This window comes from Primulina eburnea, unplaced genomic scaffold (assembly GCF_022965805.1).
Source record: "Primulina eburnea isolate SZY01 unplaced genomic scaffold, ASM2296580v1 ctg608_ERROPOS200000, whole genome shotgun sequence".
NCBI lineage: Eukaryota > Viridiplantae > Streptophyta > Magnoliopsida > Lamiales > Gesneriaceae > Primulina > Primulina eburnea.
The window spans coordinates 121-72209 of NW_027331387.1; the positions used below are offsets into that span (position 1 = coordinate 121).

Genomic DNA, 72089 nt, shown 5'->3' on the forward strand with positions numbered 1-72089 from the left:
TATTGGATGCTAATGTAATAGTATAGTTGCATTGCATCCCGTGCATTTACCCTAGGATTGGACCTAGGCCTGTGTTTGGCTCACACGGGCCATTAGTACTTGGGGCGATTGATCATCCTTGTATTGTTTCTATTTATGATATATGCATGATATGTTATAAATAATGAGTATGTGCGTTATTATTATTATAATAACAAAGTTGCATGAATCCAGCAAACATACGATCAAACATGGCGAGCTTTTAAAATAAAATTAATGATGAGACCTTTCAAAATTAAAAACCCTCATTTTGAATAAGATTCAAAATTAATATCAAGCCCGAAAAGGGGAATTATAAATTTGTTTATAATTTCCTTGTCTTCCATCGACAATGGGTGCATGATGAACGCTACCCGTACTCGGGGCTCGGCTCATATTATTGGGGGGGCCCTGGGTGCCGGAAAGCTGTGACATCCATTGACATGGTGATGTGAACTACGTGGAACTCCCATGATTTCGGCTCATATTATTGAGGGAACTCATGGCGACCGTCCATTAAGGTTCAACATCGATGGGTAAGGCTTGATACGTGAAGATGAACGACGTCATATTATTGGGTCCTAATCAAACGTGAGACAAAAGTTTACGTTAAGGGTTGCATTGTGATGCAATTGGAAACTACCTTTAGGAATTGTGATTGGCTGATATTATTCGGGATCACAATTCGCTAATTGGACCTTACGTACCTACTGAGGAAAGGAGTTTCCCATTTTCACTAGAGGGTAGTGAAAGATGTCAAAACAGTGGGAGCAAATATTTATGAAGTATAAGTCCAAACTTCATATCTTACTAAATATTTAAAATAGTCATCAACATTTATCTGTTTTTACTTTTCAGTACAAATCGACAATGTCTTCGATGCGCAATTCGATATCTATAATACTCGACAAACACATATTAACTGGACCTAATTACCTCACTTGGCTAAGAAATTTGAAAATAGTCTTAAATTCGGAAAGGGTAACATATACACTAACTCAGTCGCCCCCTGTTGAGGCTCCGACTGACTGCAATCCTGAGGAATTGCAGGCTTACAAGGAATGGTGTGACCATGACTTGATAGCCAGGTGTTATATGCTGACTTCTATGAACGATGAGCTACAGAGGCGTTTTGAGGGTGCAAAGAGTGCTGCTGACATTCATTTGCATCTCAAAGAGCTCTTTGGAGAGCAAACGCGTCCTCTTAGGCATGCTACCGTCAAGGAGCTGATCACTTTGCGCATGCGAGAGGGGACCTCGGTCCATGAGCATGGCCTAAAGGTGATCGGGCTCGTGGACAAGCTCGTTGGCATGGATCTGATCCTGCCTTCGGAGTTGACCACCGACATGTTGCTGTTATCGCTGCCTAGCTCATTTGATCCTTTTGTGGTGAACTTCAACATGAACAAGATGGAACCGACCCTTGAGGAGTTGGTGAACATGCTTGTTACGTTTGAATCCACCATCAAGAAAGAGAAGTTGGTTCTTTATGTGAGTTCTTCATCTGGTACGAAGATTGATCCACATGGGAAGGGAAAGAAGAGTTCTTTCCAACGTCCCGAGAAGAACGTGCCCTTGTTGAGGCAATCTCCGAACCCTGTTGAGGCAGCCAGACCAGTTAAGGCTGACAAGACTAATGATGTATGTCATCACTGCAAGAAGCCTGGACATTGGAGGCGTAATTGCAAAGAATATCTTGCCCAGAAGTGTTCTGGAAACGGTATGTTCTAAATTTAAGTAAACATTTTAATTAACTCTACTTCTTGGGTATTAGATACCGGTTGTGACTCACATCTCTGTAATGGGTTACAGGTGATGGGAAGAAGTAGGAAGCCTAAGGAAGGTGTGACCTTCTTGAGGATGGGCAATGGAGCAAGAGTTGCTGCCAAGGCTATTAAGGATGTTTACTTATTGTTGAACAATGACTTTAAGTTAATTTTAAGAGATGTTTTGTTTGTACCTGTTTGATGTAAAACATTGTTTCCATTTCTATTGTGATAAAAATGGATATTCTTGTTTATTTAGCAAAGGTGTTTGCAACATTTACAAGAATGAATGTTTAATTGGTACTTGAGAACTTGAAAACGATCTCTATAACTTAAAAGTAAAAGATATTCTACTAAATGTCCATTCAAAGGCAGATACCATATGAGATATGGATGGGTAAGCCTCCCAAATATTCTTATCTTAGAATATGGGGAGCCCTGCTTATGTGAAGCAGGTAAGTGGGAGATAAATTGGATTGTTGATCCATTTTATGTTACTTTGTGGGATATCCAAGGAATTAAGTTGGATATCATTTCTATCATCCCCAAGAAACAAAAGTGTTTGTTTCTAGGAATGCAACCTTTTTGGGAAAAGGATTTTCTATTGGATAGAAAAAGGGAGATGATAGAACTCGAAGAGGTTCGAGAGAAACCCACAATTATGGAACCCACACCCGATGAGCCAAGAGAGGAGATACAAGCTCCTAAAAGATCCGAGAGACTCTCGAGACCACCTATGAGGTATGGTCAGCTTCTTGAAGAGGGCCATGATGAGCCTAACCATGGATGTGATCCAAGGACCTTCAAGGAAGCGTTATCGGATGCCGATTCATCCAAGTGGCTTGAAGCAATGGAATCTGAGATGAATTCCATGCATTCGAACCAAGTGTAGGATCTTGTGGATCTACCTGTGGGAACTGTTCCCATAGGGACTTGGGGCGGATGGGAAGGTATTGACTTTCAAGGCGCGATTGGTGGCAAAAGGATGTACTCAAAGACAAGGAGTTGACTTTGAGGAAACCTTTTCCCAGTCGTAATGTTCAAGTCCATAAGGATTTTGCTAGCCATAGCTGCATGGTATGACTATGAGATATGGCAGATGGATGTTAAGACAGTCTTTCTTAATGGGGATTTTAAGAAAGTGATTTACATGTCTCAACCTGAAGGGTTTACATCTATCGGAAGTGAGCATATGGTATGTAAACTTCAGAGATCTATTTATGATCTAAAGCAGGCATCAAGGAGTTGGAACCTCAGATTCGACAGTACAATCAAATAGTTTGATTTACTAAGAATCATGAGGGACCCTATGTGTATAAGAAGGTCAGTGGGAGTGTTGTGACATTCCTGGTGTTATATGTTGATAACATTCTACTCATTGGGAATGATGTAGGAATGTTGCAATCAACAAAGATATGGTTAGCGAGTAAGTTCTCGATGAAGGACTTGGGTGAAGCATCTTTTGTATTGGGATACAAATCTATTGAGATAGATCGAAAAGATGGCTTGGTCTCACCCAGTCCACATACATGAAACCATCGTGAAGCGGTTCTCGATGGATGCGTCCTTGAGAGGACATCTACCAATGTGTCATGGCGTGTCCCTATCCAAGTCTGTCTCCTGAGACTGATGCAGAGATAGTGACGATGACACGCATTCCGTATGCTTCGGCAATTGGTAACATCATGTATGGGATGATATCTACACGTCCCGACGTGGCGTTTTCACTATGTATAGTGAAAAGATATCAATCGAACCCCGGTCTTCCACAACTAGAAGCTGTGAAAGACATCCTCAAGTTGTTGAGAAGGACCAATAAGTTGTTCTTGGTCTATGGGGGTAGAGAACTGAAATTGGAAGGCTATACCGACTCTAGCTTCCAAAGCGATATCGATAACTCGAAGTCAACCTCTAGTTTTGTATTCATGCTCAACGGTGCTGCTGTCTCTTGGAAGAGTTCCAAGCAAGACAATAATACGGATTCCAGCACAGAGGCCGAATACATTGCTGCATCAGATGCAGCAAGAGAGGCTGTTTGGATAAGGAATTTCGTCCAAGAGTTGGACGTCATTCCTAATGGAATTGCTCCTATCCCGGTGTTGTGTGACAACACGGGAGCTATAGCTCAAGCAAAGGAGCCAAGGTCTCATCAGAAATCCAAACTAGTACTGAGAAAGTACCACATCCTCGGAGAGATTGTGGAATGAAGAGTAGTGTCTATTGACAAAGTCGGCTCCGCAGATTATGTTGTTGATCCACTAGCTAAGCCTTTACCTGGACCATTGTTCGACAAGCATCGCGAATCAATGGGTTTTAAGCATATGGGTAGTTGGCTCTAGTGCAAGTGGGAGATTGTTAGAGTAGGTGCCCGTCGAGCCAAGTGTTGGCCGAGTGTTTACAATGAAACTCTATGTATAAGCAGTCTTTATTTTAATAATATTTGAAATTATTACTTTGGCAAATCTTTATCTGTATACCCATGCTAGCTGCATAGATAAAGCCCTTGAATATACAAATAGTAGAAAGAATATGAGATGCTCATATGATGAGTATCATGAAACTCATATTTGTAATACTGTATATTCTAAACGGTTCCTAGTCGATTCAGCCGCCACTAAGAAGGATATAGGCCGCTCGAGTTAGAGACTAGTATCTGCAATGTGAGTACCATGTTTCATTGGTAGGGGACATTGTGATGTCCGAACATGCAGATAGGTGCTCCTTGTAGAGTGCACTGAACAACCCTCCATAAAAGGACTTTCCAAGTGGTTCTCACTTATCGAGTGGAAAAGTCCTGGTTTATGGTTGTACAGAATTAGTCCTTATGACCCGGGACAACATTGAGACTCTATGTGCTAGAATTACACTTTGACTTGTTTACCGACTCTCATGGGGTCATCAGGTGGCAAGGTTGGGTGTTCTGTCGAAACACATAGGAGTCGATGCATTGTAGTCGGGGATTCACCGCTTACCTTCGGGTATGGATATCCTATGTGTTATCATGTGTATGTAGATCGAAATCTCTGGCCAGAGTATGGTTGTAATTATGAAAGGTGTTTCATAGATTGCACCATCGATGCAACTACGACATGACACATAGTATCGATTCATTGACAACTCTCGATAAACCAATGGTTGTCGAATCGATCGGAATATATGAGTTGAAGGGACCGTACTGTACGCTAACCATAATTGAATGGTTCTTGCAGGCACTATCATGTGATACCTAGGGAATCACGTAAGCGATGCTGCTAGGCGTTTAACGTGATTGGTTGGGTACTATCAGACTTGAGTTCTGACGTTCTTACTATCAAGGAGTGATAAGTAAGAATGGAGCAATTGGGGTATGCTCGAATAAGGACATGTTTAGTCCGAATCACATGGAGATGTGAACCCACGGCTAGTTGTATCAATGAACCATTGAGGGCCACACAAGTACTAGCTTTGTAAATCCCGATGAGAAGTAAAAATAGTTCAATGTGTTGAACGGCTTATAAAGGAGTTTATAAGCGTAAGGAAAATTAGAAGTATGACTTCTATAAAGGAGGAAATAGTTCAATGTGTTGAACGACTTATAAATGAGTTTATAAGTGCAAAGAAAAATAGAAGTATGACTTCTATGAGAGAAATGTAATTTTGATTTATGAAGTGGAATTTTGGCCAAGAGAATAATGTATTTGAAAATTGTGATTTTCATAAACATTATAATGGACTAAATTTAATTAATTCAAGTGTTGAATTAATCAAACACTAGTGGGCCTTGTAGAGCCCAAATAATTAAATTAATTCAAGTGTTGGATTAATTAAATAATATTGGGTCTAGTAGAGCTCAATTAAAATAATTATTTAACTAGTGGGACTTGGGTAAATTCAAGTAATGTTTAATTAGTCTCAAATATGTTTGAGATAATTAAATTTAGTCCAAAGTTTTTAATTTGATTAAAACTATATTGTATGCATGCATGGGAGGTGAAGGGTTGGAGATTACTTTTGAATAAAATAATGGCATGGCATGCTACTTTTCACTTTTGCTTTTTGCAACACCAAGACATGGAATTAAAAAAATGATTCTCCCTTCCCTCCACAAGAGATGGCCGAAACCTCTCAAGTTTATTCTCTCCATTTTTTCTTCTTTTGTGTTCTTCAATTTGTTGGAGAAAACACACACTTCTCTTTGAAAAATCCTCACATTTTTCTAGTGCAAATTGTGAGGGGATCTACCTAGTTGGTGGTGGGCCTAATTTGAAGGAAAGATTCAAGAAGAAAGGAGGAGAGCTTGTAGATTCATCTTCCATTCAAGAGCTTTGTTGTTCAACAACAAAGTTGGAGCCACAATCAACTTTTTAAAGTTGATAGGTACATTTCTTTAACATCCTATGTATGGTTTTTGATTTTGTAAATATTACACAAGATATATATGTGGTGGCCGAAATTTGTACCTCAAAATTTCGAATTTTTGTGCTTCCGTTGCGTTTCCGGCCACCGTAACCGGTCCGCTTTCAATAACTTCGAGGGAAAGTTAGAGAATTCGATTTCTTTCGTCCGATTCGACTTTGAAACGCCGTCTAAACGCGAAACAAATTATATATTTGTAATCGTCGCGTCGAGGGCTTCAGACTGAGGTAATTTTCTTCTAGTTCCAGCAGCTATAAATATCAAGGTGCTGGAATAGCATGTATCTGAAGTTGAATTTCTGATATGTAGTAGAATAACCGACAAGAAACTCATATTCGAAGTCGGAATTGAATTATGATATGATTTTGATTTGATATGAATTATTGAAGTTTCAAATGATATTTGAAACTCATATTATTGATTTTGGAGTATGTTATTGACTGGAATGAATATGTTATGGATGTAGATAAAGTATTATATCAATATCTTCAGGCTACATCAACTGGAACGAAGAATTGAGGTATGTTGCGACCGGGTAACATACGACAGGTATCTGTATTATATGATATATGTCGGTTTGATTGGATTGATTGGATTGGAATACGTGTCTATGTGCCTATTTGATGATTTGATGTGGCATACATGACATTGAGATTTGAGTATCGATGTACAAAATAAATGTTTTGTTAACACACATCATTTTATGCATACATCGATACATGACATGCACGTTGAGCTATGATCCTTGGATACCCTGATATGATTTGATTGGATTCCGGGGTTTGTGAACACAATCGCTATGCCGGTATTATATGACCCGTAAAGCATAGACAATTGTGGCCCCATATGATTGGATATGAGATGTGGGATTGACGACGCTTCGTCGACGTTGTCATATGTGTATTCCCATATCGGCCGGTGTGCCAGCTCGAGCATTGATTTGATTTGATAGCGATTCGATTGATTCTGACATGTGCTCAGTGGATGGGCATTTGACCTGATACCTCCACGACATACATGCATTGCATACCATATATCATTGTTTAGATATCTGTGGTATATATGATTGGTTGTTCCATACGGAGCTTTGCTCACCCCCAAGGGGGGCTGTTGTTGTCTTTGTGTGTGGACAATGGCAGGTACTCCAGGATATCAGGAGACCGGAGAGGGTACTTCTGGTGGGAGCCACAGCTTGGGCTGAGGTTTTATGTTTATGTCTGATTCCCAGTATATATGTATATGTATCTATATACCGGGGCATGTCCCGAGAATATGAGATGTTTGTATGTGATTGATTACGTGTGGGCGTGTTTATGATTTGAATTTAGATACTATTTTTAGTATTTAAATATCAGAAGAGATATTTTGGGCTCATTGTAAAGAAATTTTAAACCTGTTTTCCGCTGTGATTAATTAAACCCTAATCAGATTGCATTGTAATAACGATTAGGAGTTAAGGGCCCCACAAATATAGTCCCATTTAATGATACAAATCCATGTGGGTGATGCTATAGGTGGTGTAAGAATCATCAACTTGAGATTATCATAAGTAAGCCTTCTGCGCCATTAAGAACTAGGAAACGAATTATTGATTAAGTTTTGAACGATGCTTTCAATTCTCTGTTTAAACATAAGAAAATTGATGAGGCCTTAGCTGATTCGAAATGGATAAATGTTATGCCAGAGGAACTAATCAATTTGATAGAAACAAAGTTTGACATTTAGTTTCTAGACCATCATATCAATATGTTATAAACACCAGATGAGTTTATAGAAATAAACTAGATGAAAATGGTACTATCATTATAAATAAATCCAGATTAGTTGCACAAAGATTCAGAAAAAAAAAAAAGAATGAATAGATTTCGATGAACCTTTTAAACCTGTAGACAAATTAGAATCTATCAGAATCTTTTTTGCTTATGATGTCTTTAAAGATTTTAAATTATATCAGATTGATGTTAAATCTGCATTTCTTAATGGCCTACTTAATGAAGAAGTATATGTAAAACAACCTCGTAAATTTGTGAATCATATATTACTTGATTATGTGTTTAAATTAGATAAAACCTTGTATGGTCTTTAACAAACTCCTAGAGCTTGGTATGACACTTTATATAAATTCTTGATTGATCGTGATTTTATTGTTGATATTCATGATAAGACTTTATTCAAATTCTTGAAAGGAAATCATATTCTACTAGTCCAAATTTATGTTAATGATATTATTTTTAAGACAACTAACCCCAAAATGTGTGAGATATTCTCTAAACTGATGCAGGATAAGTTTGAGATAAGTATGATGGGTAAATATACATTTTCCTTTGATTACAAACCATACAACTCAATAAAGGAATCATTATCGATCAAGATAAATATACAGAAGGGCTTCTCAAAAAATTTGGCATGGAGAATGCTTCTACCCATATGAGTTCTTCAATCAAATTGGATAAGGATGAAAGTGGTACATTGGTTGAGATATCTTTATTTAGAGGTCTGATAGGTTCATTGTTGTACATAACTGCTAGCAGACCTGACATCATGTTTGTTGTCTGCATATGTGCTAGATTTCAAGAAAATCCTAAACAATTGCATTATGTTGCTGCTAAAAGAATACTTAAATATCTTAGAGGTACTCAAAATGTTGGACTCTGGTATCCAAAATACTCCATTTTCAATTTAATTGGTTATTCATATACAGATCAGGTTGAACATTAGACATACAGAGCATAAGTGTTACATGTCAGTTCTCGAGAGATAGACTAATATCATAGTTAAGCAAGAAGCAAACATCTATAACAACTTCAATAGCTGAAGCAGAATACCTAGCTACTAGAAGTTGTTTTGCTCAACTACTCTGGATCCAACTACAACTTAGAGACTATATGTTCAAGCTGATGAATCTTCTACTTTTTGTGACAATACAAGTGTTATAGGAATTACTTACGATCTGATATTGCACTCAAGAACAAAGAACATTGATATCAGACACCATTTTATAAGAGATCATGTCATGAAGAAAGATGTTAGATTGGAGCATGTTTCAACATATCAACAAGTGTCTAACATTTTCACAAAGCCCTTACGCGAGACTAAGTTTTCCTACGTTAAAAATATACTTGGACTTGTTGATTTAAATTAATTATCATATATTATCAGGAGTAATTTCAAATCGAGCTGAGTAATTTCAAATCGAGTTGATAAAAACATATCAATACTTTTTTTTATCTCAACTAATTGTCACCTGAGATTTAAAATCAGTCTGATTTTATCTGATAGCTCTGAATTGATCACACTTGACACAAAAAATATTCCATGAACAATCATATTTTCGACACATTTATTTCTTCATTTATTTCAAAATACATTTATGCACATATTTACTTATTGACTTAATAGTACAGCTCCTGATGTTTCGCCTTTTTTAAAATGTGAAATTCTCAACAAACATGCAGACACGTGGACTGACATGTTTGTCCTACGACCGTATATATGCTCGTGCATTTTCATCGACTCAAGTTACAGAATTCAGATTATCTTTATTACAAACTTTTACATTCCAAATCATTTTTACTCACAAATCTTCTTATCTAATTCTCAAATTTGTCTTCCTTCACAAGAAATACCATTCAAATCGTCTTCGATGTTGTTTATCTACTATTAGATGATGTCATGTTATCCATGTTTAAGTCACTAGAAGCAACTGTATTAAAAAGATTTCTAGGTTGTGCTACTTACATATGTGAAGAAGTTCAAGAATCACTAAATTGAATAGACAGTCCCATACTACCATTGAAGAAATAAAGATCAAATTCTCTCTGACTAGAATGCCTATCAAATATCTTGGAAAGAAAAATGCAATGAAGATTGAATACAAAATCTTGAACGACATCATGGCAAAATCACTCACTGCCAAGGCCGGATCATTTAATGCCTTCATTATCGAGAGACTCGAGCTGATTATAGACATCACTGCAGGAGTCAAGATCAACTGTCTATACTCCTCTTCAATATTCTTGTAGCAATGACCTCCATGCTAGACAAACAACACCAGGAATATGTTGTACCGATCTGTCGGTTAATTGAAAGGTGTAAAGCTTATATGGAACAGTCCTCCGTTCTGCATGTACACAAGGTATCAACCAGAAGTCCATTGCATTTTACAATGACAAAAACATCATAATTAAAGAAGATCTGATGCAAGTGAAGAAGAAGTTGTTGAAGAAAAGAAGAAGAAAACTCCAAGAAAAGGACAAGTTTCGAGAAAACTTGTGGTTGAGGCTTCTGAGTCAGAAGAAACCGACTCAGATCAAGAAACACTTCCATCAACTTAAGTATACTCAACTACTCCTACAAAGAAGAAGAGATAAAAGAAGCTCAAGATGATCAAGTACTTTAATGATCCTATCAGACCAGCACCAATTCCAGTAAGCAAAGTATTGCCTGGTTTCTAAATCTTTGAGAAAGATGTTTGTTGGAACATTTCATGTTCGCGATCTTTATTTTGATGTTAAAAAAACTTGTTATTTTGTTTCTTATGATTTATCTTAGTGCACAGGTAGCTGGAACTGATCAGGCTTCGAACTGATCAGTTAAGTAAGGTAAAACTGAAACTATCGAGACGTTAACTGAAAAGACCAACTGATCGACCAAACTGAATCAGTTCAATTGACATATCAAATATCAGTTTAACTGACTGTCCAGCTGATGGATGATTCATCAGAAGATCTTCAGAATCCCAGCCAGCTGATGAAGAGTTCAACTGATGAAGAACCCATCTAATCAGTTCAACTGAAAGAGTGAAATCAGTTTAACTGACGAGTCAACTGATTTCACCAGCCCAACTGAGGACCAGTTTAGATAACCAGTTAGGAACATCAGTTAGGAATCATTCAGTTGCATATCAAGAAAAGCTTATCTTAGGGGATTTCAGCTACGCACAAAGATACAAACATCTGTACGATCAGAGGTACAATAATGGACATTGCAGCAAAGATTAAAGCCGAGAGATTCATGAAGGAATGTCAGAAAGTCAAGACACATATACCAATGTACGCATTCAAAGCTGCAACGATCACATGTGATGAGTCTTGAAGTACGGTCTCAATGCCTCTATATATACAAGCTCAAGATCATCAGCAAATATATAGAGCACATACTAGAGTGTGTAAAGATAAAAAGAAAGGGCACGCTTTTTTATTTATCAGATTACAAGAATCATTTTGCCCAGAGGGAATACTCAGTCATATCAGATTAGTTTAGAAGCATATTTTCCTCCGTGTGTGATAACACTTTCAAGTAGTTTTCATATATCAGTTCTCTCTCACACACACACACCACCACCACTCAAATACAGTCTTGCACGAAAACAATAAACTTGTGTATGTAGTCTTTCTCACATATACGTTAAAGAAGTGTTGACTGGAAGGTGATGTCTTCAGTCTAGTCTAGGAGTTCAGTTAGGCAGTGGGTAAGTCCTAAGCTGGGTGGGTTATTACACTTGCTGTAATTAATCAAAGTCTTCTAGTGAATCCTACTCGAGGTGGTAGAAGAGGTGGCGTAGGAGCAGTTGAAGTCTTCGAACATCCATAAACATATCTTGTGTATTTAACTGTTTAACTATCACTTTCAAACTGATTTAACCAGTTAGAGCATCTGTCGATTCAGTTCTCAGCATAACTGAACTGATGAATGTAAAAACTAATCTATTTCTTTTTCAGTTATTCAGTTACATAGGATATACAAAACATATCAGTGTTTCTTAACGAATGATTATTTCGAGTGTTTTCCGCTTGATTCTATTTCAAACTCGATCTAATTCATCGACGTATACATTCTTAGAACACGGGTTATTGCAGCTCTTGGAGAATATTTTGTTTGAAGCACCTCAAGGTGCTCTTCAAACGTTCCTTCAATGTTTCTTCCACAAACTTTGGATTGCCACGAATTGATCCAAAAGCTAAGGGAAGAAAATTACTTGAGCCAACTGGGCCGATTTCATCCGTACAGATGGATATCAATATGCAATGGAAGAAGTAAAAAATAGAGTACAAGTCAAACTAAAGAAATTTGACAAGTGGACAAACCACATAATAGTTATTTCATTCTCTGCAATCAAAACTCTAAAAAATTTGGAGTATCTGATCAAACTAGAAAAAAAAATTAGAATAAACAGAAACCAAAGTGATTGCAGAAGCCTTTACATGATGATAATTTCTAGCCATGATGCAACTTTTGCTGACCAAGAAACGATAAACTTTGGTGCTCACAGCCCAACAGCAAGAGATGATATTGTTGTCATCAGCCAACTAGAAATGGATGCGCTAACACTGTCAATTAATGTAAAAGTGATATGGGAAGATTCCAAGATGCCCCTTCCTCTACAAAGAGCAACTGTTATAGCCAAATAAGATATGTTTGATTTGGAGAATGTCAGCTAAATAAACGTGATCAATAAGAAGAACCAACTTCTCTTCCTAAAAAAATGATAATTGATCTGATAACCATAACAGCTAGAGTGTTACTATCTTTGAACAACAAAATTGCTCCGGAACTATCTTGATTCATTGCTCTTTCGTCAACATAATTAGTCATTATCGCTCACTTTCCTCTACAACCAGATGCAGTAATAGAGTCTGTATATGATCCCTCCTCACTAGTTCCATCACGGCACGTAGAAGCAGAACATCAGAACATTTATTCTCCCCCTCCGGTGCCATTTCTCAATGATTTAATCTACAACCTGTTTCAGGCTCATCCTTCTCTAATAACACTAAATGGTCTTCAAGCTAAATATTATTTTCAACATGTCGAGCATGTCAGTCCGGAACATCAGTATGAACATTAGACAGATCAACATGATCACTCGGAACAGCATTTATTGCAGATTGAACAACCTCTAACTTCTTTGAAAGATTCAGTCGTCGCCACAAATCAATCTTACAAAACAGGTAAACTATTCTCAAAATACCGGTGACATCAACATAATTCATCAATATTTTTCAAATATTTAGAATTATATAGTTGGACAATGAACGGATCAAATGTCCATTTCATTGGATCTTGAGCTATTCAAAACCAAGATGAATGCTGAGTTCACTAAAGTTCTACGACTGATGAATCAACATCTTAGCAAAATAGATAATTTCAAAGCAATTTAATTGAGATCCAATGGTGGTTTAGTCTGTAGAATTGAGAAACAGGAAGTTGTACTGACAGGTCATATTGAAACCCATGGAAATCAAATTTCTGAAGTTGTTGACTACCTTCAAGGAGGTAAGGATGATGTCAAAAAGAGGAAAAAAATCAAAATAATCAGAAGTAACTAAGCCCTCTGCACCCTCATCATCTCAGAACAAGAAACTTCATGGTGGAAGTTCTTGTGGTGGTCATCATAGCAGCTCCAGTGGTAGATAGAGACCTAGCCACTCTTCTCATCAACCTTTCAACAGGAGATAGAATTCTTTTTTTCTTTTGTTGATTTCAAATTACTGCACATTATCTTTTTAATTATAAGTTCAGTTTCTATTAATATTTGTGTAACATCATAGCTTTGATATCATCAAAAGAAATGGTTAAGATAAAATACGAACCTAAATTTTGGTGCTTACAAACTAAACTGCTCTAACTAAGCTAAATTGATAATTGCAGATCACCCAAGAAGTTTATTGAACAAAACTGAAATGACAAGACCCATTGATTATAACTAGATTGATATAAAGCGCACTTATGTCCATCTGAACAAAGACCTGAACAAAGCGATCTGCAAGCTGATATGATGACATCTTAGAATAGATCGATCTGCAGGCTGATATGAAAACATTTTTTGAAGACAATAAATAGTTATCTCTGAGTACTAGTTGAATGTTATCCGTAAGGATATAATAAAGGATCTGTTGGTCACCCGTCTCAGCTAGTGTCCAAGAAGATTTAATTGATTATTACTATTTTTTCATAAAAGACAAGGACACGTTTCATCATCTGCATAATTTTTTAGTAACTAGTACATTTGTGAGTACCGTCTTTATTTATTAACGTTGAGGACAAACACCTATAAAAAAGAATTCATCAAAATTGAAGAGAACTACGATTACATCGAGTATTATTAACCATTCTCTAAATCTTAGTATCTCAGTGAAAAATATTTTCTAAGCTAATTTGCACGCGTCTCAAATTCTATCCGATCATATTATGGATAACTTGGTGCACATTTTATTCTCACTTATTATTGTGTTCACAAGCATTATTGATGAGTGAAAATCATTGTAATTATCGGAAGTTTGTTTCTGAATAGATCGAACTTTGTTTAAATAGTTACTTGGTGTTTCAGCTCATTAGGGTTAGTGAACTGAGTTGAAATGAGTTTGTACAAAGAGTTGTACTGATCCAATATTCTAGTTGAATCCTTCTGCAAACAGAAGAAAGAGAGACGTACAAGCTTAGTCTTCGGACTTCCATAAACAAACACTCACATGCCTTTACTTACGGTCATTTATTTGTATCTTATCTGATATGACATGAGTATTTAATATTCACTTTGTATTTTGACTTGTTTCCACACTGATCTGTTTAATTGATCTTATACTAAGTTTTGATTGGAAAATTAACTTCAGCTTCTCACACAGCTTGAGTTTTCTCATATGTCAGTTTAATTTGAAAGAATTTATTAACCCTCATTCTAAACTTCTTTTTCTATCCTAACATAATCATATATCAAACTGAATGAATGTATCATGTTGATCGTATTTTTGAACATATACATATATTTAAAAGCATACAGCCACTTACTTGATCTTGAACTGAAAATGTGAAGAAGATAACTCGAAAGTGACTAGAACTTCTACATGAAATTGAACGACATTTGGACATAACTTCGGCTTAAAAACCTTTAAAAAATGGAAGCAAAGTTTTTGCCCCTCCTTGCAGCTAGTGATGATCGAAATATGAGGATTTTTGTGTGTGATTCTTCTCAAGCTCAAGCCATTATTAATAGGCTTCAAGCTAGGCTAAATGATCACCTATTCATGGCAATTTATCTCCTCTTAAATGATAGACCGTGAACAGCTCACGAGCTTTTATATTTTAGTAGTATAATATAATTATATATTAATAAAATAAATTTAAAACCTTTTGAATTTTCATTTTGGAACAATAGTTCGAAAAAACGTTCGAATCTTTCGAATCAAATTTGAGTTCCAATTCAAACCAAATTTGAACTAAAATTACAAATTAATTGAGTATTGAATTAAGATTGAACTCAAATATATATTTTGAACCTTAAAATTTTATTTATAATTGACTTGATTTGATTCGTTCACACACCCTACTTTGTTCTCAAAAGCGAATATATACGACATCAACAATGTCAAGCCTATTATCAGGCAAGGCAGAATTACCTAGAAGTAAGGGCCAATTCCAACCAATTTTTCAAGAAGCAACTTGTTAACATAAGATTGAGCATACGTTTGGACTCTGTATATCCGTATAACCTTAGGCATAGTTTGGTACACATGATAGGATAAACATGTGATAGATAATATAAGGATAAGTTAAGGATAAATAAGATGTAGGATATTATATTTAATGTTTGGTATGATTTTAATAAGAGTGATTAAATTTATATATTAGATTGTAATGACAAAATTAACCTTATCATAATAAATTTTATAATTTCAAAGTTGATGCTTGAATTCATATTTTTATCTGTTCATGTGCCGATAGTACTTGCATGATTTAATTATTTTTACCTAATTTTATATATTATAATAAATTAATAATATGATAATTGAGCCCTTGATTTTTTGAGTCAAGTAAAATATTAATTTTTAAGGTTAATCGAGTGTATTAATAATTTTATTGAGATTTATAAAAATTATTTATATAATTATCTCGAATTCATTTATATAATTATCATATTATATAATATATAAAAATAAATAAAATATTTATTTGATTTTAATTTCTACCTACTAGCATAGATTTATAAAAAATCATTTATAAATTGAGGGTAATTAAGTCATTTGTAGTGTATTTTATCATTAAATTAAAATTATCACACCTTCTATTAGAGATAATTTATCCTTCTAAAAAATTATTTATCAAGGGCCCATGATATTATCATGAGCTTTTTAAAAATGTACCAAACATGGGATAATGATGATTATTTATCAATCCCTCTCTTATCCCATGTACCAAACAATACCTTAGAAAGCTGAGCAAATCTACGCTGGCTTGAGCTCAGCACATAGACAGATTGCAAAGTTCAACGTCACCTCATTTTTTAACAGAAATTATCATTAAAGTGAAAAGCAATGCAACATAATAAGAAAGGTGGAATTTTGAATTAAAAACATCAAGGATGTAGTAGAAGTAACAAACGCCAACAAAATTAAAGAATACCAACATAATTTACACACAAATATCAATATTCATGATGCGAGATAGTTACCAAAATAACATTCATCAAATTCTTTTTAAAAAACTAAACTTTCTCAAGTGTATTTTACAACACTCAAATTCACATAGAGAGGGTTAATTTTCAAAAACTTAGATTGACCAAGATCATTTTTTTAAAATTTCCCCGTCATGATGCCTCTAAGGAAACCAAGTCTCGACGGAAATACAAATTTAACTCAACGGTCTAAGAGGCAACTAGTAAGATTTCCCGCAGTGTATTAAGCTTCCAGCTCCTAAGAAAAGACCAAAAACAGCAGCACTGCCCAGCGTTGTTTGTCCAATGTATCTTATTTTTAGAAGACCTGGAACCTGCATCGAGATAAAACCAAACAAACTATATTTGAATTTTTGCACAAATGCATCAATTTATTAAGAATAAGGAGTAATGCGAACGTTGAGCTATGACAGGTGTATCAAGTGCAAAAAGACTAGAATGAGGATGTTAAGGAAAAAAAAAGAAGTCGGACCAATGGAGCTAATTGCAACTATTTAGGACTTAAATTTTGTGATAATATGATCAAGATCATATTTAACAGACAATATCGTTCATGATATCCCTAAAAACTTTCAAAAACAAATGTTCAGTGAAAGGTCTAACAAAAATGGTGCGAGGTGACACCCACCTGTAATGAATCAATTATGGATAAGCAAATGATAATTTGTCACTCAAAATGGTTCATCAATGACAATATTCCATTTGTAAATGTCACTCAATGCAGAAACAAAAACTTGACTTAGAAAAAAATCACGAGAAGAAGTTCAAGCAGGCTGCAAGGAAGCAGATGCAAAGAAGAATGGAACAAGGAGGCTGACAGCCTTATAACCCAAGATAGCAAGCTACATTAGCAGCTTGCATGCAACTTCAGCTACCCCCTGTTGAGCCTAATGGTTGCCTCAAATTTAGACGCCCTCAACCATCGGCAGGCAGACCAAAAGAATTGGAGGGTGGGGGCGACGATTTAACAGAAGAGATTCGATATGTTATTGTTCTGTTTTTTATAGAGTTTAGGAGAAATTTCACATTAAATCCTGAAAAGTTTTATGTGTGGGAGCAATTTCCTTCAGCTCATTTGCACCTGCTTGAGCCCAAGGATACAAGTAAACATGAAAAACCCAACCAACACTATGGAACACGTCGTACAATTTATTTTGAATTCTTGTTACGTAGCACATGAAACTTATATGGAAATTGGCTTGAAGTTTTTATTTCAGTAGTCCGAAACGAGTGATGATCTGTATAGATGACTAATAGCGGAAGAATTCCAATAGTTTATAAGAAAGAAAATCAACAACATGACAGAAGTTCGATTCAAAATACACAGCATGATTTCTCTACTTATAAGAAAATAAAAACAATACCTTGTATCTAACAGCCTCGTAAGTTCCATAAACAGCACCTGCAACCAATAGCATACATCAGATAATATATTCATAAAAACAGATTATTACCGAAGGCATGATTCAAAAGTGAAACTCAATTGCACTGAATTTATGAATCCAAGCAAGAAACAACTATGAAGCTTGACATATGCGAGTACTTTTGATGTTCAATGTAATTCAATATCAATAGAGGACATTGGGTCACGAGGAAAATGCTAAAAAGTCTGTGTCCCTAAACATAGAAAGCATGAAATGATTCATTTTCTCCAGTTTTCCACCGTATAAAATAGCAAAATTTATATCTAGGCATAAACAATTATATAAAGGGTAATTCCAGAGCAAAGGTAAAATCATGTGAGAGGTTATCCAAAAAAAATTTTGTCCCTAAGCGCAAAAAGACAGTTCAAAGATTGAAGATAACATTACAGTTATATCTTTTCATTAGGGTTTATGCATTACAACTCAAAGAATGAAAAGTGGAGGAGTTATAATTAAATATTACCAACAGCGCCGCCGATAGCTCCGCCAACAGCAACGCCCGCCGTTACCCGCGCTAGACAGCTATTCCTCTTCATCTCTTCACCTTTTTCCCTAAAATATGTATAAATGAAATGGGTAACCGAGCAAAATTAGAGCAGAGTATAGTTTCCTAATATTCCAATTCGATCCCAATGTTTGGTTGAATTTCTCTATTGTACCTCAGATGCCAGAGCGTATGCCGCCATTCGGTAATAAATAAACTTGAGTATGCAAACAAGCTACAATACATAGTAAAAATAAACGAATATTTTAGAAAAAAGGAGTCAATATAATTTACTTTTTTATCTTTTATTTAAAATTTATTTAAAAATAATTTTTTTCATTAGTGTATTTAAATTTTTATTTTTATTTTATATATAATAAAATTTATAATTTAATTAAATAAAAAAACTTACTCGACTCATTTTTTCCATCTTTTCCGATTCAACCCTAGGTCTCGTTTCATTTCTTATCTTCACAAAAAATCATTTTCTTCTCAACCTTCCATCCTGCATACATTGTTTAGATTTTTTGGCTACCAATTAACCATGAGTCTACAAGGTATTCCTCTGCAACAAATCCAACGAAAAAACCACGTATTGATAAGAAATTTATTTTGAGATATGAAATCTATTGGGTCTCGTCAGTTCCCAAGGTGAAAGGCCGCTCTTCACGACCCAGGGTGAAGAGCTTCACCCTAAGTCGTGAAGCCGAGGGTCGTGAAGACTTCACCCTGGGTCGTGGGCTTCACGACCCACACGACCCAGGGTCGTGAAGCACAAGTCTTCACGACCCCGGGACGTGAAGACTTCATGACCCCTTCACGACCACGACCCAGGGTGAAGCTTTCCCAATTTAAAATGAACGTTTAATTTTAAATTTTTACAACTAATAACCTTTGTTTTGTTTTAAATTTTACAACTAGTAATCTTTTTGTTTTTGTTTTTTTACAGGTTTACTTCCCCGCTAAACTTGGAAGGAATCAATTCTTTGAATGCAAGTTAACTTGTTGTATTAATGGGTGATGGTTTGATGATACAAGAAGGAAGTTCTGTAAAAGCAACAGGAAGAATTGCTCAGATACCAGTGAGTGAGACTTATTTGGGTCGTGTTATAAATGCCCTGGCTAAACCTATTGATGTTATAATCAAGATACGTTGAAATCTGTAAGAAGATTGTATCATTTTTAAAAGAAAAAGAGATAGAATATTTGGTGCAGTATACTCAATTTATTAATTTAATTTTATGTTCTAAGGATTATAACAATTCCAATCAATTGTTATGGTTTTTGAATAGTAGGCAAAGTTATGATAGTGAAAGTGATGAATTTTGGATGATATATCGTAAACGACCTTTATGATTTTCATTGTTAGAGTATTGTTTGCTAATTGGCCTAAATTGTTCAAACTTTTATCCTATGATAACTGAAGAAGATGAATTTAGGGAGAAACATTTTAGTGGAAGTTATTGTATACGTTTAGGGGATTTTATAGTTAGAATTGATGAATATGAAAATGATTTAGGAGAAGAAATAGACATTGAGAAGGTGAAATTGATCTGTCTTTTGTTTGTGGTAGGTGTATTAAGCAGACAAAGAAAAAATAAAAATGATACCGTGGATTTAGAATGGATTAACTTAGTAAATAACTTTGATATTTTTATAAACTATACCTGGGGTAGAATAGCTTTTGAAGAAATGGTTTATGGACTTAGAAAAGATCTTGAAACTAAGCTCAGAAGATATGAAAATTTGGTAGCACGCCGTGGGAATGATCCAGATTTCAGTGGGTTCGGTAGCTTCCATATAAGTGGATTTATTTATTGTAGTAGCCCGAATTCCAAATTGGGTAATTAACGGAGTAATGGTGATTAAGAAGGTTTAAGGTGTAATTTTGACCGAGTCATGATCGGACGGACCGAAGATGGTTCGGAAGCACCGAAGAGTTCGTAAGGTCCGAAGTGAGTTCGGTGGATCCGATCATTAGGTGTCAAGAGTTGATCGACACGTGGGAGTTCGGACGTTCCGAAGTGTAGGTTCGGTGGATCCGATCATGAGGTGTCAAGAGCAGCTGGACACGTGCATGTTCGGACGGTCCGAAGTGTATGATCGGAGGATCCGATCATGAGCTGTCAAGAGCCAATGGACACGTAAGAGTTCGGACGTTCCGAAGAGGGTTCGGACGATCCGAACATGGCCTATAAATAGTGGTCGGATTTCCTCATTTTGACTCGCCAATTCAGAGAATTCCATAGCATTTCAGTCGTTTCTGACAGGTTCTAGTCTTGTTCCGAGATTTGGGCACTAGCGGGGAGCTGCTGGTCTTGTAGCAGAGCTGTGCTCTAGTTGGGAGCTAGCGGCATCAGCGGGCTAGCGACGGACGAAGGTTTGGAATTTTATCAGTATTTATCTCAGGATTATCTATTTAAGTCTGGTAGATAAGTTTAGTGATGGTTTTCACTTGATGAATAGGCTTGGATTAGACCTGTTGTCTGGTTGTTCCAGTGAATTAGGATTGCTGTGATAGAGGTACGAAAGTACTATCCGAGATATCCTGGTTGAGTATACATTCTTATATGTGTTGCATGATTATGTGGTGCATTGATATATGTCATATGATGCATGCTATTATGTCACGTTTATTACTGCACGTTGCATTTCATGTTGAGCCGTATCTTCTTCGAGATAGCCTTTACTGTTGAGCTGTATCTCTTTCGAGATAAGCTATATCTTGGGGCCGCTCAGCCCTGTCTTGTGGACGCATGGACACCGAGAGTACACAGTGGCCGACGGGTCGGGAGGGCTTCGGTGGTCCGGGACATTTTAGGTCCACGTCTGTCTTGTAGTGGATGCAGTGACCCAGAGGTGTACCGCGCGGCACTATCCACTTGGCGCCTCTAGACTGAGCATTGTTGAGATCCTTTTGTGACTCCTGTTTCTTGACTACCCCGGTATCATGATCATAGCATGTGCATTTCATATAGGTCTGTATACTCATACTTTTGTACTGGGCGTTCTTATCGCTCACGTCCTCGGTTTTGTTTATTCTTGGACACCCCATTCCCTCGGGGCAGGCCTCAGGTTGGACAGCTCAGGAGGAGCAGGAGGAGGACGTGAGTATCTGGTTGGTTTAGTTTATCGGTATTGTTTTGATTCGATATGGTTGTATTGGATATTTCATTTTGAGTTATTCTATTTCGATTGGGTTGTATAACCATTATTTTGTTGGTATTTTCCGCTGTTATCTCTGATTATTGTTAATTAGGTTAATTGCATGCTTAGTTCTTGCCTAGTAGGTGATTCTGGAACGGGTCACTACATTTATGGTATCAGAGCATGCGTACGATTTTGGGATATAGATTTCTGTTTTGGGATTTCCGTTGACCAATTTACTAGTTTCCCCATTCTATGTTGTAGCAATGGCTGACCACTTTGGTGACGGGAGTAGTCAGGGGAGTGTAGGTCGATGGGGTGACCAGGACGATCATAGACGTCATCGTGAGCATCGTCATCGTCGGGATGGTCCTAGGCGTTTCGATATGCATCGTTTCATGCAGATGGGGCCTAAGCCTCTAGTTGGTGGAGAGACTCCCGATGATGCGGAGGATTGGTTAGAGCGCATGGAGAGTTGTTTTCGCGCATTCCAGTGCACCGATGAGCAGAAGATGGAGACCCTTAGTTTTCTTCTCGAGGGCCGTGCTCGCAGGTGGTGGCGATCGACTTCTGCGCCGATAGTTCAGTCGCAGGGTAGAGCGACTTGGGTCGATTTCCGTGCAGCGTTCATGCAGCTGTACTTTCCTCCAGCCCTTCGCCAGGCCAAGACGATTGAGCTCCTGAACCTTAAGCAGGGGAGTATGTCTGTTGATGAGTATCAGCAGAAATTCTTCGAGTTGTTACCCTTTGCGCCTCATATCAGTGGCAGTTCTGAAGCCAAGTACGATCATTTCCTTCAGGGCCTTAACCAGGAGATTTTTGATCGTGTCACCGTCTGTGATAATCCTACTTCGTACGATGGGTTGGTGAACCGGTGTCGTCAAGCAGAGATCAGTCTCCAGCGTGGTAGAGCTATTCTTTCTTCTAGACCTCCGAGTGTTTTGAGTCCTCGACCTCAGTCTTTTAAGAAGTCCGGTTCTTCTTCTTCTGGATCTGGATCAAGGTCTAGCGGTGTTGTTCGCTTTGGTGAGAAGAAGGATTCTTGTGCGCATTGTGGTAAGAACCATCCATCGGAGCAATGCCGATTAGCAGCAGGAGCTTGTTTTCAGTACGGAGAGATGGGTCATATCAAGAAGAATTGTCCTCAGTTGCGAGGTGGAGCAGGATCTGGCTCCGGATCTCAGACGACTGTTCAGCAGAGGAGGCAAGGTCAGGCTGTGGGTAGTTCGAATCTTCGACCTCGTGCCCAAGGTCAGGTTTTTGCGCTGAACCAGGATCAGGCTGCAGATGAGAGTCAGAGATGAGAGAATTGAAGCAACAATTGAGATGTAATAATGATGTTGTTTTTATTTCAGTTTTGTTCATTCTATAAACTTGATTTCGAGGACGAAATCGTTTTTAAGGGGGGGAGAATGTAGTAGCCCGAATTCCAAATTGGGTAATTAACGGAGTAATGGTGATTAAGAAGGTTTAAGGTGTAATTTTGACCGAGTCATGATCGGACGGACCGAAGATGGTTCGGAAGCACCGAAGAGTTCGTAAGGTCCGAAGTGAGTTCGGTGGATCCGATCATTAGGTGTCAAGAGTTGATCGACACGTGGGAGTTCGGACGTTCCGAAGTGTAGGTTCGGTGGATCCGATCATGAGGTGTCAAGAGCAGCTGGACACGTGCATGTTCGGACGGTCCGAAGTGTATGATCGGAGGATCCGATCATGAGCTGTCAAGAGCCAATGGACACGTAAGAGTTCGGACGTTCCGAAGAGGGTTCGGACGATCCGAACATGGCCTATAAATAGTGGTCGGATTTCCTCATTTTGACTCGCCAATTCAGAGAATTCCATAGCATTTCAGTCGTTTCTGACAGGTTCTAGTCTTGTTCCGAGATTTGGGCACTAGCGGGGAGCTGCTGGTCTTGTAGCAGAGCTGTGCTCTAGTTGGGAGCTAGCGGCATCAGCGGGCTAGCGACGGACGAAGGTTTGGAATTTTATCAGTATTTATCTCAGGATTATCTAGTTAAGTCTGGTAGATAAGTTTAGTGATGGTTTTCACTTGATGAATAGGCTTGGATTAGACCTGTTGTCTGGTTGTTCCAGTGAATTAGGATTGCTGTGATAGAGGTACGAAAGTACTATCCGAGATATCCTGGTTGAGTATACATTCTTATATGTGTTGCATGATTATGTGGTGCATTGATATATGTCATATGATGCATGCTATTATGTCACGTTTATTACTGCACGTTGCATTTCATGTTGAGCCGTATCTTCTTCGAGATAGCCTTTACTGTTGAGCTGTATCTCTTTCGAGATAAGCTATATCTTGGGGCCGCTCAGCCCTGTCTTGTGGACGCATGGACACCGAGAGTACACAGTGGCCGACGGGTCGGGAGGGCTTCGGTGGTCCGGGACATTTTAGGTCCACGTCTGTCTTGTAGTGGATGCAGTGACCCAGAGGTGTACCGCGCGGCACTATCCACTTGGCGCCTCTAGACTGAGCATTGTTGAGATCCTTTTGTGACTCCTGTTTCTTGACTACCCCGGTATCATGATCATAGCATGTGCATTTCATATAGGTCTGTATACTCATACTTTTGTACTGGGCGTTCTTATCGCTCACGTCCTCGGTTTTGTTTATTCTTGGACACCCCATTCCCTCGGGGCAGGCCTCAGGTTGGACAGCTCAGGAGGAGCAGGAGGAGGACGTGAGTATCTGGTTGGTTTAGTTTATCGGTATTGTTTTGATTCGATATGGTTGTATTGGATATTTCATTTTGAGTTATTCTATTTCGATTGGGTTGTATAACCATTATTTTGTTGGTATTTTCCGCTGTTATCTCTGATTATTGTTAATTAGGTTAATTGCATGCTTAGTTCTTGCCTAGTAGGTGATTCTGGAACGGGTCACTACATTTATCCTTTATAGGTAACTAAATATTGTTCATTAAATGAAATATTCTTGTTATTTTATATCATACTAATAATGTGTTTATATTTTATGTGCTATATTTTGGCCTATGAATATTTTCCAGCATTAGCTGAAGTGTTCGCCAGACATCGAGAAGGTCCCAATGTACCGATACCTCGGATCTGTCATTGGTTGACTAAAAAATTGAGTAAAAACCATTCCCCTTCCATGGATGATGTGAACAAAGCATTTTCAAATGTATATAACAAGGTAAATACAAAAAAATCATTTTATTTATTTTTCGTATTATCTGATATATTTTTTGTTAACCGTTAACAATTTCATGTTTATTGCTAATGATTAATATAGGATATTTTGGGGATGCTCATTCCCACCACAGAGGAGCTGGTGTCTGTACATTATATGACTGTCAATTTTGTTGATTCTGATAATGTGATAATCAATCGCATTACCGAGTTAATTTGTCAATGTATCAAAGTAGTTTGCACTCAAGATCCATTGGCCGACCCAGAGGATGAAGTGGGTGTACACACTGAGACTGAGGATCGACCGTTTCTCTATCCATTCACATATACATACTCCAGATCATCTCGAGATAAAGTCAGAAAATCTTCTCGGCCATCTCGTAGTCCTTCACACATGAATCAACCTTCTCCTCCATTGACTCACTTGAGACATATACCTATGCATAGAGATCACACATCTCTTGCAGATATGTATGAACTTCGTTTCACAAGTTTGGAGGATAAAGTTGGGATGATACTAAAGGACCAAGCCGATATCATAAATCAATTGAAAAATATGCATGACGATATCTCGAGTTTGAAGGATATAATTGGGAGATTACCTTCAATGAATGTCAATGTTGGTAAGTTTTATCAATATTTATATGATTTTAATTTTGAGTATGAAAAATGACAAATTGTATGTATTATTCTCTCAGATCAAGGCGAGATATCAAGGCATAGATTTGAAGATATTCCATTTATGAGAGCAGATGAGGTGGATCCAAATATTCAACTTGTGAGCGATCCGTCTTTGACTCGAGCTTTTGAAAAAACTTCGGGCCATATGTCAAGATTGTTCACAGTGGAGGAAGAGCCTATGTTAGACGAGGAACTGCGTCATCTTGTTATGAATGATATGATGTCTTTGACTTTTGAGAAAAGAGCTAGAATGTTCTCTAATAGATCGTGGCCACGAGTAAGTGCTGAAATTAATTCTTGTATGGAAAATACGAGGATATATGGGCTGTGTTAATCCTACGATAGCTCGTGGTTTCGTGTATTGGGGACACCTGCTTCTTGGCTGACCGAGACAGTAAGTTTTTTCTTTTTTTGTTTTTTGTTTTTTACATTGATTTAGTAATTAACATATTTCACTTTATCACTTTCAGCATATTCAAGAATGTTGTCGAGAGTTGCTCCAATTACAAAGGACGTACTCACATTTAATTGTCACATGAGGTGTCATTGATGGACATAGATTTTCATCAGCTGGTTTCGAGTGCTTTCAATGAGGGCGGATAGAATAATATAGAATGTTTGATGCCCTATGTGAGAACAGAAATTGGAGAGTGGCTGGCTATTCCATGGAACAAAGCCAAAATAATTTTGATACCCTTTCATCTTCCCGGGCATTGGGTTTTGTTAAAGGTTTTGCCTAGCCGTAAGAATATCACAATCATGGATTTAGACCGCAGCGTAGATAGGTCAGGAAAGACATTACTTAAACTTATTAAACCTTTGTCCCTTATGCTTCAACATATGTTGGGTGTTGATGCTTCAGAAAGATGGAGTATAGTTAGGCCAGAAAATTTTCCTACTCAAAAAACCAGGTTAAATTTTTAAAAAAAAAAATTATTATTTTATTATTGTTTAATGTATATCAATGTATATTTAATGTTTGTTTTTTCATTGCAGCGGTGAATGTGGAGTATACTGTTTAGCGGCAGCAGCTTATACCATGTTTAGGGAAAATGTTATCAACTTAACGATGAGAAGATTGAAGAATTTAGGCATTATTGTTGTTATTGTATTTGGGATAAATTCTGGTCGTTGGATTAAAATGTGATACATTATATTGATTTTTGGTTACATTATATTGATTTTTATTTGATGTATGTGATCCATATACTCAATCTATTTTAAACAATGAAAATTGATTTGATTCATTGGGTCGTGTAGGTATAACTGATATAATGTGTTTTTGATATAATGTGTATGCAGAATGAAATCATCAAACAATGCCAAGGAAATGAAAAAATACATGAAAAAATACCAGAACAATCTGAAGAGACACGAAAAAACGCGAAGGGACGCAGGCGTCCACGCGAGAGCGCTAGACAGCGCCTGCCGAGATCTCTCAACAGGCGCGCACACCTGCGCGCCGATCCACACAGGTGTGTGCCTGCTATGGGGTCGAGATTACACTTGACCCACTCAACCCAAATTTGGTGGGTCGAGTGGGTCGAGCTTTTGGTCGAGAAGCATACCCATAAAACTAGATGCATTTAATATCTTTGACTCATTTATATAAAATAAACATTAATTTCATATGCTTCTATATACTATTAAAGTGAATATGTAATGAAATTTGTTATGAATTTTTTTTTAGTTCTATTATTATAAAATTTGTTAAGAATTTTAATGAATTATAAAATTTGTTAATGTTCATATGCTTCGATATACATTCATTAAAGTGAATATGTAATGAATTTTTTTAGTTCTATTATTATAAAAAATTTGTTAAGAATTTTAGTCGAGTATAAATTCAACCCACATTGTTAGAATAAGAGATACATTCTTCTACTTGATATGAATTTTTTAACTAACATACTTAAATTATAATATATAATTTATATTAAAATGTTTACACAAATAAAGTTTTTATATATATTTACATTCTAATCATATATAAAGTGAATTATATATTATAAAATGATCAAAACTCTAAGAACGTCAGAACTCAAGTCTGATAGTACCCAACCAATCACGTTAAACGCCTAGCAGCATCGCTTACGTGATTCCCTAGGTATCACATGATAGTGCCTGCAAGAACCATTCAATTATGGTTAGCGTACAGTACGGTCCCTTCAACTCATATATCCCGACCGATTCGACAACTATTGGTCTATCGAGAGTTGTCAATGAATCGATACTATGTGTCATGTCGTGGTTGCATCGATGGTGTAATCTATGAAACCCCTTTCATAATTACCACCATACTCTGATCAGAGATTTCAATCCACACATACATGAAAAACACATAGGATATCCATACCCGTAGGTAAGCAGTGAATCCCCGACTACAATGCATCGACTCCTATACGTTTCGCCGTAACACCCAACCTTGCCACCTGATGACCCCATAAGAGTCGGTAAACAAGTCAAAGTGAAACGCTAGCACATAGAGTCTCAATGTTGTCCCGGGTCATAAGGACTAATGGTGTACAACCATAAACTAGGACGTTTCCACTCGATAAGTGAGAACCACTTGGAAAGTCCTTTATAGAGGGTTGTTCAGTGCACTCTACAAGGAGCACCTATCTGCATGTTCGGACATCACAATGTCCCCTACCAATGAAACATGGTACTCACATCGCAGATACTAGTCTCTAACTCGAGCGGCCTATATCCTTCTTAATGGCGGCTGAATCGACTAGGAACCGTTTAGAATATACAGTATTCCAAATATGAGTTTCATGATACTCATCTTATGAGCATCTCATATTCTTTCTACTATTTGTATATTCAAGGACTTTATCTATGCAACTAGCATGGGTATAAAGATAAAGATGCTCCAAATTAATAAATTCAAATATTATTAAAATAAAGATCGTTTATACATAGAGTTTCATTGTGAACACTCGGCCAACACTTGGCTCGACGTGCACCTACTCTAACAATCTCCCACTTGCACTAGAGCCAACTACCCATATGCTTCAGACCCATAGATTCGCGATGCTTCTTGAATGATGGTCCTGGTAAAGGCTTAGTTAGTGGATCAGCAACATTATCTGCGGAGCCGACTTTGTCAATCGTGACATCTCCTCTTTCCACGATCTCTCTGAGGATGTGGTACTTTCTCAATACGTGTTTGGACTTCTGATGAGACTTTGGCTCCTTCGCCTGAGCTATGGCTCCCGTGTTGTCACACATCACCGGGATAGGAGCAACTCCATTTGGAATGACGCCCAACTCTTGGACGAAATTCCTAATCCAAACGGCCTCCTTTGCTGCAGCCGATGCAGCAATGTATTCTGCCTCAGTGGTGGAATCCGCAGTACTGTCTTGCTTGGAACTCTTCCAAGAGACAGCACCACCATTGAGCATGAATATGAATCCGGAGGTTGACTTCGAGTCATCAACATCGCTTTGGAAGCTAGATTCGGTATAGCCTTCCAATTTCAGTTCTCCACCCCCATAGACCAAGAACAACTTATTGGTCCTTCTCAAATACTTGAGGATGTCTTTCACAGCTTTCCAGTGTGGAAGACCAGGGTTGGATTGATATCTACTCACTACACTTGGTGCAAAAGCCACGTCAGGACGTGTAGATATCATCCCATACATGATGCTACCAATAGCCGAAGCATACGGAATACGTGTCATCGCCGCTATCTCTGCATCAGTCTTGGGAGACATAGACTTGGATAGGGACACGCCATGACACATTGGTAGATGTCCTTTCTTGGACTCGTCCATCAAGAACCGCTTCACGATGGTATCAATGTATGTGGACTGGGTGAGACCAAGCAATCTTTTTGATCTATCTCTATAGATCTGTATTCCTAATACAAAAGATGCTTCACCCAAGTCCTGCATTGAGAACTTACTTGCTAACCATATCTTAGTTGATTGCAACATTCCTACATCATTCCCAATGAGTAGAATGTCATCAACATAAAGAACAAGGAATGTCACAGCACTCCCACTGACCTTCTTATACACACAGGGTTCCTCAGGATTCTTAGTAAAACCAAACTCTTTGATTGTACTATCGAATCTGAGGTTCCAGCTCCTAGATGCCTGCTTAAGACCATAAATAGATCTTTGAAGTTTGCATACCATATGCTCACTTCCGATAGATGTAAACCCTTCAGGTTGAGACATGTAAATCTCTTCCTTAATATCCCCATTAAGGAAGCAGTCTTGACATCCATCTGCCATATCTCATAGTCATACCATGCAGCTATGGCTAGCAAAATCCTAATGGACTTGAACATCGCAACTGGAGAAAAGGTTTCCTCATAGTCAACACCTTGCCTTTGAGTATACCCTTTTGCAACCAGTCGCGCCTTGAAGGTCAATACCTTCCCATCCGCCCCAAGTTTCCTCTTGTAAATCCATTTACACCCTATGGGAACAATTCCCTCAGGTGGATCCACGAGATTCCACACTTGGTTCGAATGCATGGAATTCATCTCAGATTCCATTGCTTCAAGCCATTTGGATGAATCGGCATCCGATAACGCTTCTTTGAAGGTCCTTGGATCACATCCAAGATTAGGCTCATCATGGCCCTCTTCAAGAAGCAGACCATACCTCACAGGTGGTCTCGAGACTCTCTCGGTTCTTCTAGGAGTTTGTATCTCCTCACTTGGCTTTTCGGGTGTGGGTTCTACAACTGTGGGTGTTTCTCGAACCTCTTCGAGTTCTATCATCTCGCCTTTTCTATCCAATAGAAATTCCCTTTCCAAAAAGGTTGCGTTCCTAAAACAAACACCTTTGTTTCTTGAGGATGATAGAAATAATATCCAGCTGAATTCCTTGGATATCCCACAAAGTAGCATAAAATGGATCGACTATCCAATTTATCTCCCACTACCTGCTTCACATAAGCAGGGCACCCCCATATTCTAAAATAAGAATATTTGGGTGGCTTACCCATCCATATCTCATATGGTGTCTTATCAACTGCTTTTGTATGGACATGGTTCAACAACAGTGCCGCTGTCTCAAGCGCATATCCCCAAAAGGATGGCGGCAACTCTGTGAACCCCATCATAGACCGAACCATGTCCATCAAAGTCCGGTTACGACGCTCCGAAACACCATTCAACTGTGGTGTAGCGGGCGGAGTCCACTGCGAGAGAATCCCATTCTCCCTTAGATACTCTTGGAACTCGGCACTCAAGTACTCGCCACCTCGATCCGATCGAAGTGTCTTGATGCTTCGTCCCAATTGTTTCTCTACTTCACTTCTGAATTCTTTGAACCGTTCAAAGGCTTCAGACTTGTATTTCATCAAATACACATACCCATACCTCGAATGGTCATCGGTAAAGGTGATGAAGTAGGCATGTCCATGCTTAGTGGTGATGCTAAGCGGACCGCACACATCGGTATGGATCAAATCCAATAACCCTTTGGCTCGCTCCGCATGGCCCTTAAAGGGAATTTTGGTCATCTTTCCTTTTAGACAGGATTCACAAGTCGTGAGAGCATTAATATCGGACATATCAAACATGCCAACTCCCACTAACTTGTTCATCCTTCTTAGGGATATATGACCTAATCGAGCATGCCATAATTGTGCCGAATTAAGAGTATCTTGTTTGCGCATATTTGTTGTTGTTATCGTTTGGACATTGTTAAGTGGAATATCTTTTAATTTTAAGGTGTAGAGATTGTTTTCAAGTTCACCGGTACCAACTAAACATTCATTCTTGTAAATATTGCAAACACCTTTGCCAAATAAACAAGAAAATCCATCGATATCAAGCATAGGAATGGAAATAATGTTTTTGATCAAGTCTGGTACAAATAAAACATCTCTTAAAACCAAATTAAAATCATTGTTCAAACATAAATAAACATCTCCCACAGCCTTGGCAGCAACCCTTGCTCCATTGCCCAACCTCAAGAAGGTCTCACCTTCCCTGAGCTTCCTACTTCTTCCCATCACCTGCAAATCATTACAGAGATGTGAGCCACAGCCGGTATCCAATACCCAAGAAGTAGAGTTAATGGAGATATTCACTTCAATGTAGAACGTACCTTTGCCAGAACCCTTCTGCGCAAGATATTCCCTGCAGTTACGCCTCCAATGTCCAGGCTTCTTGCAGTGGTGACAGATGTCAACAGTCTTCTCAGCCTTGGCTGGCACGGCTGCCACTACGGGACTCGGAGTCTGCCTCTTCAAGGGCTCGCTCTTCTTGGGGCGCTGGAAAGAACGCTTCTTTCCCTTCCCATGTGGACCGGTCTTCGTGCCAGATGAAGAGCCCACATAAAGAACCGACTTCTCCTTCTTGATGGTGGACTCAAAGGTCACAAGCATGTTCACCAACTCTTCAAGGCTGGGATCGAGCTTGTTCATATTGAAGTTCACGACAAAAGGATCGAAAGAGCTAGGCAGTGACAACAGTAGCACATCCGTGGTCAACTCTGATGGCAAGATCAAATCCATGCCCACGAGCTTGTCCACGAGCCCAATCAACTTTAGGCCATGCTCATGGACCGAAGTCCCATCTCGCATGCGTAAAGTGATGAGCTCCTTTACTGTGGCATGCCTCAAAGGTCGAGTCTGCTCACCGAAGAGCTCCTTGAGGTGCAAATGAATGTCAGCAGCATTCTTTGCATCCTCGAATCGCCTTTGCAGCTCATCGTTCATCGAAGCCTGCATGTAACACTTGGCCTTCAAGTCATGGTCGCACCAATCCTTGTAGGTCTGCAGTTCCTCGGGACTGCAGTCAGTCGGAGCCTCATCAGGGGGCGACTCAGTCAGTGTGTATGCGATTCTCTCCGAGTTTAGGACGATCTTTAAATTTCTTAGCCAAGTGATATAGTTAGGTCCGGTTAGAACGTGTTTTTCGAGAATAACCGAAAACGGGTTGCGAATTGATGACATTGTCACAGATTTGTACTGAAAAGTAAAAACAGATAAATGTTAATGACTATTTCAAAATATTTAATAAGATATAAAGTTTGGACTTTTACTTTATAAATAATTGCTCCCACTGTTTTGACATTTTCACTACTCTCTAGTGAAAACGGGAAACTCCTTTCCTCAGTAGGTACGTAAGGTCCAATTAGCGAATTATGATCCCGATTATACAGCCAATCACAATTCCTAAAAGGTAGTTTCCCAATTGCATCACAATGCAACCCTTAACGTAAACTTTTGTCTCACGTTTGATTAGGACCCATTATAGACGTCGTTCATCTTTACGTGTCAAGCCTTACCCATCGATGTTGAACCTTAATGGACGGTCGCCATGAGTTCCCTCAATTATCTGAGCCGAAGTCATGGGAGTTCCACGTAGTTCACATCATTATGTCAATGGATGTCACAGCTTTCCGGCACCCAGGGTTACCCCAATAATATGAGCCGAGCCCCGAGTACGGGTAGCGTTCATCATGCACCCATTGTCGATGGAAGACAAGAAAATTATAAACAAATTTATAATTCCCCTTTTCGGACTTGATATTAATTTTGAATCTTTTTCAAAATGAGGGTTTTTAATTTTGAAAGGTCTCATCATTAATTTTATTTTAAAAGCTCGCCATGTTTGATCGTATGTTTGCCGGATTCATGAAACTTTGTTATTATAATAATAATAACGCACATACTCATTATTTATAACATATCATGCATATATTATAAATAGAAAACAGTACAAGGATGATCAATTGCCCCAACACTAATGGCCCGTGTGAGCCAAACACGGGCCTAGGTCCAATCCTAGGGTAAATGCACGGGATGCAATGCAACTATACTATTACATTAGCATCCAATATTACATGTCTTCGATCTTCATAATCACCAAGACCACCATCTTCCAATCTTGATCTTCCCCTATTCTAATATTTACAATTAAATATCCATGGCACATAGGAATACATCTCATGGGGTGGGAACGGGCCATAAACCAAGCCCACTTTAAAAATTTGATAATTATTACAATCATACAACACAAATATCCTAGCATACACCTAGCAAATTGGGCTTGGGCTTTTGATCATCCTTCATGCATAATATCACATATCATACACAATCAATTAATTATCACTATAATTAATTGATCCAATATTATATTTCTTGATCCAATCACTAACCGCCACAATTATAAATTAAATTAACAAAGTATACAAACACTTTTGTCTACTTTCAAATTAATTTATTTATAATCGAATTTCTTGTAAATCACAATTTACTATAAATAATTAAAGTCCTACTTCAATTATTTATTTTATGAGAAAATATGTGCAACAATTGTAAATTTAAACTTAAGGGCCCAAAACTCATTTTTCACCAAAAATATTTTGGCCCATTTAAATTTCACAAATTATGTTGTCCATCCAATGGCCCAACATCTCAAGGCCCATGACACTAAGATTCACCAAAACACTTTTGGAAACCCAAGTTGTCATCGCCGTCGCCGGAGCTCCGTCGCCGGATTCCGGCAACAACAAAATTTTTTTTTTATTTTTTAATTAAAAACCTGCACATTTCGGGCAGCCCCTTGGGCTGCCCCTCGGCTGCTCGAAATATTCGGGCAGCCCCTCGGGCAGCCCCGAAAATTATTATTATTTTTTTTTTGTAAAATTTTCGGTCCTTGAGTTTTATTGCACCAAAAAATCTCAAACGGTTAGAAATCGATCTCAACATAATATTATGCAAATATTACACAAAAACCGTAACCTTAGCTCGGATACCACTTGAAAGCGGACCGGTTACGGGGGCCGGAAGCGCAACGGAAGCAAAAATTATAAATTTTTGAGCAAATATTTCGGCCCCCATAAAAGATTTGTGTAATATTTACAAAAACTACAAAAACATGCATAGGATGTTTAAGAGATTTTACCTATCAACCTCTTAAGGTTGATGTAATGGCACCAACTAAAGTATAAATACTTTAGCTCTTCTTGGTTGAAAGATCTACAAGCTTCCACCTCCAATCCTCCAAGAATTAGGCCCACCACAAGCTATGTAAACCCCCTCAAGTTTTGCACTAGAAAAACTCAAGGATTTATCAAAGAGAAGAATTTTTCTCCAAGAAAATGAAGAACAAAATGGAAGAAAAATGGGAGAGAAATCCCTCAAGAATTCGGCCAAGAGAGAGTGTAAGTGAGAGTGGGAGACTAGCCTAGGTATTGTGAAAAGTTGTCTCTCAAAAGTTGCATGCCTTTTGAATTTTTTTTAATAAAAAGTAATCAAGGCTCTTCACCTCCCAAGCATGCAAACCCTAGCATGTCTCACATATATTATATGGTTTTTAACACATTAAAAACCATGGACTAAATTTTAATTATCTCAAACACATTTGAGATTAATTAAATAATACTTGAATTTACTCAAGTCCCACTAGTTAAATAATTATTTTAATTGAGCTCTACAAGGCTCAATATTATTTAATTAATTCAATACTTGAATTAATTTAATTATTTAGACTCTACTAGGTCCACTAGTGTTTAATTAATTCAACACTTGAATTAATTTAATTTAGTCCTCAATAATGTTTATGAAAATCACAATTTTCAACTACATTATTTACTTGGCCAAATTTTAATCTTAGGAACACTTCCATAAATTAAAATTTATATTTCTCTCATAGAAGTCATACTTCTATTTTTCTTTACGCTTATAAACACATTTATAAGCCGTTCAACACATTGAACTATTTTACTTCTCATCGGGATTTACAGAGCTAGTACTTGTGTGGCCCTCAATGGTTCATTGATACAACTAGCCGTGGGTTCACATCTCCATGTGATTCGGACTAAACATGTCCTTATTCGAGCATACCCCAATTGCTCCATTCTTACTTATCAACTCCTTGATAATAAGAACGTCAGAACTCAAGTCTGATAGTACCCAACCAATCACGTTAAACGCCTAGCAGCTTCGCTTACGTGATTCCCTAGGTATCACATGATAGTGCCTGCAAGAACCATTCAATTATGGTTAGCGTACAGTACGGTCCCTTCAACTCATATATCCCGACCGATTCGACAACTATTGGTCTATCGAGAGTTGTCAATGAATCGATACTATGTGTCATGTCGTGGTTGCATCGATGGTGTAATCTATGAAACCCCTTTCATAATTACCACCATACTCTGATCAGAGATTTCAATCCACACATACATGAAAAACACATAGGATATCCATACCCGTAGGTAAGCGGTGAATCCCCGACTACAATGCATCGACTCCTATACGTTTCGCCGTAACACCCAACCTTGCCACCTGATGACCCCATAAGAGTCGGTAAACAAGTCAAAGTGAAACGCTAGCACATAGAGTCTCAATGTTGTCCCGGGTCATAAGGACTAATGGTGTACAACCATAAACTAGGACGTTTCCACTCGATAAGTGAGAACCACTTGGAAAGTCCTTTATAGAGGGTTGTTCAGTGCACTCTACAAGGAGCACCTATCTGCATGTTCGGACATCACAATGTCCCCTACCAATGAAACATGGTACTCACATCGCAGATACTAGTCTCTAACTCGAGCGGCCTATATCCTTCTTAATGGCGGCTGAATCGACTAGGAACCGTTTAGAATATACAGTATTCCAAATATGAGTTTCATGATACTCATCTTATGAGCATCTCATATTCTTTCTACTATTTGTATATTCAAGGACTTTATCTATGCAACTAGCATGGGTATAAAGATAAAGATGCGCCAAATTAATAAATTCAAATATTATTAAAATAAAGATCGTTTATACATAGAGTTTCATTGTGAACACTCGGCCAACACTTGGCTCGACGTGCACCTACTCTAACACATTTATCATTAACTTGTATCAATTCTGAAAACATGAATGATATAAAACTATAAATAAACTCGTGACTCGTCATCTCAGACTCGACTAATCTCTAATCTAGGGATCCCGGTTCCTGGACATTGGTACATATATCGAATCTCAGCAATAGGATTCGATCTACTCCTAAGCAACATCGATATAATTCAATCATCCGTGTCTTGGCATATCCGCCAATGACTAGGCATCTCCGCCCATGACTCAATACACGATTTGCTATAAATCAATAGACTAAGCATATCAATCTCAATAAATTGCAAACATCAATGCAATAAAGTAAAGTATGTGATTTTTGGGAAACTCGAGTCCAATCTGACTCAAGTCGATCTCCTGGTTAACATTGATTTATAAATTTCGTTCTGTCGATCTGACGAAGTCGATGTCTCGAATTCGAAGCCCGTCAATACTCAATCTGGAAATTACAATATCGAGGAGTACAATATCAATATACCACTCGAATCAATATTGGATATAATCAAAACTCACTCTAAGTCTGTTTCAACAACATAACTGCACAATCTCAATATACCCAGCAATACAAATCAACATATATCAATTCCCACAATTCATAATCGATACCAATACAAATCTGATATCAAATCTCAATCAAATCCATTGTAAAAATCATAACAATTTCATACGGTATCTGTTCTTCAATCCGGTTTCGATTATACGATGTCTATCAATCATATCCGATTCTGGCATTATCATATTTTCAAATCATAATAGAATAAAACTTACATCTGTGTGAAGCTTTCGTTGATAGGAACATAGTAATAAAGTCGGATTCAAAATCGGACGGTTGGATTTTGTACAATCACAATTTAGTATACGAAGAACCCAACTTTTCTCGGGAGCTTTCTTTCCTCTTCTTTGCTACTGAATTGAATAAAATGAAGCTTGAATATATATATCTCGTGCATGTCCAAGCCATGTGGCTTCATCTTTGCAAAGCACGTCTCGCGCATATGCGCGACCCTCCTCGGCGCATATGCGCGAGACACTCTGTCTCGGCACATAATCTTATCGGCAGCTCGCGCATATGCGCGCACCATCGCCACGCATATGCGAGAGGTTCTCTAGACTTGGCATAATTCCCTGCACATGCTCGCGCATATGCACGCCCACTCTTCGCGTATATGCGCAAGGTCCTCTGCCTATCTCGCGCATATGCGCGCCTCCTGGTCGCACATATGCGCGAGGTGTTTTGTCCTCGCACATTCGATATCACACGTTACCTCAATTTGTGTCTCGGAATGATCCTTCATAATCATATCAATTCAAAATCAATAATCGCAGATTTTAACAGCAAAATAAATCTCGGGCATTACATTTCTCCCCCCCTAAGATACGATTTCGTCCCCGAAATCATAGGTAATCAAATCATATCAATAAGAAGGTATAACAGAAGATAAACAGAAAACTCACATCAATGAAATAACTTTGGGAATCGATGTCTCATGTCTGATTCAGTCTCCCAGTTAGCTTCTTCGATGCCATGACGACTCCATTGAACTTTCACAAGTGGGATAGTCTTCGTTCTGAGCTGATTTTCTTTACGATCGAGAATCTAAATCGACTTCTCGAAGTAACTCAGTGTCTCGTCGAGTTCGGCCTTGTCTGGCTGCAGAATATATGAAGCATAAGGAATATACTTTCACAATAAGGATACATGAAAGACATCATGTATTCCAGATAGAGAAGGCGGTAATGCGAGTCGATAGGCACGATCTCTTATCTTCTCGAGAATCTCATACGGCCCAATATAACGTGGTCTTGCCAAATCCGACAACGCCTCCAAAAGGTGAAATCTTAAAACATACTCGGTCTCCTGCCTCAACTACCAATGGTCTACGTCGAACATTGGCATATTTGGCTTGTCTATCTTGAGCTGTCTTCATTCTCTTCTGAATCAGCTTCACTTTTTCAGTCATATCTCTAATCATGTCAGGTCCAATCTCAGGTACCTCAGAGATATCATCCCAATATAAAGGGGATCTACACTTCTTTCCGTACAACGCTCCAAACGGTGCCATCTCAATACTTTTTCTGGTAGCTGTTGTTGTACGAAAACTCACAGAGAGGCAAAGAATCTTGCCAACTAGTGCCAAAATCAAGCACTACAGCTCTAAGCATATCCTCCAGTATCTGGATAGTCCGCTCTGACTGTCCATCGGTCTGAGGATGATATGCGGTACTCAGATGTAACTTTGTACCTAGAGCCTGCTGTAAACTGTGCCAAAAGTGCGAAGTAAACCGAGGATCACTGTCTGATACAATCGACTTCGGCACTCTGTGCAATCTGATCACTTATCTGACATAAATCTCTGCCATCTAATCATGTCGGTACGTCATCTTGTACGGAATAAAACATGCGGATTTGGTCAATCTGTCAATAGCGACCCAAATCGCATCACAACCTCGGGAGGAACACGGTAACTTCGTCACGAAGTCCATTGAAACATGATCTCATTTCCATTCAAGAATTGACAAACTCTGTAACAGTCCTCCGGGTTTCTTTCTTTCGGCTTTCACCTGTTGGCAATTCAGACACTTGGATACAAATTCAGCACTATCGTCTTTCATCTGTTTCCACCAAAACTGTCTTTTCAAATCATTGTACCATCTTTCTACCACTAGGATGAATATTGAATCGACTGCTATGCGCATCTGACCATATCTGTCGTTTCAAATCCGAAAAATTTGGCACAACAAAACGATTATTCACATATAAAGCACTATCACGAACCTGATATTCGGATCGATGCCCTGCTCTGACCATCGATATCGAATTCTGAACCTTTTGGTCAACTTTCTGAGCCACTTTAATTCTCAAAATCAGCTCTGGTTTGACTTGAACATCATATAATCTCAACGGTCTACGATCTATCTCAAATACCAATCAAGACAAACAACAATCTTCGATCAAATTCGAAACAACAATAGTCGATAAGGACAAAGAACATATCTTTCGACTTAGAGCATCAGCTGCTACATTGGACTTTCCCGGGTAGTATTTGATTTCACAATCAAAATCTTTCAATAAATCAAGCCATCTTCGCTGCCTCATATTCAGCTCTGACTGTGAAAACAAATATTTCAAACTCTTGTGATCAGAATAGATTTCAAATTTCTCACCATATAGGTAGTGTCGCCATATCTTCAAAGCAAATACAATGGCCGCCAATTCAAGATCATGAATTGGGTAGCGAGTCTCATGTGGCTTCAACTGTCTTGAGGCATACGCAATCACATGTCCTTGCTGCATCAAACACAACCCAATCCTCTGTGAGAAGCGTCGCAATAAACAACAAAATCACCAGTACCTGACGGAATAGTCAACACCGGAACACTGGTCAATCTTTTCTTCAATTCTATAAAACTGGATTCACATTCTTCAGAACAAACAAAATATGCATTCGTCTGAGTCAACTAAGTAATCATTTTAGCAATGCTAGAAAAATCTTTAATGAATCGTCGATAATATCATGCTAAACCCATAAAACTGCGTATCTCTGGCACAGATGTCGGTCTCAGCCAACTGATCACGACCTCAACTTTACTGAATCAATAGAAATACCGTCTCCAGATATAATATGACCCAGAAATACCACCTTTCTCAAGCATAATTCAAATTTCGACAGTTTTGCATACAATTTCTCAGCCCTCAGAGTTCTCTAAACAGTTCTCAGATGCTCAGCATGATCAATTATATTCTTCGAATAAATCAAAATATCATCAATAAATATAATCACGAAATCATCGAGATACTTCTGAAACACACGGTTCATCAAACCCATAAACACAGCTAGAGCATTTGTCAAACCAAACGGCCTGACAATAAACTCATAATGTCCATACCTGGTTCTGAACGATGTCTTCGAGATATCAGAATCTCTGACTCTCAGCTGATGATATCCAGATCTCAGATCAATCTTGGAATATACAGAAGAACCCTGCAAATGATCAAACAAATCATCTATATGAGGCAAATGATATTTATTCTTTATCGTCGCCTTGTTTAGTTGCCGGTAGTCAATGCAGAGTCTCATTGAACCGTCCTTCTTTCTCACAAACAATACTGGAGCACCCCCAAGGAGAAACACTCGGTCTGATGTACCCCTTGGCCAGTAAATCTTCCAACTCTTTCAATTCGATTGGTGTCATTCTGTACGGAGCTCTAGAAATCGGAACTGTACCTGGTACCAATTCGGTGCTGAAGTCTATCTCTCTGACTGGAGGCAATCCTGGAATCTCATCTGGGAAGACGTCAGTAAACTCACACACCACTGGCAAATCCGCCACTGATGGACTCGATTTCAGTACGTCAACTGAATAAACAAGGAATCCCTCTGCTCCTTTCTGTAATAATCGAGTCATAGACATAACAGATATCAAAGGAATTCTAGATCTAGAACACTTACCGTATAATTTCCATTCTTCAGCTATCTCAGGTCTGAATCTCACAATCTTATGGAAACTGTCAACGGTTGCTCTGTACTTGGTCAGCATATCAATATCGATAATACAGTCAAAATCAGACAATCCAAGTACAATACAGTCTAACTCAATCTCATACCCATCATACTCTAGCATACAATGTTTCACCGAATTCACTGATATCAAACATGTCCCCAAAGGAGAAGAGACAGACACTACAGCAGATAAAGACTCAACAGGGAAATCATGCTTCAAACCAAATCGCTCAGAAATAAATGTATGTGAAGCACTCATATCTATCAATACGTAAGCAGGATAACCACATAAATAACAGTTACCTGCAACAACATCGTCTGGTGCTTCCTGAGTCTGCTCCTCTGTCAAAGCAAGTACTATGGCCTGCTGTCTAGGAGGCTGGCTAACAGTCTGACCTCTGCTGTGACGGACTCGTAGCCGGTGGTGGCTGGAAAGAATGAACAGCTGATGATCGTCTATAAGTCTGAGCCACTGATTCTGCTCCCTGGGATCCTTGGGAACCTCTCTGTGGACATACTCTAGCAAAATGTCCCTGCTGTCTGCAAATACAAAAACTACCAATCACTCCCTGGCATTGCTCAGTCGGATGTCTCCCTCCGCAAGTTCTGCAATAAGCCCCGGTATAACTCTGGCTCTGTCGAGGACCACTGAAGCTAGAAGAACTGTTGCCAGACTTCGTAAACTGTTTTTCTCTGTCTTTCAGATAATCTTTCTTTCCACCACTATTGTTTCCACTCTCAAATCTGGGAGGTGATTGCTGTGGTCTCTGTGATGGAGGAACATAGGAAGCTCCTTTATGCCTAATCAGGCCAGCTTCCGCTCCTTTATGCCTAATCAAGGCATCAGCAAAGTTATTCGGTTGCCCTGTGTTCACCAAAGTAAAAATCTCAGGATTCAAACCATTGATGAACTGATCAGCCACAGCTTCATCATTCTCAGCCAAATGCGGAGCAAATCGCAGCAAAGTAGAGAACTTGGCCACATATTTTTCAATGTTGAACTGACCCTGTCTCAAATTGGCAAACTCTGCCCCCTTGTCTTTTCTGTACGATACTGGAAAAAATCTCTGATAAAACTCAGTCTTAAAGAGGTTCCAAGTAATATTCGTACCTCGATGCTCCAAGGCCCTATTTGTCGTAATCCACCAGTTTTTCGCAACATCATGAAATTGGTGCCCAATCAGTCTGACTCGGCGTTCATCTGTGTAATCCAGGGAATCAAACAACATTTCAATATCATCTAACCAACACTCACAGTCAACAGAAGTCTCCGTTCCTTTCAGGGTTGGCGGTTTGAACGACTGAAACCTCTTTAGTAACGTTTCCATCGGTGTTGATGTCACATCCATCGGATTAGCCGAAGTACCGCCTTGTTCTGGGACTCTTCATGGAGTCATATCTGATTATCAAAAGGATTAGTAACCCAATACAACAAATCTGTTTCAGTTCAGTCCCCCTCCAATCATCTTACTGCTGATCAAGAATCGGTTCTGATTCATTCTCAATAATACATGCTTCTAATCAAATCTGATAATAAAGTAAACATGTATTATAGCAGTAAAACATGTTATCAATCAAAAGCAAAGAAATAAAAGTCATTCTATCCCGCTCACTAGCTTATATCTCAGTCTAAGGAACCTACAATTCTGGAACCTACTGCTCTGGTACTACCAGCTGTGGGGACCCGGACGCTAATTCATTTTTTAATCGTTCTTGGGAACAATTTAATCAATTAAGATAAACAGGGTCTAATTTTTTTTTATACAATGCGGAACGTAATGGAATTCATCTAATATACCTATGAAAAATAAATGTACAGGTCTTGTACTCAATACATTAAAATCAACTTGGGTTCAACTACTGTATATCAAGTGCTGGAGTCTATCTACTTCTGATCCGGATCTCCACGTTAACTTGTCCTCTCTCATCCTCTTCTTGACCCTGATCATGTCCCATCTGTCGTCATGCACACATACAAACACGACAACAGCCGGATAACTCCGGTGAGAATATAATCCCAGTATAAACAATGAATAAATGCAATCATATAAAAAACATATATAAAATCATATAACAGTTATCATTAACTTGTATCAATTCTGAAAACATGAATGATATAAAACTAGGCAAAAACTTGTGTGAGACGGTCTCACGGGTCATATTTGTGAGACGGATCTCTTATTTGGGTCACCCATGAAAAAGTATTACTTTTTATTCTAAGAGTATTACTTTTTATTGTGAATATGGGTAGGGTTGACCCGTCTCACATATTATGATCCATGAGACGGTCTCACATGAGACTCACTCATAAAACTATAAATAAAGTCGTGACTCGTCATCTCAGAATCGACTAATCTCTAATCTAGGGATCCCGGTTCCTAGACATTGGTACATATATCGAATCTCAGCAATAGGAGTCGATCTACTCCTAAGCAACATTGATATAATTCAATCATCCGTGTCTTGGCATATCCGCCATAGACTTGTGAAGAACCTAAAGGGGGGGTGAATAGGTTCTTTTAGGCCCTTTAGCGTTTTTAAAACGAGTTTGCAAAAATTGCAAGCGGAAGACTTGAGGGACAATCACAAATGAATGCGTAAAGTAAGTGCGTAAAATAAATGCGTAGTAAAGTAAATGCGTAAAGTAAAGAGGGATAGAGATGTTTATGGAAGTTCGACGAAGAATCGTCTACGTCTCCCCTTCTCGATGAGGATCGAGGTATCACTATATCGACTTGGCTTTAGGAGCTCCAAGCTAGCTTTTACAACCACGCCTCGATGCGTCTACTTGGCCTTGAGGGCTCCAAGGATAGCCACGAACTTTACAACCCACTCGAGAGTATTACTTTCACTCTTTTTCTACAACTCTTTTGATATTACAACTCTTTTAATCAACGCACACAAGAGATAGTAGAAAGCTTTGTAAGAGACAAGAGAGAGTGGAGTGGATGATTGAAAATGCATCCTCAAAGGCCTATTTATACTAGTCTTGGACGTCAAGGTTCGGATCTTCTGTTTATGCTTCGGAACGTCCGATGTGATTGAAATCAATTTGCGTAATTTTGGGATGACTTCGGATCGTCCGTTCTTGACTTCGTAGGGTCCGAACATATGCTTCGGAGGAACCGATCAAACTTCGTTGCTTCCGAACAGTTCTTTCAGACCGTCTATGCACAGCTTCGGAAGGTCCGAACTCCAGTTCGTACCGTCCGAACATTCCTGCGTTTCCGGAGATTTGAAATCTTCAACACTTCGTAGCGTCCGAAATGTCCTTCGTAGCGTCCGAAATCTTACTCGATCAATCAGTCATATCAATTTGTCTCCGCATTGAAGTGATTTGATTGCTTGTGTTCGGAACGTCCGATCACGTCTTCGGAACGTCCGAACGCTCTCCTCGCAGCTTCCGAACAGCTTCTATTTTGCTTCTGAATTGCACAATTTCGGACCGTCCGAACCGAATGTCGGATCTTCCGAACGTAACCTGTTCTTAATTTCCTGCATGCCTCAATATAAAACATTAGTACATTTTTAATCCAAGTTTTGGTATCATCAAAACAAAAACTTTGGGATATGTTACAGCATTAAAAACATTAATCTCATCCTCGAGATTTGTATGCGTTTAAGGCGTAACAATCTCCCCCTTTTTGATGATCACAAAACTTGGTTAAAAATTGAGATAACAATAATCAACATAATCGAATTGTTATTAAATAACTCCCTCTTAATCAAATAACAAGTCTAAGAGGTTGAATTAAGGCGAATTTATTTAATAACCATTTAAAAGCAATTTTAACCAAATAAATTCGCGAATTTATTTAATAACCATTTAATAGCAATTTTAACCAAATAATTATTTAATAACCATTTAATAGCAATTTTAACCAAATAAATTCTCCCCCTTTTTGTGATAAGCAAAAAGACATAAACATAAAGAGAGACAAATAAACAGGTAAAATATCCACTAATAAATGCAATTCTTTTATACAATGATGCATAAAGATAAAATAAAAAATAACAAAAACATAAGCTAAGAATCCGCATCCCGCGACTCTCTATGTCTCCTCATCTCAGCCTCGATGGAATCAAGACGCGAGGAAGTCTCAGTATGATGACGCTCTAAGGTAGACTCCAAAAGGGAGAAACGAGTGTCGAAACGAGTCTCCAATCGCTCGAGATACTCGAAAATCCGATCGTAGGGACCAGAGGGAGCAGGCGGAGTGAAGCCATGAGGAAGGTCATCCATGGTCATCAAAGGAGTGCTAATAGGGTCGGGAACACGCTGATGGGATGTAGAGGGAATATCAAACGAAGGGGTAGGAGTGGTACCCGTAGTAGGGGGACCAGCGGGAAATCCTCTCGTCTGAACGTGAGGAGGAAGGAGACCGAAGGGAACATGAAAGTGTTCGGTCGGACGATAGGACGCAAAGATGCGATCCTTGTCGATGACCCAAGAGGATAAGACGGGATTCCAAGAGAGTCCCATCTTAACAACAGTATCATGGTCGATAGTCTCGCGAGGAGAAATAGATAAGGATTCTTCATCTGTAAAGTCAATGCCCAGATGGGCTAGAATCCGGTTAATGAACCGGCCAAATGGAAAAGAGACGCGAGTAGAAGAAGCCGCGTACTCCATGGCGTACATAAGAAAACGGGGAAGGTTAAAAGGACGCTGGGAGACTAAATAATAGAGAATGTACAGATCGAGATATTTGCAAGTGGAGAGGTCTCCACTGCGAGGAACAATAGAAGAAGTGATGAGCTTCAGAACAAGCTGAAGCTGAGGAGAAAGGTCCTTCGCATGAGGACGGTCATCGGCAGGAGTAGGCGGACGACCGAAGATGGTGGTCAAGGCAGTGACTCGATCAAAAGTGGGGTCATTCTCAGTCCAAGACTGAGAAAAGAACTCACTCGGTCCGTCTCGAGGAAGATCGAACCAAGTGGAGAGGTCGGCGGTAGAAAAAGAAATGAACCGACCCTGAACAATGGTAACAACACGAGTGTCATCACCACCAAGAACTAAGGAAAAGTTCGCATAGAACTGATGTATGAGAGAGGGGTAGATGATATCGGGTACGGAAGGTAGAAAGAAGTTTCCCCAACGTTGAGACTCAATAAGAGTAATCAACGTAAAGAAATTTGCACGAAGATAATCGGTGTGAAGGGTACGACCAGGCAGAATGTTACGGGTTTCGAATTCAGGTGGGATAGGACGAGGGTTGGGTGGTTGGGTAAGATCATGATGAAAGGCACCGTGACGAGGGCGAACATTTCGGCCAGCTGCGTTACGGCGCGGAGGCATAGTGAGTAGTGAGTGTTTTGTGTGGGGAAAGAAAGAGAGGAGTGAATGAGCAAGTAAATCAGAGGATCCGAACGCCTATTTATAGGCCATGTTCGGACGGTCCGAACATGAGTTCGGAAGGTCCGGAATTTGAACGGAACGGTTATCTGGCAGTCAGTTCGGACGATCCGATTCGTAATCGGACAATCCGATCATAGAACGGAGGCTACGAAGCATAAACGGAGGGTCCGAAGTCTGACAATCAGGCATGGGAAGGCGCGAACATTAAATGACATCGGAAGGAGTTTCGGACGATCCGATGTGTGTTCGGATGGTCCGAAGAGGGAATCGGAGGTTCTGGAACCTATGGTCAGGTTCGGACGATCCGAACACGTTCGGTGGATCCGAGGTGAAACGGAGCATCCGAATAGGAGCGGTGATTCCGAAGTAGCCAAGATGAGGAACACCTAAAATTTAAAATATTTAGCACATAAATGAATGTTGAGCCATAATTATGGATAAATACAATTAATTTGTATTATCTGACATTATAATGCTCACATTAATAATACTCCCCCTCAATTTAACAAATATGTACGAGAGTATTCGACTAGTGTTTACAACTCAATCATGCCAAGTTCACCACGCAAACGAGTAAAAGTAGATTCATCTAGTGGTTTTGTAAAAATATCAGCAATTTGATTCTTGGTGTCAACATAGTGAAGTTCAACATCATTTTGCTCAATGTGATCACGAATGAAATGATGTCGAATGTCAATATGTTTAGTACGAGAATGTTGAACTGGATTCTTTGTTAGACATATGGTGCTTGTATTATCACAAAAGATTGGAATTTTTGAAAAAGTAACACCATAGTCGAGTAATTGATACTTCATCCAAAGAATTTGTGCACAACAACTACCGGCAGCCATATACTCGGCCTCGGTCGTTGAAAGTGCAACACAGTTTTGCTTTTTAGAAAACCATGACACCAAGCAATTTCCCAAAAAGAAACAAGTTCCACTAGTGCTCTTTCTATCCACCTTATATCCTCCAAAGTCGGCATCACAGTAAGCTTTTAAATCGAAAAATGAGTTCTTAGAATACCATAATCCGAGATTTGGAGTATTTGAAAGATATTTGAAAATGCGTTTTAAGGCGAATAAGTGTGATTCCTTTGGACATGATTGAAATCGTGCACACAAGCAAACACTAAACATAATGTCAGGTCTACTAGCAGTCGCATAGAGTAGGGAGCCAATCATGCTACGAAATAACTTTTGGTCAACAGGTTTACCTCCCTCATCTTTGTCGAGTCTGACTGTCGTGCTCATAGGTGTGGATAAGGCTTTGGAAGACTCCATCCCAAACTTTTTTAGCATCTCCTTGATGTACTTCCCTTGGTTGACAAAGAAACCATCCTTGCATTGCTTGATTTGGAGACCAAGGAAGTAGTTGAGTTCGCCCATCATGCTCATCCTGCATAAGCTTAGAAAAATCTCTACACAAGTGTTCATTAGTAGCACCAAAAATAATATCATCTACATATATTTGTACTATCAGCAAATCATTATTTTTAGTCAAGGTAAATAAGGTAATATCAACTTTACCCCTACAAAAACCATTAGACAGCAAAAAGGTAGATAATTTCTCATACCAAGCTCTAGGAGCTTGTTTCAAACCATACAAAGCCTTATCAAGTTTATACACATAATCAGATAAGTGCACATCTTCAAAACCAATAGGTTGCTCAACATACACTTCTTCTTTCAAATCACCATTAAGAAAAGCACTTTTAACATCCATTTGAAACAATTTAAAGTCTCTAGAGCAAGCAAAAGCAAGTAGCATGCGAATGGATTCTAGTCTAGCAACAGGGGCATAAGTCTCATCATAATCAATTCCCTCTTCTTGACTATATCCTTTAGCTACTAGCCTAGCTTTATTTCTAGTGATTGTACCATGCTCATCTAACTTGTTCCTAAATACCCATTTAGTTCCTATGACAGGTCTATCAGTGGGTCTAGGTACAAGATTCCAAACTTTATTCCTTCTAAATTCATTTAGTTCATCTTGCATAGCAATAATCCAAGAATCATCAAGTAAAGCTTCTTCTATGTTCTTAGGCTCTATGTGAGAAAGAAAAGCAAGATAATTGCACATATTAGAAGAGCGAGTAGATACTCCCTTCGATGGGCTTCCAATGATGAGGTCCATGGGATGATCCTTGTGTGTAGTCCACTCCTTCGGAAGAGGTGCGTCCTCTTGATCTTTAGGAACATCATCTAGGCTTGTGGACTCCAACTTTTCGCCAAGGATATCTATATCATCATCATCAGAAACAACAGGTCTAGGCAAGCAAGGGTTAGTTTCATCAAATATGACATGAATAGATTCTTCAACTAGTAAAGTACGTTTATTAAAGACTCTATATGCTTTGCTAGAAGTAGAGTAACCAAGAAAGATACCTTTGTCCGATTTAGCATCGAACTTACCCAGGTTGTCCTTACCATTGTTGTGGATGAAGCATTTTGATCCAAAAGCGCGGAAGTAAGAAATGTTAGGCTTTCTCCCTCTCCATAGTTCGTATGGAGTTTTCTTGAGAATTGGCCTTATTGATACGCGATTGATGATGTAACAAGCAGAACTCATTGCTTCAGCCCAAAAATATTTTGGTAGAGAATGCTCACATAGCATGGTCCTTGCAATCTCTACTAGGGTCCTATTCTTCCTCTCAACGACACCGTTTTGTTGAGGAGTTCTAGGACAAGAAAAGTTGTGACCAATGCCTTTGCTTTGACAAAAAATTGAAAAATTTTCATTTTGAAATTCCGTTCCGTGGTCACTACGGATTTGTTTGATCAAAAGATTTTTCTCATTTTCAACCTTTTTGACAAAAATTTTGAAATGATCAAAGACATCATTTTTGTGGGCTAAAAACAATGTCCAAGTAAAACGTGAAAAATCATCTACAATGACAAAAGCATAAGATTTTCCTCCTAGACTAGTTGTCCTCGAGGGACCACATAAATCTAGGTGAAGTAATTCAAGGGGCATAGAAGTGGATACAAAATTTTTATTTTTGAAAGATTCCTTTGTGTGTTTACCAAGTTGACAAGCATCACAAAAAGAATCTAATTTTAAATTCAGCTTTGGCATTCCGGAAACTAGGTCAAGTTTTAAAAGTTTTTCTATGGTGCTCATCCCAACATGACCAAGTCGTCTATGCCAAAGAATGTTGTCATCAACATTTAATGTTACAAGGCTTTTTATTTTTGAAAAAGATGAAATCTTTAAATCGACCTTGTAAACATTTTCACTTCTATAACCTTTGAAACTAATGGTTTTGTCAGTTGTGAGTGATACAGTGCAATCGTGTGGTGTGAATTTGACTTCATAACCCCTATCGCACAATTGACTAATGCTTAGGAGGTTATGTTTAAGCCCTTTCACAAGAAGTACATCATCAATAATAATAGAGTTAGATATACCTATTGAGCCGATGCCTTCTATGATCCCTTTGCTGTTGTCTCCGAAGGTCACCGATCCTTTTTCTTTTGGTCGAATGGATTGTAGCAGCTTCTTTTCTCCCGTCATGTGTCGAGAGCATCCACTGTCAAGATACCAAGTGCTCGATGACTTGTCTCCCCTTTGTCCCTACAAGGTTGAGATACAGTTTGATAGTTGGTACCCGTTTCTTTGGGTCCTTTGGGGTTAGTAGTAGTTGGGGATTTGGGGATCCATTTCCAATAACTATTCTTGTTGTGTTGGTGTCTAAGTTTCTTGCATTTAGGTCTTATGTGGCCTATCTTACAACAGTAAGTACATGTTGGTGGTGTTCTTGGTTTTGCCTTTGCGATAAGACTAGCGAAGTTGACTGATTTCTTTTCATATCCTAGACCTCCTTTGTCGAAGTTACACCTTTGCATGCTCAAGAGGTTTTCTAGTTTACCGCTACTCACATTGAACTTGTTGAAGGCTTTCTCTAAGTCTCTTAGGTTTGTCTTGAGCTTAGTGTTGTCATGCATCCTAGCTTCTAGTTCAGTTTTAAGTTGCTTATTCTCATTTCTAAGTGACTTAGCCTTATTGTACATACTAGTGTAAGCGGAGAGTAATTCATCGTAAGAGGGTACCTCGTCGTCATCCGAGTCGGTCAGATGATCTTCCTTCGCCATGAAGCATAGGGTAGACTCCTCTTCGTTGTCGCTGTCGCTCCACGTGGCTAGAAGGGCCTTTTTCTTGTCTTTGCCGGCCTTCTTCTTGGAGGGACACTCGTTTGCATAGTGACCCTTTTGTTGACAGTTGTAGCAGGTCACTTCCTTCTCAAACTTTTTGTCTTTCTTGTTGAAGTTGGAACTCCGCATGAATCTTTTGAACTTTCTAGTGAGGAGTGCCATTTCTTCATCGTCGCTATCTTCAAGTTGACTGGTCAAGGCGATCCCTTTCGCCTTTACTTTGTCGTCATCTTTCTTTGTCTCCTTCCGGGTAGATACTTCAAGTTCATGGGTCTTTAGGGTCCCATGAAGTTGATCAAGGTCGTAGGATGCCGCATCTCCCTTGTTGGATTCAATGATAGCCGTGCGCTTTGCATCCCATTCCGCCGGTAATGCTCGAAGGGCTCTTCTCCACACTTGTTTAGTTGGGTAGTTCTCACCAAGTTGGGCAAGCTCATTGATGATTTGGGTGAGCCGCCGGAACATGGTGTCGATATCCTCCTTGGGTTCCATCTCAAAGGTCTCGTACTTGAGTTGGAGAAGGTCTATCTTCGTTTCTTTGACTTGATTGGTTCCCTCGTGGCAAATCTCCAATTTGTCCCAAATCTCTTTGGCGGAGGTACAAGCCGAGATTCGGTTGTATTCATTCATATCTAGAGAACAATGAAGAATATTCATAGCTTTAGCATTTTGAGAGATAAGTTTCATATCGTCCTTGGTGAAGTCATCCATTCCCTTAGGAATTTCCTTATTATCCACCGTTTTCATGGGGATATAGGGACCTTTCACCGTTATTTTCCAAAGGTCGTAATCGACGGATTGGATGTATAGAGATATTCTATTTTTCCAATATCCGTAATTAGTACCATTGAAAAGAGGGGGACGATTTGTGGATTGTCCTTGGGCATACTCGCTTGCTAGATTGGCCATTTAAAAGATTTTGAAAAACCTTGCTCTGATACCACTTGAAGAACCTAAAGGGGGGGTGAATAGGTTCTTTTAGGCCCTTTAGCGTTTTTAAAACGAGTTTGCAAAAATTGCAAGCGGAAGACTTGAGGGACAATCACAAATGAATGCGTAAAGTAAGTGCGTAAAATAAATGCGTAGTAAAGTAAATGCGTAAAGTAAAGAGGGATAGAGATGTTTATGGAAGTTCGACGAAGAATCGTCTACGTCTCCCCTTCTCGATGAGGATCGAGGTATCACTATATCGACTTTGCTTTAGGAGCTCCAAGCTAGCTTTTACAACCACGCCTCGATGCGTCTACTTGGCCTTGAGGGCTCCAAGGATAGCCACGAACTTTACAACCCACTCGAGAGTATTACTTTCACTCTTTTTCTACAACTCTTTTGATATTACAACTCTTTTAATCAACGCACACAAGAGATAGTAGAAAGCTTTGTAAGAGACAAGAGAGAGTGGAGTGGATGATTGAAAATGCATCCTCAAAGGCCTATTTATACTAGTCTTGGACGTCAAGGTTCGGATCTTCTGTTTATGCTTCGGAACGTCCGATGTGATTGAAATCAATTTGCGTAATTTTGGGATGACTTCGGATCGTCCGTTCTTGACTTCGTAGGGTCCGAACATATGCTTCGGAGGAACCGATCAAACTTCGTTGCTTCCGAACAGTTCTTTCAGACCGTCTATGCACAGCTTCGGAAGGTCCGAACTCCAGTTCGTACCGTCCGAACATTCCCGCGTTTCCGGAGATTTGAAATCTTCAACACTTCGTAGCGTCCGAAATGTCCTTCGTAGCGTCCGAAATCTTACTCGATCAATCAGTCATATCAATTTGTCTCCGCATTGAAGTGATTTGATTGCTTGTGTTCGGAACGTCCGATCACGTCTTCGGAACGTCCGAACGCTCTCCTCGCAGCTTCCGAACAGCTTCTATTTTGCTTCTGAATTGCACAATTTCGGACCGTCCGAACCGAATGTCGGATCTTCCGAACGTAACCTGTTCTTAATTTCCTGCATGCCTCAATATAAAACATTAGTACATTTTTAATCCAAGTTTTGGTATCATCAAAACAAAAACTTTGGGATATGTTACAGCATTAAAAACATTAATCTCATCCTCGAGATTTGTATGCGTTTAAGGCGTAACAACTTGGCATATCCGCCAATGACTAGGCATCTCCGCCCATGACTCAATACACGCTTTGCTATAAATCAAAAGACTAAGCATATCAATCTCAATTAAATTGCAAACATCAATGCAATAAAGTAAAGTATGCGGTTTTTGGGAAACTCAAGTCCAATCTGACTCAAGTCGATCTCCCGGTTAACATTGATTTATACCTTTCGTTCTGTCGATCTGACAAATTCGATGTCTCTAATTCGAAGCCTGTCAATACTCAATCTAGCAATGAAAATATCGAGGAGTACAATATCAATATACCACTCAAATCAATACTGGATATAATCAGAACTCACTCTAAGTCTGTTTCAACAACATAATTGCACAATCTCAATATACCCAGCAATACAAATCAACATATATCAATTCCAACAATTCATAATCGATACCAATACAAATATGATATCAAATCTCAATCAAATCCATTCTGAAAATCATAACAATTTTATACGGTATCTGTTCTTCAATCCGGTTTCGATATACGATGTCTAATATCGCAAGAACACCATATATCAATCATATCCGATTCTGGCAATATCATATTTTCAAATCAGAATAGAAATCAATAAAACTTACGTCCGTGTGAAGCTTTCATCGATAGGAACACAGTATTGACGTCGGATTCAAAATCGGACGGTTGGATTTTGTACAAATCACAATTTAGTATACGAAGAACCCAACTTTTCTCGGGAGCTTTCTTTCCTCTTCTTTGCTACTGAATTGAATAAAATGAAGGTTGGATATATATATCTCGTGCATGTCCAAGCCATGTGGCTTCATCTTTGCAAAGAACGTCTTCCGCATATGCGCCACCCTCCTCGGCGCATATGCGCGAGACACTCTGTCTCGGCACATAATCTTCTCGGCAGCTCGCGCATATGTGCGCATCATCGCCGCGCATATGCGCGAGGTTCTCTGGACTTGGCATAATTCTCTGCATATACGCGCCCAATCTTTGCGCATATGCGCGAGGTCCTCTGCCTATCTCGCGCATATGCGCGTCCTGGTCGCACATATGCGTGAGGTGTTCTGTCCTCGCACATTCGATATCACACGTTACCTCAATTTGTGTCTCGGAATGATCCTTCATAATCATATCAATTCAAAATCAATAATCGCATATTATCAGCAAAATAAATCTCGGGCATTACATACCCTTCTTTTTGCAATGAATTTTCATATTTTGTGACAAGTTCCATATACAATGACCATGTTGTGCATTTTTGTAAACGTTGGCAACTGCAGCAATGATGCCCGAATGTCGGTCTGAGATAATCACCAAATCTTTCTCCTCAACCACTACTTCCAAAGCTTTGTCAAAAACCAACTCCACGAAGCAATGGATTCTAAATCAACAGCCCAAGCCAAAGGATATTGATGAAAATCTGTGTTGTACGAATCACAAAATATGTTGAGTTCTAGTGTTTTGAAGCCCAAATTCTTCAGCTACAACCTTTATTCACACAACGAACAGAATATATATTTCGAGAAGATTTGACAGTTTCAAACTCAAAAGACGAGTACAAAGCAATTTTGGATAGCACTTTCTTCACTTCGGTCTTACTTGAAAATCTTTGACCAATAAATAATCTTGAACCATCGGTAAATGAATATGTATCAGCTTGAACATGAGTCTCAGTATCATGAGCTACACTAATGTGGTGGATGTTAACATCGTTATCATCCACATGTACTGCATTTATATCATTCACATCATTTTCTGATCATCTCACATCATTCTCTTGCATATTTTCAGTTGATGTCTGGTACAATGGTCATTTGAGACAAAAGTTCTATCAAAATAGTGATCATACATATTTGTTTCATCATCGACATACTCATCATCAAAATGAGTCAAATTCAAATCCGGTGACATGATATTTTCACTTTCAACAATATCAAGAGACACAACACTTAGTTAAAATTCGACATGAAGTACTGGTCTTTCTTTTGCACATCCAAAATATAAGTATGCTTTCAAATCATTATCATTCTCAATATAAATTGGACGAATATTGCAATGCTTCACATCAGGAAGATAACTTAATTTCAATTTTTCTGTACCACCTAGATTCATAATTCTGTATATCTCACTTTCTATTTATTCCATTGAACAAATATCATAATCCAAAGGAATAGTTGCCCACTTACCACTCGGTCATGAACGCCATTTAAATATATTATCTTCATTAATTTCCCATTTGCCGTTGTACTCAAACAGAATAACGGTTGGCATAACCTACAAAACATAAATAAGAATATTAAATAATAGACAATATTATTTATTTTAAAAAATATGCTAATGAATGCAACCTCCAACATATTTACAACTTCAACCAACACATCACTAGACACTACTCAACCAAAACATCACACGACCCACACATACGAACGTGTGAAGAGCTCGAACCTGGGTCAAGTCGAGTGTGACGTGCACCTCGACCCAAAGGTTTGAAGAAACGTGGGTCGAGGTGTGTGCATCTCGACCATCTATCGAGGTGTGCAAACCTCGACCCATAGGCATATGTGTGGTCTAGACACTATCCCATACTATCATGTTTGACTCACACTCCATCCACCAACTCGACCCACACAATCAACACGTTGTTAGACTGTAACTACTCATACTAACTTCACTAACAAAAATTCTAACAAAATACAACCAACTAAACTGAACAACATTCTAGTAAGAATAACATTTGAGTATATACTTACTTCTCTACGATTCTTCAAATTTTCAAATGATTTTTGATTATTTTATCGTGAAGAACACAAAAATAACGGGAATAAATGAAACCTCAAATCGGGGAGGTCCCGGTATATCAATCAAAAAAATATTTTTTTAAAAAAATTAAAATCTAACTAACTAATTAATGACCTAATAAATGAACTCACCTAACTAACAACAGTCAAGTCCCTTTTTTCGATTTAAAAAAGTCAAAATCTATTTTATTTAATTAAATTTAAAATGGGTCATATATTTTTTACTGTCCCTGTATAAAGCAATGCCATTGTCTATAATATTAAATGATTAATTAAAAATGTAACTATATTCAGATCCATTATACATTTTTATCGAATAATATTTTTATAAATTAGCTATGTTGGGTGTCGGCTGATATGGTTTTTAGGTTTAGGTTGTCAAACCCAAAAAAGTTTGTTATGTTGGGTCGGGTTTGGGTCAACTCGGGTTGACCCGATTTTTTTGAAATTTTTTTTATAGAATTAAAAAATATTAGCTATATTTTTTATATTGTATGTTTGGTTATTTTTATTGTATATCGATATCATACATATTTTTCATATAATATTTATTTTGTAAAATATTGATTTTTTTAAAAAAAATTATTTTTTATATTAAGTATACTTAAAATTTCTACAAGTTGACATTCAAATTTATGAATTTATTCGTAAATGAGGATGCTTGATCAAATATTTATTTTGTAAAATAATTATTTTTTAATTAATTTATGGAAAGATCGAACTAATATTTTTTCAAACAATTTATTAAAATTTCTACAAGTTGACTTTCAAATTTATGAGGCGTCACAACATTTAATTCACATTCCCCTTAATAGACAATTCATTTGATCTCTCGGTATATCTTTTGTAAGTGAATCAGCAAGATTCTTTTTTGATTTTACATAATCAATGGATAATTTTAATAGAGATCAATTTTCGTATGATATTATTGTTAGGATCGGGAAAGAATTTAGAGGGTGGTGAATAAACTCTTTGAAAATATTTGCTTTTAAAATTTGTTTTCAACCGTTTTTAGGTGGTTGAAAGTTTTTCTCAAATAGTAAGAAATATGAACCACTTGAAAAGTGCGGAAAACAGTTCAATATTTCTAATGATAGTTTCAATTGGTTGGCATTATAATCAACAAGATATGGTTTGAAATGTAAAAGCTTGCGAAAATCAAAGACACTGGATTTTTATGGATGTTCGGAGATCAGACTCCTACGTCACCTCTTCTTCCTCTGTCGGAAGGATTTTGTAAGGTCCAAGAATTTAAATCATGTAACCTAAATGCATGCAATCTAGGATTTAATTTTAAATTATGTGTTTAATTATTCTTATGCATTTTATGCATAATTCATGCATGATAGGATTTATTTCATAAAATTTTAAAAGTTCATGCATTAAGGTTTCTAGATGCATTTCGCGCTCGAACGAGGAACGAAGACTAAAGAATTTTTAGGAAAATTATTTTTATTACACGGTTAATATTTATTAATTATTTTAAAATGTTTTTAAGAGCAAATTTAAAAAATGGGATTTATTAGGTATTTTTACCACATGATTTTAATTTTTAACGGTACGTAAATTTTATCGAATTGGAGAACTTTTTGAGGTTTCGGATAATATTTTCAAAAACTTTCCAACATGAGATATTTTTTGGGAGCGTGTTGATATTTAATGGGCCTACTTTTAAGCTTTTTAGACTTAAAACTCTTTTAAAATTTTAACTAAACTTAGGGCCCATTAGTTTGTTTGTTAACCATTTTTATAATATATAATTAACCCTAAAGCACTCATTAACCTAAACCTAAAAACCATATCAGCGGACACCCTCCCCTCAGCTCATTTTCCTCTCGGTTTTCTCAACAGCAACCACAAGAAAATCTCGGCGATAGCATCTTCTTCAAGGAAAAATAATCTCCTGCACTCGTCATCGATCTCCTCGCGTTAATACATCTAAAGCATGCTCTGTAGCATCGGTTTTGCATTACTCACGTGTATATTACTGATGTATATGTATCCATGCATGAAATCTCTCGATCCAAGCATGAGCAGGAAGGTTTATCTATTTTGCATGTGTTTTTTTTGCATCCTTTAATTGTTGCTCACGATTTTCTGAGTTTACGTGCAAGGGGCCACTGTTCTTTATTGATTAGGGGCTGCTTGTGGTGTCAAGGTACTGTCTTGTTGTTTAGGTTGGTTGCTGAACACTGCAGGGGAAGGGCTGAGAGAAACGTTCCATGGGGTGGCTCGATTTTTGGGTAGATCGAGTGTAAGGGGGAAGCCGTTGGTGCCAACGTGAGTCCAGGCAGTGGATCTTCCTTTGATGGGTCCGAACATGTCCTGGGATGGCCATAGCACTGCTGGAATGAACCCTTGAGCAGCACAAACGAACCGAGAGCAAGGGAGTGCGGTTGAGGCGCTTTTGGTTTCTAGCGATCGGGTTGGTAGTGTAGGCTGCATGGGGCTGGGGTTGTGGTTTTGGTGAGTCCAGAGGAGTCCTAGGTTGGTCTAGGTGAGGCCGAGCCATGACTGGTTCATCGGGTCTAGGCTAGGAGCGAAACAAAAGTGGGTTAGGGAGCTAGGGGTTAGAAGCGCGCATGTTCCGAATTCCAGCAGGATTTTTAGGGTGGTAATTGGTTCGAATTGGGTGGAATTAGGTCTGGTGTGATGTTATTAAGTCATGTTTTAAGTTTGTGAAATTTTGTTAAGTTTCGAGTCTATTCGGGTTAAAACAGGACCCTGGTCCAAGTTTTAAAACGAATCTGTTTAGTTTTGAAACGAGCTTGAGTTTACGTCTAGGAATGATTATAAATATGTTTTGGGACATTTTAAGGAGTTAGGTAAGTTTCGGGTTAATTTTTGAGGTTCGGGGTAAAATGATAGTTTTTGGGATTTCAGAGGCAAAATGGTCATTTTGCACCCATGGTGAGATTTTGGTCATAGCAGCACCCTGAGCACATATTTATGATATTATAAATGTTTATGCATCATGTTTATGATTTTTATGAAATTATGATAATTACGGTGCATGCTTGGTTTAAAGGAAAAATTATGTATATGAATATTTTTATTTTAGCGATGAATATGATGACACGTTTTTTGAAGGAAGTGATTTAGTTGTAAATAACACGATGACACGATGCATGCAAGGCCGGACTCAGTGGGTGGGTAATGCTGTCGCTAATGACCCTCGCCGTCGGATACCACAGTTACACGTAGATGGATCCATCGACTGACATGATGACACGAAAGTTACAACTAATGAAAAAAAATGAAATTCAGAAAATTAACACGTATATGTTGATATGATGATACATGCTATGATTTTTACCACGTTTTGACAGGACACATTTACGTTTACGATTTTACTGCAGACATGAACTTTATGTTGATTATGCTATTTGTCACTGCTGTGTGCTATGTATATGTACTTGTTATTCCTGGTACATGTGTGTTGAGTCTTTAGACTCACTAGGCGTATGTTGTGCAGGTGAGAATTATGATCAGGGGACTAAAGGTGCCGAAGACTGAGTAGGCAGGCGGGATGTGCGGTGACACGACCCGAGGCCATTATTTTTCCGCATATTGATTCATGTGTTTTGAGAGTAGTTACACTTTTTTATACGCTGGTGATATTTTGATTTTTACACGTTTACGTTTACGCTGATTTTGGATGATGTTGGTTATTTTTAAACTGCGCTACTTTTATTGACAAATAAATACGAATAATTTAAATGTTATTTTGTAATTGCGAGCTTTTATTAAAAAAAAATTTCCGCACTTTTAAAACGGTAGATGTTACAGTTGGTATCAGAGGGTCCTGTATAGGGTTTTGCCACCTCCAGCTTCTGCCGCTCAGTCTTCAAGTCTCAAGTCAGTAAGCTTTTATGTTTTAAATGTTTAAAAAGATTTACTGTTATCACCTGCATGCTTTCATGATTTATGCGTTACGATGATTTACTGCACATGTTTAACTGCTTTTCCGCTTTAAGGTTTATTGTTTTAAAACTAGATTAATTGCATGAGGGATCATGTTTAAAATTGGAATGTATTCAGATATACCTCCCAGACGTGAGCCCAGGGTAGACAGACAGGATGACATCTCTGAGGGTGGCAGGAGCCCTCCACCACCACCACCAGGGGACCTCGCTACTCGAGCACTCGAGGGGATAGCGAGACTCATGGAGCAGGCCCAGTAGGAACCTCGCCGGCAGACTGATGTTTTTGAGCAGTTCCGTTGGCTCAACCCGAAGGAGTTCGGGGTACTATGGATCCGTTAATAGCAGAGGGGTGGATCAGATTGCAGGAGCTACAGTTTGAGTATCTTCAGGTTAGGGATGGCGACGGGACCAGGTGCGCCATCTATATGTTGAAAGACAATGCGTCCCCATGGTGGGAGGGAATCACCCATGCTGTGGACTTGGCCACCCTTACATGGGCCAGGTTCAAGGAGTTTTCTATGAGAAATACTTTCCAGCTTACGTCAGGGGCCGCCTGACAAGGGAGTTCATGAGTCTCCGCCATGGGGACTTGTCTGTGGTGGAGTTTATCCGCAAGTTTGACAGAAGATTCCTCTTCGTGCCACTTATTGCAAGAGATGCCGATCAGAAGCTACGACACTTTAAGGATGGACTTAGACCTAACCTTCGCCGAGATGTGATGTTGATGAGGCCGGAGAGCTATGATGAGGCCACTTCCTGTGCCTTCCAGGCGGAGCAGGCGCTCCGCGACATAGACTTTGAGATGCGGCATCAGGCCCAGTCCAGTTCTCAGCCATCGAAAAAGCAGTTTACGGGGCCACCTAGACGACAGGGGTAGCAGAAACCCCAGGGACAGCATAGGGAGCCAGGACAGCAGTGACCTCCCCAGGCACCAGGGGCTCCTAGGCAGGAGGGAGGACCGCCATGCAAGCAGTTCAACAAATATCACTATGGTAAATGCATGTGGAGCACCTACAGATGCTTCGTATGAAAACATGAGGGCCACAAGGCTGCAGATTGCCCTCAGAACAAGGGTCCGACTACTGGCATGGCATATATGATGCATTCCAAGGAAGCGGAAGCCGAGCCTGACTCTAATTTGATCACTGGTAACCTTATTGCTTAAGTTTTATATGTTTACCGCCTTGTTTGCATGGATTTAATGCTTGTTTGAGGATTTACTTTTGGGATTGATAACATAGAGTGAATTAGGATGCATGCTCTACCTAGTTGAGAATAAGAATGTTATTATTTGATTGAGAACAAATTTATCGACCAATGATTTTATGGGGTCCAAATTGTAATTTTCAAAAAGTTGAGGGACCCAAAGTGCAATTTTTGAGCTTTAAGGGGCCATATTGCAATTTTTCGATTTTCTGAGGATTAATTTCGAATTTTGGGGAATGATGTTTGGGTTAATTCAGTGATTGTTTTAGGATTTTGGGTTAATTGCCGATAAAAAATCCCTTGAGTTCAACTCTATTATATTTGATGATATGTTTTGTCGTAGGGAGGATATCCATTGCAAGTGTAGCCACGCATGCATTGCTAGATTCAGGGGCTACGCATTCGTTTATATCCAAATCTTTCATGAAGTGACTAAGAATCATACCAGTAGCGATGTATTCAAGGTTCAGAGTATCAATTCTATCCGGGGATCTGATGTTCACATCCCGAATAATGAGAGGATTGGAGCTTAAATTGCAACAAAGGCAGTGCCGGCAGATCTGATAGTACTACCGTTACCAGAGTTTGACATCATATTGGGTATGGACTTGCTATCTTCTCAAGATGCAGTCATAGATTTTTCACAGATGTAAGTTTCTGTCAGACCGCCCAGTGGAAAGCCATTTATTTTTTAGGCAGCCAGACACCAGCAGTTCCCGCACTTCATTTCCTGATTGTGTGCGAGGAAGCTTATCAAGAGAGGCTGCCAGGAATTCCTAGCCAGCATCGTATCAGTGACAGAGCCAGTCAGTCAGAAGCTGGAGGACATTGATGTAGTCGGGGAGTTCTCCGGAGTTTTCCCTGACGATGTTGTAGGCATACCCCAGACAGAGAGGTGGACTTTTCTATTGAGCTCATGCTAGGGACAGTGCCGATATCAAAGGCACCCTAACGGTCAGAACCTATGGAGATTAAGGTGCTCAAAGATCAGAATCAGGATCTGTTAGATGAGGGTTTCATTCTCCCAAAGCTTTTCCCCATGGGACTCACCAGTACTATTTGTTAAGAAGAAGGATGGCAGCATGTGACAGTGCATTGACTACGGAGAGCTGAACAGCGTCACAGTTAGAATAAGTATTTGCCTAGGATCGAGAATTATTTGATCAGTTTCAGGGAGCCTCAGTGTTCTCCAAGATAGACCTCTGATCCGGACATCATAAGCTAAAGTGAGGGAGTCATATGTGCATAAGACAGCTTTCCGGACGCGTTACGGGCACTATGAGTTTTTGGTGATTCTCTTCGGTCTGACGAACGCGCCAACGATCTTCATGGATCTCATGAATCGTGTATTCCAGCCATTTTTAGATCAGTTCATCATAGTTCTCATTGAGGATATTCTGATCTATTCGAAGAGCAGGATGGAGAACAGTTTTCATCTGAGGACAGTATTGCAGACTCTACAAGATAGACGACTGTATGCCAAGTTCAGCAAGTGTAAGTTTTGGCTCGACAGAGTGGCATTCTTGGGCCACATTTTATCTAAGGATGGCATAGAGGTCGACCCCAGCAAAGTAGAGGCAGTCAGAGATTGGCCGGTTCCGAAGAGAGTGACAGAGATTTGTAGTTTCTTGGGATTGGCAGGTTACTACAGGAATTTCATCCATGACTTCTCTTCTATTGCGGTGCCTATGTAATAAGTGCAATTTATTGCACTTTTATTACTTGTTTTTAACATGGAATTTTGTGATTCTTGAGCAGTTTTTATGTGATTTGTTGTTGTTTCTGTTGTTGTAGTTTGGAAGCTTAGAATGAGAGTTTGGAGTATTAAAGTGTTGAATTAGAAAGTGTAAAATATATATAAAAAAATACAGAGGCTATATCGCACCCGTGCTCATATTTGCACCGCACCCACGCTAAAATCCATACCGCACCTGCGCTCACACACTAGTAGAAGCACCGCACCAGCGATGACTTCCTGACCGCACCCGCGCTCCTTGCAAGAAAGAATCCGGAAAATCTGTATTTGGGTGTGCTGCGCATGGAAGTCCAAGATTTTGGTGTGCTGCGAATTGAGGCTTGCCTGGACTATAAAAATATATCATTTTCTTACCATCTAGGGTATTGGGAGCCAATGGAGGAGTAGAAGTTGCTGCTAGAGGATTGAAGATCCAAAACATCAAGTTTTTGGAAAATCTTTTGCACAACTTCGGGGACAGAATCAGCACTTCAAACTCTTGTTCTAAGTTCTTCTATTTATTTTTCATTTGATATGCCTTGTTTTATAACCATGTTTTGTTATTTTGCTTGTGTTATCATGAAATAATTTTTATTTCTAGAGGAAAGATGGAACAAAGCTAGAAACCATGTGTTGGGTTTATAAACTAAGCTATTTAAGTTTTTTATATTGTTCATTTGTATTGTTCTGAAGATGAAATTATAAACAAGAAAAGAGAAAAATACATCAATAGTATTTATAGAGTTCGGGATGGCCTATAATGCTATCGAAGCCCATAAAGAATCTAGTGTTTATTGTGTTATTTAATTGTAGATTGTTGATGGGGGCGTTGCAATCCATTTTTAGATAACTAATATCTTCTTAACACTCGGGAGAGGTAGTAGATAATTTTAGGATTCATAACTAATGAATAAGAAGGATTTTTATAATATAGCTACAAGAAATTACACATGGTGGATAGTTGCGTGAAATCAGATCTCTAAATCTTTTATTCCATTGTCAATTGTAATAAATTGGTGTTACATTTAAATACATTTTCAATTTAGTTATTCTTGCAAACAAATCTTTTAATGGATTATTCTAAATAAAGTCGAGACTATTTTAATCACAAGTACTAATATACATTTATATACACATTCCTCGTGGGATCGATACTTGTACTCAAAAATAAATTTTACTATAACTTGACGTCGTGCGCTTGCGAGCAATCAAGAAAACACGCAACAAGTTTTTTTCGCCGTTGCCGGGGAATGTTTATTTTAAATTTATATTTGTATTGTTACCAATTAGTCTAGATTTTAATGCAAACAACTTTGAGCTCAAGCCCGCATTGATAAACATGGTTCAACAGAACCAATTTGGGGGAGCCGCTACTGCAGATTCTCATCTACATCTCAGAACATTCCTTGAAATCACTGACACGGTAAAGATAAATGGTGTTCCTGATGATATAATTCGATTGCGCTTGTTTCTTTTTTCTCTTAGGGACCAAGAAAGAGTATGGCTCCAATCGCTTCCTTTGGGGAGTATCACTACATGGCAGGAGTTAGCAACCAAGTTCCTTGCTAAATATTTTCCACCTGCTAAGTCTGTACAATTGAAGATTGAGATATGTACTTTTAGGCAAACTGACTTTGAGCAATTATATGAGGCATGGGAACGGTATAAGGAGTTTTTGAGGAGTTGTCCAAACCATGGCTTTGAAGATTGGGTACAGATTGTATTGTTTTACAATGGTTTGAATGGACAAACGAGAGGCACTGTGGATGCAGCAGCTGGTAGCACGGTATTTGCCAAATCACCTGATCAAGCATATGATTTTCTTAAACAGATGAACATTAAAAGTTATCAGTGGCCGTCTGAGAGGTCAGGAGTAAAGAAGCCAGCTGGAATTTATGTCGTAGATCCTATTACATCACTCACCGCACAAGTTTCAGCTTTAACAACTCAAATTACAGCTATGAATAAAGCTAGTACAACAGAGGTTGAAAATGCATCGGTTGTTATTGAAGAACCAAATATTCCTGATGAGGCTAATTATGTTAAAAATAGGAATTTTGGTGGATACGGAGGATATCCAGGTAACCCTCCCCCTAACACTTATCATCCTGGTTTGAGAAATCATGAGAATTTTTCATATGCTAATTATAAGAATGTGTTGAATCCTCCACCGGGGTTCAATACATCGAAGGGGGAAGGAAAGCCTTCACTTGAGGATCTAGCTGAGACATTTGTTGCTGAATCTAGTAAAAGGATGGCTAGGACTGATCTCGTCTTGATGGCACGAAAACTCACATGGTAAATATGGGTGCCACAATGAAATCATTGGAGAAACAAATTGGACAGTTGGCTAATGTATGGAGAGATCAAAATAGAGGTCAATTCCTAAGTAATACTGAAGTGAATCCAAAGGAGCAATGCAAAGCTGTAACTTTGAGAAGTGGAAGAGAAATTGAGGTTAAAAAATCCAAAGAGAATGAGGAAAATGAGAAGAGAGTTGAAGAAGATGAATGTGAAAATGGAAAGGAGAACAAGGTTGAGGAGTCTCGGATTGAACCTGAAGTTGAACGGATTCCTATACTGAAACCGAATCTTCCATACCCATAGAGATTTCGGAAGAAGATTATCGATGATCAATTTGCAAAATTTTTGGAGATTTTCAATAAGTTTCACATCAACATTCCATTTGCTGATACTTTAGAGCAAATGCCAAACTATGCAAAGTTCATCAAAGATGTTATGTCAAAGAAGATAAATTTGCAAGAGTTCGCGACAGTGAAGTTGATTGAAGAGTACAACGCCATTCTCCAAAAGAAGTTACCACAAAAACTAAAAGATCCAGGGAGTTTTACTATTCCTTGTATTATTGGTAGTACTCATGTTAATAAAGTTTTATATGATCTTGGAGCGAGTATTAATCTTATGTCATTTTCTATTTATAGGGACTTGGAGCTTGGGGAGGTCAAACCAACCACTATAACTTTGCAACTTGCAGATAGGTCACTCACATATCATCGTGGAATTGTTGAAGATATTTTGGTAAAAGTTGACAAGTTTATCTTCCCTGCTGATTTTGTAATACTTGATATGGAGGAGGATCAAGATGCTCCATTGATTTTTGGGCGACCCTTCTTAGCCACTGGAAAAGCATTGATAGAAGATGTACACAAAGGAGAACTCACCTTGAGAGTTGGTGGGGAATGAAACGACCTCGATTTTTTTTTTCTAATCTTAAATCATAAACTTTAAATTACTAAATAAAAAATCTAACATAATCACGAACCATAATAATTTAACAATTTAAATCTCAAGTGCATAAAATAAATCCTAAATCATCGACTAACCAAATTTCCTAAATCGACCTTTGAAAAGATCACTAACAATAAAATAAAGTATAATAAATATCTCTAATAAAATCTTTAGCATAAATCTTTAAATCATAAATCCATTTAGCTAGTGCGGAAACATAAAGGCCATCGGATGTGTACTGCTGCACTCGATAGACTCGATCGTCACCGCCTTCAAAAATCATCAAATCCTGCATCATACAAATCTAGTGAGTCTAAAGACTCAACACGTTCTAAACATAGATAAAAAATAATACATATACATCCACATGCATTTAAAAATCATATTTTTATTTAAAATAATCTTTTGAACATAAATAAACCATTAAAAATTATTTGAGCATAAATAAATCATAAATAGTAAAATCATTTTAAAATAACTTTAAGCATAAATAAATCTTTTAAAAAAATCATTTAAAAATAGCTTTAATCATTATCATAAATCATATAACATAAAATCATTAAAATCGTAAATCTTTCAATCATATATAATTTTGGGTGAAGTTTGATCCTTGAAAGTGACTAGCTTTTATCCTTCGGTCGACTGCAGTCTTAGCTCCACATGGCCCATGGGGGTGTGCACTAGGCTCCACCATGGAAATATGATCGTCGGGGTTCCCTCGGGGGCCTTTTCCCATAGACATGTTCTCTTAAGGGCCTTTTCCCATAAATGAGTTCCCTCGGGGGCCTTTTCCCGTAGATGGTTCCCTCTGTGGCTTTTTCCCCTCACGTTATCCACACAAAATCATATATCATAAATCATATCTTTTGTCACAGTCACTTCACATCCTTTAAAGTATTTTTCCTTTTCTTTAAAAATCATAAATAGCGCAACTTTCCAAAAATAACATTTTAAACAGTAAAAATTGCACAGATTTACCATAAATCGTAAAAATACATATTATCATCAAAATCATCATAATAAATCATGAAAAATCATTTAACATGAGTTATGATCCTTCGGGACGCTGCCAAGCGTTTTTCGTATTTTCTTAAGTGTAAAAAGACTGTTTTGCCCCTGGACGTAAAAATTCTAGAATTTATCCTTTTCTCACATTTAATGACATGGAATTATTCTAAATAATTATTTAAACTTATATGAATTTTCTCATATTTTTATTTGGCTTAAATCGATCTTAAATATAACGTATTAATGCGTTTTAATCTCGAATTAAACCAAACCGTAATATAAAATTCCCAAATTAAAAAATTAGGCTTTTAATAATTATTTGAGCTTAAATACAATTTTTCATAATTTTATGAAGCATAAAACTAGACTTTTAAATTAACTCGTTATTTAGCGTTTCGTGCGGCGATTAAATCCCGGATAAATCCAAAACTCATTATTTTGATCCCAAATTTTAAACATAACATTTTTAAGATTTATTATACCCTTCCAAGTCATGAGCCACACCCGTGGACCCATGGTTCTATTTTTTCTTTATTAAATTCGAAATATGACACCGAATCGAAACCACCGAGCCATCTCCCAATTTACTCGAGCCACGCCCGAGCCACCTCGAGCCAAACCCTAGCCAACCCACCTAGGCACCCCTCCAGACCAATCCCAGCCCAGAGAACCAGCCCCTAAGTCGCTCAAACTCACCTGAACTGAAACCAAAAATATCTGTACGTGTTGTGCGTGAGTTTCCTTGGGTGTTAGGACTCCTAACTATTCCACGACTCTCCCAACCGAGCCACCACCAAACCCACCTATTCCTAACCATCCCTGGACCACCGCCAGCCCCTACCCAGACCAGTCCAAGCCCTGAACCCAAGAGGCGAAGCTTCTGAATCAGGGACCCAACCTGCGCGCTACACTTTGCTGTCATGGCTTCCCTCACGTTTCTTCGAGCCAGCGCCCAGAGCAGCCACTCCAGCACCTGGCATGACCCCTGCCCATGACCCTAGGACCCTGATGAACCTACCCTGAGCCGCCCAGCCCCAGCAGCCAGCCCCCTTGGCTGCTGTCCCTACAATTTGATCGCGCGAGGTGACCCTTCACCATGGGACTCCTCCAAGGCTAAGCGCGAGGGGTCCTAGCCATGCTAGGACCCTTCCTGACCCTAAACAGAGACCACCCTTAACCCTGGACGAGCCCTGGTCGAGCCACCTTTCCCCATGTATAAAAAAACGAGCCAATTGATTTGCACCAACCAACCAAACCCACGGCTCCTTCATTGAATTGATGCCCACGGTTCCAGCTTGGTTTTCTCCTTAAAATTAAAATTTGTCATGTTTTGATTATATTTCAATTATATATATTCCTACCTTGGCAGCGTATCGTTGGACTCAAATAGTTTTTCATAAAAACACAAAAACGTCGTATAAACGTTCTACCGTAAAAATTATCGAATACCTATTTTATTCTTGCATCAACAATTAAATCATGCGTAATATGATTTGTATGATGCTAAAAGAGTTTAGGAAACTTGCCTTTGAGTTTATAACGCTCGATTATTCGATCTTCGACGAGGGTGCAACGTTGGACTACCGGACGACGAAGAACTCCTAGCCTTTTTCTTCTCCTTATTTTCGAAAATATTGTGAGTGTGTGCAAGGTGTTCTCGGCTGATGGAGGCTGAAATATGAGGGTTTGAAGACTAGGTTTAGTTATTTATAAACTTAATTACCTATTAATGAAGTGTTGAAATTGTTAAATGCTGGAGTTATATATGCTTTTTCTGACAGCAGTTGGGTGTCTCTTGTGCAAGTAATGCCTAAAAAGGGTGGAATGACTGTGGTAAAGAATGAAAATGATGAACTAATATCTACTCGTACTGTGACTGGATGGCGAGTATGTATTGATTATAGGAAGTTGTACGATGCCACACGTAAAGATCATTTTCCATTGCCTTTATTGATCAAATGCTTGATAGACTTGCTGGTTATTGTCACTACTGTTTTTTAGATGGTTATTCAGGTTATAACCAGATTGCTATAGCACCAGAAGATCAAGAGAAGACAACCTTTACGTGCCCCTATGGAACGTTTTCTTTTAGGAGGATGCCTTTTGGGCTATGCAATGCACCTGCTACTTTATAGAGATGTATGATGCTCATATTTGCAGACAAGGCGGAAGACATCATGGAAGTATTCAAGGTATTACATTCTGGTTTTTATTGGCCTACTTTGTTCAAAGATAGTTATACCTTAGCTAATCATGTGACAGATGCCAAAGGGTTGGCAATATTTCTAGACGCAATGAGTTTCCATTGACCAATATTTTGGAAGTTGAACTTTTTGATGTTTGGGGTATTGACTTCATGGGACCATTCCCATCTTCTTTTGGTCAATCGTATATTTTTCTTGCTGTGGATTATGTGTCGAAAATGGGTGGAAGAAATTGCCACCAATACTAATGATGCTCGAGTGGTTGCTAAGTTTGTTCACAGGAACATCTTCACAAGATTTGGGACACCAAGAGCCATAATTAGTGATGAACGTACACATTTTTGTAATGAAATCTTTAACTCACTTTTGGCTAAATATGATATGAAGCATAAGGTGACTCTGGCATACCACCCACAAGCAAATGGACAAGCAAAAGTATCCAATCGGGAGATTAAGCTGATATTGGAAAAAACGGTGAAGCCAGACCTGAAGGATTAGGCACTGAAGCTGGATGATGCCTTATGGGCGTACAGAACGGCATTCAAGACACCTATTGGAATGTCACCCTATAGGTTGGTTGATAGGACTCGATTTTACGTATTTTTAGTATTGGTTTTGAGTCGCATTCATGCATCATATTAGTTTATTTTAGTTTAATTGTTCATTTTTCTAGCATTATGTAGCATATGACTGATCTCGTGTATTTTATGGTCATTTTATAGGAATTGAGCCAAAAAGTGGATAGGAATTGAGCAGCTTATTCGAAGTACCTCGCTAGGGCGGCCAAAAGTGACCGCCCCAGCGAGCATTTTAGTCTTGCCGAGGAGTTTTATTCGAAGTACCTCGCTAGGGCGGTCAAAAGTGACCGCCCCAGTGAGCATTTTAGTCTTGCCGAGGAGTTTTATTCGAAGTCTCTCGCTAGGGCGGTCAAAAGTGACCGCCCCAGCGAAACCAAGGACATGGTCGAGAAACTTATTCGAAGTATCTCGCTAGGGCGAACACTTTTGACCGCCCTAGCGAGACGCGAGATTTGGAAAGATTTGTTTCCAAGTTTGTGGACTCTATCAGATACCTAGACCTAATACACGAGATCGGGGCGCCGTTTTTCAGGCTGGAACCATTATTTTCATCACTTTTCTGGGGAGGAAGGCGAGGAGCAAAGGAGATTTCGAAGACCTCGAGATTTCCACGCGTCGTGGCCGTCAACCGTCGTCATCTTTAGTATTTTTATTATTCAGTATTTTATTTCGTACATTGATTGTGGTTTTTGTTATGAATTTCAGTAGCTAAAACTCTAGATTTGTTGGGAATTGAGGGGATCCTACCCCGTACTTGTTGTTTAACATTATTTCTCGACGTTTTTATTAGTGATTTGTTTATGCTATTGTTCTTTCTTGTTTCAATCGAAGTCTAGCTAACTTCCTTTGATTATTTCATGTTGTTAATGATTTCGATAGAATAATTAACAATACGACCAAACAGTATAAACCACGGATTTACAATTTCAGTAGATATACGGAATTGGGTACGTGTCGATAGTAATAGTTCACCCGGATGAAAGCTAGTGGATTCCATAGAATGTAATGCAATCTTGAACTGTTAAATATTTGAGGACACTTGAGTACTGCATGTTTAAGATTAGTATTAATATAGCTCGACAGAGTATATTAATTAGTCTAGGGAATTCCGTCGAATGCACAGGTAAAAGTCGAGTGTAGTTAGTTAAACACGAGTGGTAGGTGAACTGATAATTTCCCAACAAATTCATTTCTAATTTGATTTAATCCAATTTAATCATGGCTCTCTTGAACACATCTTCTTTGCATTTTAATTATTTTAATTGTTTAATTTACATTAGTTTAATAATCAACTCAATTTATCGTCGCTAAAGGAATTTTACTTGAAAATAAAATTAGTGTAATGCAGTTCTTGTGGATCGATACTCGTATTCACTTACGTTTATTATAACTTGACTATCGTGCACTTGCGATATTTAAATCGAGCTTTCAATTATAAAATAAATTTTGGGACTATTTACTGTGCAAGTTTTGCTCGATCAAGTTTTTGGCACCGTTGCCGGGGACTGTTGATTCACGATTTTTTATTTTCATTTAAATTCTTTAGTATTATTGATTTTATTGCTATTTGATACTCGCATTGTGTTGCAGATTTTTCTGGTGGTGCATGTGAAGATCACTCGAATTTAAGCTTGAGCATTTTGACCCCGAGATTGAACGCACAGCTAGACGTCGAAGACAACAACAAAGTCTCAAAGAACAGATGGGAAGACACGAGCAAGAACGTGGAGAGGAACAGCGTGACAATAGACAAGTTGAGATACCACGTCGCATTCCAATGTTGGATTATGCACAGCCGTCTCTTGATGGAGCACGTCCAAGCATCGTAAGACCAGTCATCCGAGCTAATCAGTTTGAGATCAAGCCAGCTATCATCCAGATGATTCAGAACACTGTTCAATTTGGGGGAAGTGCACTTGACGACCCTAATTCTCATATAGCGGGGCTTTCTTGAAATTTGTGATACTTTTAAGTTTAATGGCGTGTCTGATGATGCTGTTCGTTTGCGCTTATTTCCATTTTCACTGAAAGATAAAGCTAAGTCGTGGTTAAACTGTTTGCTTGTAGGGTCTATCACTACATGGGAGGATATGGCAAAGGCATTCCTGATCAAGTACTTTCCTCCGTCGAAGACTATGAAGCTTAGAGCCGACATTACTACGTTTGCTCAATATGAGAACGAGTCACTTTACGAGGCATGGGAGCGCTACAAGGACTTGTTGAGGAGATGTCCACACCATGAGCTACCGCTTGGGTTAGTTGTTCAAACTTTCTACTATGGTCTGATTACTCCTAACCGTACTATGATAGATGCTGCTGCATGTGGTAACTTACTGAGAAAGACGGCTGAGGAAGGATATGAGTTATTGGAGGAGATGGCTGCGAGTAGCTATCATCCTCAGTCTGATAGGCAGAGACGAGGTGCTGGAGTTCATCAAGTTAATGATTTGTCTGCGGTTTCAGCACAGTTAGAGGCTTTGAATAGAAAGATTGATGGGATGAGCATGAGTGGGTCGGATATGCGTCTGCAAGAAATTTTCTGTGATAAGTGTGGGGGTGAGCATGACGTGCAGGATTGCCAAGATGGCAATCCATTTTATGTGCCTGAGGGAGCACCGGTGAAACAAGTGGGATTCCAGAACCGTCCTAGAAATGACCCTTATTCGAATACATACAATCTGGGATGGAGGAATCACCCAAACTTTTCGTGGGGAGGCCAAAACAGCCAAAATCGCCAACAAAGAGGTCCACCATATGGGATGCACCAAGGATTCAAGCCAGAGCCGCCTCGGGAGGAGAAGTCCAATTTAGAGCAAATGATGACTAAATTTATTTCTGCAACAGAGACGAGATTTCAGAATCAAGATGCATCCATAAAGGGGTTAGAGAATCAAATCGGACAATTGGCTAAGTTGATTGCT

General features: G+C 38.7%; 3 protein-coding genes and 1 non-coding gene across 7 annotated transcripts; 2 read left to right on the forward strand and 2 right to left on the reverse strand.

Annotated features, from left to right (window-relative positions):
* Positions 1 to 16542: 16542 nt before the first annotated feature.
* LOC140821514 (uncharacterized) lies at positions 16543 to 18724 on the reverse strand. The gene is made up of 3 exons (XM_073182009.1): positions 18517 to 18724; positions 17994 to 18031; positions 16543 to 16943 (listed from the first exon to the last, which is right to left on the reverse strand). The coding sequence occupies exons 1-3, from the start codon at positions 18587 to 18589 to the stop codon at positions 16830 to 16832; spliced, it is 225 nt and encodes a 74-aa protein (XP_073038110.1). The 5' UTR covers positions 18590 to 18724; the 3' UTR covers positions 16543 to 16829.
* A 6240-nt stretch (positions 18725 to 24964) lies between these two features.
* On the forward strand, positions 24965 to 26668 carry LOC140821518 (uncharacterized). Of its 4 annotated transcripts, none has more exons than XR_012115773.1 (3): positions 24965 to 25478; positions 25554 to 26447; positions 26533 to 26668. XR_012115773.1 is itself a non-coding variant. In XM_073182020.1 (2 exons), exons 1-2 carry the CDS (start codon positions 24971 to 24973, stop codon positions 25868 to 25870), a joined length of 825 nt encoding a protein of 274 aa, XP_073038121.1. In that variant the 5' UTR covers positions 24965 to 24970; the 3' UTR covers positions 25871 to 26658. The 4 variants fall into 4 exon arrangements, 1 of the variants encoding a protein (XP_073038121.1); XR_012115772.1 differs by having other exon boundaries at positions 25554 to 25930; positions 26007 to 26658; XR_012115774.1 differs by having other exon boundaries at positions 25560 to 26658.
* A 38200-nt stretch (positions 26669 to 64868) lies between these two features.
* Positions 64869 to 65333, forward strand: LOC140821515 (uncharacterized). The gene has a single exon (XM_073182010.1). It carries the CDS (start codon positions 64869 to 64871, stop codon positions 65331 to 65333), a length of 465 nt encoding a protein of 154 aa, XP_073038111.1.
* Positions 65334 to 71306: 5973 nt separating this feature from the next.
* Positions 71307 to 71413, reverse strand: LOC140821519 (small nucleolar RNA R71). Its single transcript, XR_012115775.1, has one exon. It is a non-coding gene; the product is annotated as a small nucleolar RNA R71 (small nucleolar RNA).
* Between the last annotated feature and the right edge of the window lie 676 nt (positions 71414 to 72089).

What these genes read in the sequence shown, in the direction of transcription:
- LOC140821514 (XM_073182009.1), bottom strand. Translation starts at nt 18,589, where the DNA reads ATGAAGAGGAATAGCTGTCTAGCGCGGGTAACGGCGGGCGTTGCTGTT. An exon ending in AGCTATCGGCGGCGCTGTTG is followed by an intron (nt 18,032 to 18,516) that starts GTAATATTTAAT and finishes TATTGGTTGCAG; the next exon opens with GTGCTGTTTATGGAACTTAC. An exon ending in ACGAGGCTGTTAGATACAAG is followed by an intron (nt 16,944 to 17,993) that starts GTATTGTTTTTA and finishes ATCTCGATGCAG; the next exon opens with GTTCCAGGTCTTCTAAAAAT.
- LOC140821518 (XM_073182020.1), top strand. Translation starts at nt 24,971, where the DNA reads ATGCTCATTCCCACCACAGAGGAGCTGGTGTCTGTACATTATATGACT. An exon ending in TTCAATGAATGTCAATGTTG is followed by an intron (nt 25,479 to 25,553) that starts GTAAGTTTTATC and finishes TTATTCTCTCAG; the next exon opens with ATCAAGGCGAGATATCAAGG.
- LOC140821515 (XM_073182010.1), top strand. Translation starts at nt 64,869, where the DNA reads ATGTCAAAGAAGATAAATTTGCAAGAGTTCGCGACAGTGAAGTTGATT.